This window comes from Wolffia australiana, chromosome 3, assembly GCF_029677425.1.
Source record: "Wolffia australiana isolate 7733 chromosome 3, ASM2967742v1".
NCBI lineage: Eukaryota > Viridiplantae > Streptophyta > Magnoliopsida > Alismatales > Araceae > Wolffia > Wolffia australiana.
The window spans coordinates 2,573,894-2,645,982 of NC_135837.1; the positions used below are offsets into that span (position 1 = coordinate 2,573,894).

At 42.1% G+C, this 72,089-nt stretch overlaps 3 protein-coding genes across 3 annotated transcripts; 2 read left to right on the plus strand and 1 right to left on the minus strand.

The window, feature by feature from the left end:
* Positions 1-1,505: 1,505 nt before the first annotated feature.
* On the minus strand, positions 1,506-2,303 carry LOC144700608 (fasciclin-like arabinogalactan protein 6). The gene has a single exon (XM_078572049.1). The coding sequence runs from the start codon at positions 2,267-2,269 to the stop codon at positions 1,748-1,750; it is 522 nt and encodes a 173-aa protein (XP_078428175.1). The 5' UTR covers positions 2,270-2,303; the 3' UTR covers positions 1,506-1,747.
* A 16,339-nt stretch (positions 2,304-18,642) lies between these two features.
* On the plus strand, positions 18,643-19,164 carry LOC144700469 (fasciclin-like arabinogalactan protein 11). Its single transcript, XM_078571867.1, has one exon. It carries the CDS (start codon positions 18,643-18,645, stop codon positions 19,162-19,164), a length of 522 nt encoding a protein of 173 aa, XP_078427993.1.
* A 6,002-nt stretch (positions 19,165-25,166) lies between these two features.
* LOC144700470 (uncharacterized) lies at positions 25,167-25,682 on the plus strand. The gene is made up of 2 exons (XM_078571868.1): positions 25,167-25,344; positions 25,456-25,682. The coding sequence occupies exons 1-2, from the start codon at positions 25,167-25,169 to the stop codon at positions 25,680-25,682; spliced, it is 405 nt and encodes a 134-aa protein (XP_078427994.1).
* Positions 25,683-72,089: the final 46,407 nt, after the last annotated feature.

Below are 72,089 nucleotides of genomic sequence, written 5' to 3' on the forward strand. Positions count from 1 at the left end.
CACGACCGTTGATCGGTGCCGTGTACCCACTGTTCTTAACGTACAGACTTGGATAGATCGCATCCGTTATAATCCTATCTGCATTTAATCCTAGCCATCTATATTGAATCCTATTCTATGTTTAAACCTGTATTTGATCCTAAATCTCTAAGCCTCTAACGAGTATAGATTATATGCTGGTTTTACTATCTAATCTTGATTAACCCCTAACAGGACCCTGTCACCGGATCTTCCGAGTTTGTGACTCGTTCCTTAACCCCCCCCCCCCCCCCAAGCGGAACGGGGCAGGAGAGACGTTGAGCTTGGGCTTGAGCTGGAAGAGGCTTGGTGAGGGCGTCAGCTAGTTGCCCATCACTGTTAATGAACTGAATCATGATTGACTTTGCCACGACTTGCTCCCGGACGAAGTGAAAATCAATCTCGACGTGCTTTGTTCGGGCATGAAAAATTGGGTTGGCAGCTAGATAGGTGGCCCCAATATTGTCGCACGATAAGGTTGGAGGTTTGGTTGTGGATAACTTCAGCTCTCGACGTAATGATTGAAGCCATATAACTTCGGCCCTTGCGTTGGCAATAGCCTTGTGTTCGGCCTCGGTACTGGATCTTGTAACAGTCGGCTGCTTTTTAGAGCTCCATGAACCCAGATTTGTTCCGAGAAAGATTAAAAATCCACTTGTGGAACGGCGGTCCTCTTTGTCACCTGCCCAGTCTGCATCACTAAACACACTAATTGAAGAGTCAGAGGTGTTACTAATAAACAGACCATCTAGAATTATTCCTTTAAGATATCGGAGAAGGTGTTTTAAAGACTTCCAGTCATGGTTAGTTGGATTATGCATCCTTTGACAAGCTTTATTAACTGCGAATGCAATGTCCGGTCTTGTTAAGGTGAGGTATTGAAGAGAGCCGACCAGTTTTCTATAAAGAGTAGGAAGCTTAGTGTTTTGATATGTCAAGTAATGTGCTATATACATAGATTTATTTACCTATCCTTTAATAATTGGATCGAAAGCATCCTAAAGAAGGCGTAATCGGAAACCCAGGCACCAACTTGATAAGAAATTTATCGCTCCCAGGATAATCGCCATGTGAAGACTGGCCAAGTTCTGAGGAGGCAGCGGAGATTTCTTTCTCTCCCTGACTACCGTCTCGAGATAGGGATAACACTCAGCCACCGGAAACAAGCCATCCCCATGCGTGTCTATTTGTGTCTTCGTCGTCAGTAATAATCAGTTCATTAACACATGTGAGTTAACCGCCTATATTCGCTCTCATTCTATTGAGCTTTCTTTTTCGGTTTTTTTTGCCAACATCTCCAAATTCCGGCGTTGTTAATTGCTTGATCTTTTGTCTCTTAGTTAACCTTTTACTTGGTTACCTTGCCATAAAGGTCACGCCGTGTTTGTTTTTTTACCTAGTGAATTATACCCGTATTTAATGAGAAGGCCATTTTTGTCAAGTGCTACTCTATCCTTCTATAGATTAGAGAGAATGAAGCTTTCACGTCATAAAAGATAATGAGTTTTGGGATCCTGATAAACAATTCAAAGCCTACAAATGATCTAAAGAAAAGATGAACAAACACTGTCGAGAGAAAACAAGACCAAGATGGCCATAACGTAGAGATAGAAACAAAACAAACGCCTGAGCTTCTCCTCGTCGGAAGAATCAGTCGTCTTGAACATCCAAGGCGTCAGTGTTGAGGAGGATGTGTGACCCTATTGATTGCACCCAGAGGGTCGACCTCTCACAGACCGGGAGGAATCAGGACATCGAAGATTGGGAAGACCGAGGCCGGAAAGTCTTCAGTGAGGGGGTTCTTCACCGCCGTGATCTGGCTGCCGGAAGAAACGAAAGGTCTACTGGGTAGAGCCTGGACGATGGTCAGAGGAACCCCGGCAAGCGTATTCACCGGGCCGTTGAGGGCAGAAAGACCGTTAAAGGTGAAGAACCCGGCTAATACTTGATATTGCAGAAGCCGCGTCTTCTGAGCAATCGTCAGGTTCTCTATGAAGCCAGGAGGGAGTTTGCGAAAGGCGATATCGTTGGGGGCGAAGACGGTAATACCCTGAAAGTTAGGGTTCGGGTTGTCTATCGCGTTCTGGATCAAAGTGAGAATGCCTGTGTCTTGCAGCAGCTTGATCAGCGTGCTGAACTGGTTCGCACGATTCAGGATGACTATCACTTCCTTCGTACGCTGGGCGTCCGACGCCGGTACCTCCAAAACTAAGATAAGAGCTAGCAGCGCAAATACACGAAGGGAAGCCATGGCGTGAACTGAATTCTGGGATGAAGAAGCCTTCTCCAATGGGGTTTAAATAGGCGACAAGCGTTGTTCTCTCTCTGTCGGAGAGCATATTCTCTGAAAATATTTATCTTAACTTTTCATCTTTTCAACAAGTAAAATGGCAATCGGAAATTGTGCTAGCTTAAAAAGATAATTTGCTAATGATTGATTTGGACTCAATATCGACGCGTCGCGAACGTTTGACGTATTGTCGGAAGATATAATACAAAAACCAGCGGTATTACAAAAGCGGCCATCATGAATCAAGTCTTTTAATTATGCGGCCATGAATTGATTGAGTTGCCTTTAAAGTATTTCAATAAGTTCTACGGCTAAACGGTGTGCTACATCCCTTGTTGGGCACTGACGCGCTAGGGACGAGGACGTGACTTAATTTGTGGTCCGCAACTTTCATCCCGTCATGCCTAAACTTTTAAAAAAATTTAAGTGGGCACATTTGTACAGCAAGGAAATTTTATACAATCAGAGAAGCGTCTCCGCTTCTGTGCAAACCTTCATCTGCCTCGTTGGTATCCATGCCTGAAGTCATCTATCCCCCATGAAAACACTTAGTACTCAGAAATTGTTGGGGTTTGTCATCCCCCCCAGCCAGGGAATGCCGGAGAGGGGGGGGGAGGCTGGACTGGTCAAAGCCCCAATAAGGAAGGGGCGCACGGGAATAGATGCCTGAAGTCATCTATCTCCCATCTTGTCTCTTTGTTAGGAAATTGCCCATTTGGGGGGACGTTTCTAGCGTTCCCGCGGTGTTCATCCCTTATTTAAAGTGGTGTTCATACCCCTTGAACCGTAATCGGATTTGCAGCCATCAAGTGGTTTTTTTATCTATTCTTCTTGTTTCTTCATCCCTTCTTCTCTCTCTCTCTCCCTTGTTTATTGTCTTCATCACTCCTTGGTGGTTACTCCCTTGGCTTAGGAGCTGAAGGAGTTGCTCTACTACATCACATAAGAAGCTAGTGCCCTGCACCGAGAGCCTTGGACGTTGACGTCACGCTGGCGGCGCAAGGATATTCTTATTATCTGTCTTTATTGTCTTATTATTGTCTGAGTTGATTCCGCATTTCTACCATAGCATCTTGGGTTTGGAATTATTCCACCAATAGACGGAGAGACGAATAGGCAAGGAACAATTTTATTTTTGTCCTTTTCAGAAATAATCAACTGATAGTCTTTATTTTAGTCATCGTTTCTTCCTGACATCCTATTCCACAATCTGTATCTCAAGCCTGTCTTGATTGGTAAACGTTCGGTCTATAGAAAATCGTGCACCTTCCAGAAGAACAAGATAAATTATAGGCGATAAATCAGAAAAAGAGAGAGAAAGGCATACTTTTATGATTGTTATACTGTCCACAGTTGAACTAATACATGGCAGTTTGCATTTATATTACGATATAATAGTTTGTTATCCACTTCTTAATCATAAACGTAATGGCTATATCAAGATGAAATTATATGGTTAGACTAGTTCCTATCTAGAAATAATCATCATTGTCTATCTTTGATCCTATATTTGATCATAGCCATTAACCTCAGAACGAGTGTAACGGGATGCGTGTACATTTCTTACTAGCTAATCTTAATGTTAAATCATATCGGTCCACACTGAGCTCCTTGCTGACTGGGAGGATAACTGGATTTCGCAGTTCAGACTCGTCTACGGGGGAACCACTCGTCATTTCGGCATATGGTGAAGAAAATATTGGCTGATGTTTTGTAGCTGAACCATTTCCACATACTTCTGGCATTGAGCTTCATAATATTGTGAGGTTGGCTTGTAGCAAATAATCTACCATATTAGAATCAGTTAAATAAAGGTTATCAAAATGGTATGTGATTCATGACCTTTCCATCAGAATAGGCCAAAGAGATATACCCCGCAGAAAAACCTTGAAAGGGGTAGGTAAACTAAAAGATATTTCAATTTTTTACTATTTATCATTACTATCACAACTACTGAACTGATAGTTCTCACAAAGTGTATTATGGGTCTGGTCGTAAGGTTGTTGTCCTGTGTGGTATAGGTTTTTCAACAACACTTCATGCTGCCCTCTACACACTCTACGCAGGTCCTTAGGTAGACTGGTTGTGAAATTATTTATGCTTTTTTTGTCATTCATCCATAACATAGAACGTGTAAATCTTACTATAGAGTAACCTTGCCATCAACTTGTGGCTCAGAGATCCCTCCATCCTACCACAACAAGGGACACACACCACTAACTCTGGTGCAGCGTTGGCCCTTTCAAATACCACAGTTGGGAAAGGACCATTTCAGGCTCCATATCAGTTTTTCCAACAACTAAAGCTATAATTCAAATTTAATACAATATCGGTCAAAGGCTATTTTTCATTTTAAAACATATAACCCAGTAACTTGTGCCTGAGAAAATCATATTCAAAAATTTAAATGTAAGTATCCATTTAGGTGAAAATATGTATTGAAAGAAGTACACATACTAGCTTTTTTATCCATTCACTGCCGAGTTTAAGAGAACTATATTACTCCATGTTTAATATATTTTTATTTCTAACGACTTTTAAATGAGATGCAGAATAATTTATATTTTCATAGATCTGTTAGATTTCCAGGTTCACCCCTTTCCCTTTGCTGGTTGTTCACCACACAATATAGGAGACTTTAGACCCCTTGGTCTCTCTACGTCTATGAGAGAGTTCGCCAGGGGATTTTAAGATAAGATGGGTGTGTATGAAGATAAAATGTGGAAGATATAGCTGAAATTAGTGAAGTTTGATTATGTACTTCCACACATAAATTATGTTTATAAATGCTATGCATGAAAATGTGTAGCGGGTGTAAGAAAAACCCAACAGTTTGAACATGTTGAATGCAAGAGGGCCTTAGCATAATCATGTGTGGAGTGATTGGCATCCCTTTACGTTTACCTTAAAAATCCCCTACTACTTATTTAAATGTAATAGAAGAAAATTTATGAAAACGTAGAAAGTGAAATTTGTCTAAGAAATTAAAAGCAGCCAGGATAGTGGGATGGAGTGTGTCCTATCAAGCGCTACCTTTGTAGTATTGGGCCAGATATAAGTAGAACTTCATAAAATAAATTATATGTCCATTTGGATGAGTGTGTGCTTCATGTTTCACTACAGAGATCCATGGACTTCTGAAAGTAATAGTGAAAAAGTCAACGTGTAGTTGGTCCATTTAGTAATTTTGGCAAGTCCAAAAAACCACCTTAGAAGATTTTCAATGTGTGTCAGAAGTTCAAGCCTATAATTAGGACTAGGGTACTCCATTATTAGCTAAATCTGTGTTCCATTCCATCCCAACACAAGGACATTATGAGCATATGTTCTCTCCTCTAAATGTGTGTTCCATCTTTTGCTTCAACAGTCATCATGGAGGCTTCATCAATCAGCTCATAAAGTTGATTTTTTATCACCAATCCTCTTCCTACATCTTCCCCTATCAATCTTGTAAAGCATGGTCAGCGGAAAAGTGTGATCCATCTCCAACTTATCAAGTTTAAAAATCCTCACTGAAATATTCCCTAAATTCATCTTCATTGTACTCGCGACTGATCTCTTGAATTCAGTGGCTAAATTCTTATGGTCCTTTATAATTATGCTATTTAAGTTATTGATCAATTATCTCAACTAGATATGTCATTAGCATCACTCTTTCTGCTTATCATGTGCATTGTGTCTCAATTATCCTAATTATGTCTTGTTTCTGTGCCATTTGACCGTTCCCTTTATCGGAACATGCTCATTAGCATTGCCTCTCTTTAACGTTGGCCATTAATAACTAAACCAGGTTTTAGGTTAAATAGGTTTTTTAAAGTCTCTGACTTATGCAACAATATTTATGAAATTCTCATTACTTCGAATAAGGCAAGGGCCGAATCATCAAGGAGCAAGTAACGAGAGAGTAAATTTCAATTCAAATATATTTTAAAAAAAATTTAGGTGGTTTCATGTTTTTATGGATTTTTAAAATTCTTTGATAAATAAATAAAATTTAGTCAAGAATGAGATACAAGGTTGGGAGTAGAAATCCAAGATGAGATAGGAACAGAGGGGGAAAAATAATAAATAGAAGTGTCCTAACTCTCCCAGCCATTCGGTTCAATTCTATGGGTTTGGAGGGCTAGGATTTCTTTATTTCTAGCCGGGACACATGTTTTCTTCTTTAAATATTTGAATGCAAATCTTTATAATTCAAATTGTGGGCTAGTTAGACAACTTGTGCCTTTAGTTGACCCAGTCCTTAATGAGGTTTGGACTGAGCTTCTAGTGTGGGCTTCTTGTGTATTGCGCCTCTTCTTGTTATCTATTAGATGGCTTAGTTTATTACTTTCGTAGCATTTGTATCTCCAATTCCCCATTGTACTCCCTAAGTCTTGTGTTTAGAATAAAACTTCAGTAAGATTAGAGAAATCTAGTTGACTCTAAGGAGTCTAGTGGGGCTAGGTTCAATAATGAATAAAATATATTAAAATATAGCTTGAAAAATAAACCATTAATTTCTCATTTTTTCCCTAAGTGCATAATAATGATAGTGTAAATCTAGAATTATGAGGTAAAAAAGGAAGAAAGGAATAATTTTCTTGATCTAGTTTGATGTTATCAACCATGAAGGTAGATTTCTAAATCATCAATATAAGGGATTAGCTTGTGTGCCGTAAAGCCATTCCTAGTCAACATAAGCCATTAGCATTGATAAGCCAATGCATAAATACATGTTCACAGATTGATTTGGCCGATCGGTAAGATGTGTGATCATGTCAAGGGGATTCATCAACGAGATAAGTTGTGACATGAGTGTGATGGGAGTATGAGTACTTATCACCATAAAAATTGTCATATATGTTGATCAGGAATGAATCACATCTAGACAGAAAATGGGGGTGTGAGTTGAGGAGAACTAATCTGCTGTGACGAGTGTTGGCATGGATCACCTTGATAATACACCTAAGATAGGGAAGTGTTAGGTGTAGGGTCATATTGTTGAATATCATGATGTGCATATTATGTGTGCAATGTCTGCTAATCATCTGATCAGTCATGCATGTCTCAATGTGAGCTCCCGTAGTAGAATTTGGAATAAGGATCAACCCACTTTTGGTCACTCTCCATGATCAATCATGTCATGTTAAGTAAATACAGTTTTTAAAGAGCTCGTGATTCAAACGCTTTACAAAAATCATTAAAAATAAATATCATAACGAGAAATGTAGGAAAAGTGAATTGGAAAAACGAATTACAAAATTAATTTTTACCTTGCTTCAAATAATATGTCTACATGATACAATATTAAACATAACACAAAATTATAGTTATAGGATTTTAAACAATTAAATTAGGATCAATACAATGCCACCTCAAATTGATCCTAATGCCTTTAATGCAGTGATAAGATGAAGGTCCTTTGAAATCATGTTAAAATTAAAAAAAATGAAGATGAATTCCAAATATTTAGTGATAAATACAAACTAAAAAATCAACTTACCCTAAGGGACTCCAGTCCCTCAAAAAAGGGCAAGTTTAGCAAAGGCAATAAAAAATGTTATTTTAATGTCATTGTAAATTTAACTTGCCTTGATAAAATAAAATATGAAAGTGTCGAAACCCACTTCTGAATGTGAAGTGGTAATAAGATGTTTTGAGACTGTGTGGGGATTCAAATTAAAAATATGAAGAATGTAATGATAATGCTGGTAATAAGATGTAGTTTTATCATACAATAGAATATAGGATGAAGTTACAGTAAAAAGATAATAAATTGAGACAATATGTATAAATTAAACTCATTTAATTAGTAGTAGGCACCACTTTAAATGATAGAATAGTGTGTAACAATAATGCGGAGTAATAAAGAGAGAATGATACAGATGATACATGCATATATATAAGATAGTATGTGTTATGTTATTTCTTTTCTTTTTAGAAACATTAGAGATTGAAATTATGTAGGGTTATCGAATATATTTATTTTCTTGTAATGAGAGGGGAGGTAGACATGGGTTCTGGAAAAGTTATTTTAGAATTTTAATAGAAAATAAGACTCATAATCTACAGAGAATAGCAAAGTTCCACCCTACCGGTACCTAAATATAACTTAAAATATAAAATCATACTAGGTATATCCTACTAAGGATATAATACTTAGAATTTTATATACATTTTAATTAAAATTCTAAACATGACTACTCCATTACCTATCATATTATCATCAATAATTATCATACTAAAAATTCATTTCAATATCCTACTTTCTTGATATCTGTTACATCTATAAAAATATTACCCCAAATAAAAAAATTAAATCTTATCTTATATTAGCTCTTTCTTTCCAAACCTCTCCCTAACACCATCTACTATAGCATTATTATGTATGATCTAAAATTTTATCTTACTTTTCTCACTTCCTCTCACTTCCAAGTTTCTTATCTTACACCCTTTTAATATCTTCATTAATATTACTCAACTCCTATATTTTGTTATTATATACTTAATTCCTCTTACGGTGAATATTATTACTGATGGATATGTTAAATTTTCCAAAGGAAAAGATCAGAGAGGATACCACTCGTACAACCAGCCATGTTAAAGCCCACTAGATTCATCTCTTCATAGAAGAGCATCGTCACTACTGAATCTGAAAATAGATGACTGGTTATATGGTACACCCGAAAACTATACATTAAGGTGTGCAAATTGCAGTGGTTCAATTATGGGCAGAAATATTTTTTGCCAAGTTGGAATTTCAGTTATGATCGTGTTAAAATATCAGGTATCCATTGATAATAAATCGTTTCACTAGAAATATGAATCATTGATATTAGTCAATATGGCAGTTAATATTCTTCATATCCATGATTGTCATAACTAACTTAGCTATCGTTGGTGGAAAGGACAACTCTATGGGATTTCTGTTGTACAATGACAATCAGATTCATTGTACCATTTTACATGCACGACCTAGGGTTCCATATGATCTCATGCTTATAAGTACTGAAATGATGTGAAATATATAACTTGGCTTAAAATGGTCTAACAAAACATTTTCACATTATGATGTATTAGCGTGAAGTCAAGTGCAGCCTTTCCATGATTCAGTAATCATTAGATAAGCAGAATTTTACTTTATTTTACTAGTATAATTATTATTTTTGTTTGTAATAAACTTATATAGTGACATTTATAATCAACCCTCTAACTTAAGATGTACATGATAAGTAGAGGGGTCGTCCACAAGGAGCAGCGTTCAAGGATTTAATTCAAGATATATAGAGTGTAGTTTTAGTAGATTTAAGCTTGATTAGACATGATATTTAGTAAAGATCATATTTTCAAGGTAAATGGGGATCCTCTCATATAATTTCAATTTTAAATAAAGAATAGATCCCTAGAGATCATAAGGGAAGAGAATTGAGAATAGGGAGGTAGGAGACATGAGAGAATATTAAGAGAATATAGGTCCTCACTTGAATCCCCCTGATCCTTAAAAAAAAGATCTAGAATCAGTAGTGTAATGAATTAAAGAGAGTACGTAATAGAGGGTTTTGAAACTGTAATGGTTGGTGAATAATGTGGGGATTCAGAGGACAGTAAGGAATATTTAATCCACCTTACTTTTATAGCATTGTTTAACGTGATAATCAAATTGGATATTTAGCCAACTTCCTTATTGAATCAAGACAAGGGCCTGTACATTTCACCCAAGCCAAAGCGATTTAATAGAGCAGAAATCAAGATCAATTGAGATGGAAACTGAAAACCAAATAAAATACCAGGATAAAAGTTGATCCACGGAGCAGTTCCCTCTGACTACAGGATGTGTTCGACCATACAAGAATGAATAAAGAGAAAGAAAATTAGGGATGTATACCTAGGTAATGGGGTGAGACAATTTCACTTTTGCTCCAAAGAATTCCTTCATTTTGCTTTAGTTTTAGGGATCGTCTCATCGTTCAGTCCATTTATATGGAAAGAGGATACAATTAAAAACTAGCCCTGAAAATTTCTTTTAAAGTGGAGATGAGATTCATTCATTTGAAGTGTTGGATTAAGTTGCTGACGACAAAGCTGGGACACGTTCGAACAGTGATTGTCTACCCCATCCACGTCAGTCTTCAAGCAGATTCGGGGTCATTGGGAGCCTACCGGCCCTAGCCTTCTCGTGTCATCCCCTGATCTTGGTCTTAATTGGCAATTATCGAACCCCTTCTCATTATTTTAAAAGTTGCATCATCCAAATCCCGATGTCGCATTCATCTCTTTATTGTGTTGTACACCATTTTGACAATACCGTCGAATTCTTTTACATCAATCATCAGATGATGAAATTTACATTTAAATACTCTATAATTATAGGGCAAGTTATGGGTCAATCCACAAAGAGGCAGAAATTTAATTTCAAAATTTTTCTCAAGCTTGGAATGAATGAAGTGAGTTTGAAAGTGAGATATATAATTTCTAAGATTTTTATGGATATTTAGTCAATTTATATAAATTCATATGATCTAAATTAAATCAGAATTACAAAGAAAAACACTAAAAATAGTTTAGACAACTTTTCATAATTTAAATTATTACTATAAAAGGAAAATAATACTTTTTGAATTTTTTAATTTAATTAACACCATAAAACACTAGAAATATTTAAAACAATAGTTTAATATTTTTTGAATTTTTGTAAATGTTAAAAATACTGAACATTGGTTATATTAGTTTTAATGATTTTTTCTGATTTTTTTGGAAATTATAAATATATAAAATAAGAAATATACCTTTTCCGGCTAGCGCCGGCGGCGGCAATGGTGGAACGGTGGCGGTGGTAGCGGTAGACCGGATGAGCCGGTGGTCCTTGTGTGGCACTTATAGGGCTGGCCTTAGTGGCTTAGCCAATTAAGGTTCAGCCTAATTCGGCTAAGTCAAGACTTAGCCAAACGGGCTAAGCCCTAATGGGCTTGACCCAATATGGTTAAGACTTAGTCAATTTGACTAAGTCCTCCATCTCCACTTTTTTTGCCCTAAATGATGTAATCCAAACAAAATTTTTTATTTTGAATTTTGAAAGAAAGAGTGAAGGATGATCTATAGAGATACTGGAAGAGACTTTAGAGAGCTAAAGAAATGGTTTTAGAGAGAGAAAATGACTGAAATGAAGAGATAGAGAGAGAAAATAAAGAGAGAGTGTAGAAGAAGTTTGAGATAAAATTTGAAGGTAAAATGAAGGATACATTTGATGAAATTTCTAGAGAATGAACTAGGGATATGTATGAAGATATATAGAGATAATGAAACAATTATAGAGAGAGAAAGTAGGGAAAATTGAATGTTTAGAGTGAGAAAATGATGGATTTTAAGGGTAAATGGATGGATGATGATGTGAAAATGGAAACCTAAGTTCCTAAAACCTCAATGCAATCCTGGTGAGCCCTCAATGCTTGCTCTCAAATGTGGATCCTTATATTTCCCAGGATCAGGCGTTTTTTAATGCAAACAGGAGATGAGATTGCATGAAAACTTCAACAAACTTACATTAAGTAGGTTGAACAACCTGGATCCTGAAATATGACTTATCCTGCTGGGCAGCCAATTGCTATATCCATAATGAGGGGAAATGAGGGAGAAAATAGTATTTATAGATTGGAATAATTATTATAATACCCCTTTGGGTATTTTCTTTTTTCTTTTATTGCCATTTTCTCCTCTTTTTCTCCATGGGTTGAGAGTTTCCCCTTGTAATCTTAAACTTCTTTCTTTGGAAGGCTTTTGAGAGCCCAATGGACAGGTCATATGGTGGCCCATCTTCCTCTGATTTCTCATTTGAAGGCCCCAACACCCTTTTTCACCTTTCAAGGCCCCTTTTAAGAATCACTAAACTCTCAAAAAAACTCCAACTCTTGAAGAATTGTGTCTTCTGATTCCTGTGAATTTCTGCACATCTGAAACTAGAGAACACTCATCAGTGCTAAAATTAGTTGACTTCAAAGAAGTCAAGAAGTTTAGTCAAAAATAACCATAATGTGCAAAAATTAGAGTTTATAGCTCATGCATAAATATTTAGTTGATTCAAATAATAACATGATAAATTCTGAATTAATAATAAGAATAATCATTTAAAAAGTATATAAATATCCATTAAACTATCATGTTATCATGAGCCAGAAACGAAAAAATAAGCGCGAACCAGCAATTACTCAAGGTGTTCTCTACTGTGATTATGTCCAGTTGATTATTAAAAGGAAGCCCTCGTCTGATATATTTTATAAAAACTGTCCGCCGAATAGTTGTGCTAGTGCTGAGAAATAGGAACAAACTTAAATGTGTGTTGGTTGTATTATAATTTCAGACTTTTGCGTAATATATCTCTGCCCTCTTCTGATGCAAAATACATGTATCACAGACCGTTTACGAACCTTTCTTTAACTGATTCTCACATGGGATGTCCTTCGCGGCGAGACAACCGCACAATATTATGTAGTTATATCCTAAAGCGTGTCAAATGCTTCAGATTTGAAATATCAGCTTGTACTTTCTCAACGTCACAGAAAGAAAGAAGATAAAAAGTTTAAAAGAAAGATAATCGTTAAATTATATCTTAGGAGACAAAGACAAATGTTATTTGCCTACTACCCTTTCCCACGTTTGCGTTGTTCGATTTCTAAGTGTACCGTGTTTTCATCGGGGATGGATAACAACGAGGCAGATGAAGGTTTGCTCTGATTGGAGAAACTTTTTCTTGCCGTAAATATGTCTATATTGTACAAATTCAACCACTTCAATTCTTTGTAAAATGTAGACACGAAGGATTGGAAGTTGCACACCACAACTTAAGTCAATCCCTCGTCCCCAGCATGCAAGATGAGGTGGAGCACAATTAGCCGCAGAAATTATTTGCTAGTAGCCAAATCAATCATTTCAGGGCTCTATAATTAAAAGATCCTTGATGATGTCAACTTATTTTTATATCGCTGCATTCAATCTCACTTTCTCATTATTTCCTCAAGGGGCACTCAAACGTTCATGAAGCATCGACAGTGAATGAGCTTTTAAAGCCAGAACAGTTTCCGAGTGCTATTTGAAATTTAAAAATGAAAGAGACCACAGATAAATTTTCACAGAATATGCTCTCAAACAGAGCTCTTGCCTATTTGAACTCCATTGGAGAAGGCTTCTTGTTGTAACTCGTTGAAGAGAAACAACGACCCAAGACGCTACGGTGAAATGCGGAATCAACTCGGACGTGATAACTGTGTCGGCGTATAGAGACAGGAAACAAGAACCTCTTTACGTCACCGGCGTGACGTCAACGTGCAAGGCTCTTGGTGCAGGGCAACGACTTCTCGTATGGTGCTGCGGAGCAACTCCTCAAACTCCCAAGACAAGGGAGCGGCCACCAAGGAGTGATGAAGACAAACCAAAGGAGAGAGAGAGAGGAGAAGAGAGGAAGAGACAAGAAGAATGAACAGAAAACTCATATTCCTTGCATTTCAGAATAGATTTGCCCTCTATATATAGAGGGCCAATTACAGTTTCAGGGAATTTGAAAGGTCTGGAATATGAAAAGCCAAGAGCCTTTTCATATTCTCCAAAGAAGCCTCTTCATATTCCCACAAAGAGACAAGAGGAGGGGGGTTAAAACTTTTCAACTCCCCCTTCCTTTATTGGGGTTTGACTAGTCAAGCCCTCCCCTTCACATTCCGTAATCGCGGGGCTGACACACCCCAACAAACTCCACCTTGGCAGACACCCCAGTCGCGCTAGGTGTTCTTGTCGCTTTCCCACGTCGCAGGCGCTCCACCTCCATCAAGGTACCTGCAACATGCACCAAGTCCAAACAATGTTTGAACTTCTCCACCGTGACAACCTTCGTCAACATGTCTGCGGCATTCTCCTCCGTGTGCACCTTCTAAAGGATAATCTCCTCAGAATTCAACAGCTCCTGAATCTTGTGATACCTCACGTCAATGTGCTTTGACCGTGCATGGTAGACCTGATTCTTTGCCAAGCAAATGGCACTCTGACTGTCACATAACAGAGGAACTCCACCTTGAGCAATGCTGAGTTCTTTGAACAAACCCTTCAACCACAAGGCTTCCTTAGCAGCTTCCGTGGCCACCATGTACTCCGCCTCCGTTGTAGACAATGCCACAGTTGACTGGAGTGTTGACTTCCAGCTCATAGGTCCACCGGCCACCGTAAACACATAACCGGTCGTGGATCTTTGATTGTCAATGTCTTCTGCAAAATCAGCATCGACATAACCACATACTGAAAGTGAACTCCCTTTGTTGAAGAGAATTCCTGTATCAATTGTGCCCTTCAAGTATCGAAGAATCCATTTCACCGCACTCCAATGCTCCTTCCCCGAATTGCTCATAAATCTGCTCACCAGTCCAACTGCGTGAGCAATATCCGGCCTTGTACAGACCATAGCATACATGAGAGAACCAACGGCACTAGCATAGGGAATAGACTTCATTTCAGCGATGTCTTCAGCAGCTTCAGGTCTCTGCGCAACGGACAACCTGAAATGGTTAGCAAGAGGAGTATTCACTGCTTTAGCATTCCTCATGCCAAACAGATCAACAATCTTCTCAAGATAGCTCCTCTGAGTCAACCATAGATGACCATTCGCACGGTCTCTATGAATCTCCATTCCAAGGATCTTCTTCGTAGCACCCAGATCCTTCATTTCAAATTCCCTGCTCAACAATGCCTTCAATCGTCCAATCTCATGTACATTCTTCGAAGCAATGAGCATGTCATCCACATAGAGCATCAAATATATAGGAGAACCATCATCACATATCTTCATGTAGACGCAACAATCAAATTCGCACCTTGAATAGCCAATGCGCACCATGAATGAGTCGAACTTCTTGTACCACTGCCTCGGAGACTGCTTCAGCCCATACAAGGACTTCCTCAGCCTGCAAACAAGGTTCTCTGCCCCCGGTACAACGAAGCCTTCAGGTAGATCACTTCCTCCAAATCACCATGAAGGAATGCCGTCTTCACGTCCAACTGCTCCAGCTCCATGTTTTCATGCGCAACAATAGCTAACACCATGCGAATAGATGTATGTTTAACAACAGGTGAGAAGATCTCATTATAATCAACTCCCTGTTTCTGAGCAAAGCCCTTTGCGACTAGCCGTGCTTTGTATGATGGCTGCTCTGCCTCGGAAAGTGGCACCTTCTTCTTAAACACCCACTTGCATCCGATGGCTCGCTTCCCTGCCGGAAGCTCCACCAACTCCCATGTTTGGTTCTTGTCCAAGGATGTGCGTTCCTCGGACATCGCCTGCAGCCATTTATCTTTCTCGGGGCAATTCAGTGCCTCCTTGAAAGACGTTGGTTCTCAATCTCCTACAAACAAAGCAATAGTCACATAATCCTCCAGACGTACATGCGGCCTCGTCTCCCGCCTCGCCCGCCTAACAGCAATGCTCTCAGAATTCTCTACGGCCTCATCAGCTGATTCTCCACCATCAGTTGAACTGGGTGGAATCTGCACATTCTCCACCTCCACCCAAGTCCTCTCTTGGACATTGCCGCCACCTGAATTCTGATCTCCCTGCTCATTGGAAGGCTTCCCCATGTGATTTTCATCAAAAACCACATCCCTGCTGAACACAATCTTTTGCACTTCCGGATCCCAAAGCCGATAGCCTTTCACTTCGTCGCTATACCCCAAGAAAATGCACTTCTTGGACTTTGGATCAAGGTTTGACCACTCATCAGCAGGTGTAAGGACATAACCTGGACATCCAAAAACACGCAACATGGAGTAGTCCACAGGTTTTCCAGTCCATACCTCTTCAGCCACCTTCCCATCAAGAGCAGAATTTGATGACCTATTCACCAAGTACGGCGCCATCTGAACTGCCTCTGCCCAGAACTCCTTGGGCAATTCAGCATTCAACCGCAAACACCTTGCTCTCTCTGCAATGGTGTGGTTCATGCGTTCTGCAACGCCATTCTGCTGAGGGGTCTTCTTCTCCGTAAAGTGACACCGAATGCCATGCTCTATGCAGAACTGATCAAATTCAGAATTCTTAAATTCCGTACCATTGTCAGTCCGCAAGACCTTGATCTTTTTCCCCGTTTGGTTCTCAACTCTTGCTCACCAAGTCTTGACCGTGAGAAAACGTCCGACTTGTGCTTCAAGAAGTAAACCCAAACTTTCCTGGAAAAATCATCAACAAACGTTAGAAAATACCGAGGACCTCCACGGCTCATCACGTCAACAGGCCCCCAAACATCAGCATGGATGTAATTCATGACACCGCCAGTATCATGTTCTGCCGCCTTGAACGTCACCCGGCACTGTTTGCCCATGACACAGTACTTGCAAAAGTCCAATTTGCAAGACCTCACGCTGGGTAGCAGACCTCGTGCATGTAGCTTCTACATGCTGGCTTCACTCATGTGGCCCAAGCGCAAGTGCCACAAGAGTGTGTAGTCCGTCCTTGGCTCCCGTGGTGTAGGAACTGCAGCTCCACCGATCACAGTGCTCCCTTCAAGCTTGTAAATGTTGGCTCATAAACGTGCCCCCTTCATAACAACAAGCGCTCCTTTACAAACTTTCAATACTCCATCCGCGGCCTTGAATGTGCAGCCATTCGCCTCCAAGTACTCGAGCGAAATCAAACTTTGCCGTAGATCCGGCACGTGCCGCACATTACCCAGCATTCTGATTGCTCCATCGAACATCCGGATCTTCACCGTTCCAACGCCAACAATCTTGCAAGGAGCATCGTTCCCCATAGCAACAACTCCTGAAGCACTTGCATAAGAGTGAAACCAGTCAACGTGAGGGCATAAATGGTAGGAGCAGCCAGAATCCAAAATCCACGAGTCTACTAATTCATCAGCGGCGACCAAGGCAGAGTAGACGTCTCCGTCGCTACCCTCCTCAACCCTCGCGACATTAGCAGTGCTCGTCTTTGCAGCATCCGTCTTCCCATTCTTCAACTTTGGACAATCTCTCCGAAGATGTCCTTTCTCGTGACACTTGTGGCATGTCACGCTCTTCAACCAATTGGTCCGAGACTTGGACTGATGGTTCTTCTCTCCCGACTTCCCCTTCTCCTTCTGCCGTCCACGTTCCTTCCCGTTCTTCACGTAGAGTGCCTCGCCATGGGTATCTTCAGCTCCTTTCTTCCGCTGATAATACTCCATCAAGGTTGTAATAACCTCCTCAAGACCTGGCGCTTTGCTTCCATGCAACAAGGTCATCACGAGGTGATCGTACGACTCGGGAAGAGAAACCAGCAGAAATATCACTTTGTTCTTGTCAGAGAACACCTCCTCAATCTTCATCAGATCTGTAATCAACTGATTAAAACAATCAATGTGAACAGATAAATCAGCACCTTCAGCCATTCGTAGCCCGAATAATCTTCTCTTCAACGCCAACTTGCTCATCATCGACTTTGATGCAAAGCGCTTCGCCAACTTATCCCAAATCGCCGCGGGATCCTTGTCGCCAAGAACATGATGAAGAGCACTATCGGACAAGCATAATGGAATCATGCTCGCGGCCTTCTGCTGATACTTGTGCCAATCCGCTGCCGTAACATTATCAGACTTCGGCCCATCCAAGGTCAACGTCAAATCCTGCTGGATCAACAGATCGTACACCCGCTGCTGCCACAGGTTAAAGTTCGACGAGCTGTCTAGCTTCTCAACATCAAAACGAGATGAAGATGACGTCATATCAAATCCGAGTAAAACAACCTGGCTCTGATACCACTTGTTGTAACTCGTTGAAGAGAAACAACGACCCAAGACGCTACGGTGAAATGCGGAATCAACTCGGACGTGATAACTGTGTCGGCGTATAGAGACAGGAAACAAGAACCTCTTTACGTCACCGGCGTGACGTCAACGTGCAAGGCTCTTGGTGCAGGGCAACGACTTCTCGTATGGTGCTGCGGAGCAACTCCTCAAACTCCCAAGACAAGGGAGCGGCCACCAAGGAGTGATGAAGACAAACCAAAGGAGAGAGAGAGAGGAGAAGAGAGGAAGAGACAAGAAGAATGAACAGAAAACTCATATTCCTTGCATTTCAGAATAGATTTGCCCTCTATATATAGAGGGCCAATTACAGTTTCAGGGAATTTGAAAGGTCTGGAATATGAAAAGCCAAGAGCCTTTTCATATTCTCCAAAGAAGCCTCTTCATATTCCCACAAAGAGACAAGAGGAGGGGGGTTAAAACTTTTCAACTCCCCCTTCCTTTATTGGGGTTTGACTAGTCAAGCCCTCCCCCTTCACATTCCCGTAATGGGGGGGGATGACACACCCCAACACTTCGTCATCCCAGAATTCAATTCACGCCATGGCTTCCCATCGTGTATTCGCGCTGCTTGCTCTTCTCTTAGTTTTGCAGGCACCGGCGTCGGACGCCCAGCATACGAAGGAAGTGATAGTCATCCTTAATCATGCGAACCAGTTCAGAATGCTGATCAAGCTTCTGCAAGACACAGGCATCCTCAATCTGATCCAGAACGCGATAGACAACCCGAACCCTAACTTTCAAGGTATCACCGTCTTCGCCTTCAACGATGTCGCCTTCCGCAAACTCCCTCCTGGCTTCATAGAGAACCGGACTCTGGCTCAGAAGAGGCGGCTTCTGCAATATCAGGTATTAGTCGGCTTCTTCACCTTCAACGGTCTTTCTACCCTCAACGGCCCGGTGAATACGCTAGCCGGGGTTCCTCTGACCATCGTCCAAGCTCTACCCAGTAGACCTTTCGTTTCATCCGGTAGCGTGATCACGGCGGTGAAGAACCCCCTCACTGAAGACTTTTCGGCCTCGGTCTTCCTAGTCTTTGATGTTCTGATTCCCCCCGGTCTGTAAGAGGTCGACCTTCTGGGTGCAATGAATAAGGTCACGTATCCTCCTCAACGCTGACCCCTTGGATGTTCACGAGGACTGATTCTTCCGACGAGGAGAAGCTCTGGAGGCTGTCTTGTTTCTACGTTTTACAATCTTCCTATGTTACACTCAGTTCTTCCTCGCTTTCTCTTTGTACCATGTCCGTCTTTGAACGTGTCTGCAGATCTTCTCTTGACAATTTGTATGCTTTGGATTGTCGGTGTTCTCATTTTTTCAGACAAGGACGATTCATTCTCCCTGATCTTTACAACACTATGATAGGATTTGAACGGCCTTTTACGGGTAGTAATCAGAAAGAAGAAAAACTAACAAAGCGATTCCCGTGGTTTCTTGGCACTTTAATGTAGCCTCTCTATGAAGGTAACTATGTCAAAGGTTAACAAAGAGAAAAAATAACATGCAAAAAAAGGCGCTGAATTTGCTGATTTTTATAAAAAAAGGGAAAAAGAAGGCCTATAGAACAAGAGAGTCACATCTCACACAAGTTTCCTGAGAATATTTTATGGACAATTGTGTCAGAAAAATGAAGTTATTATGGTGACAGAGAAGTCTTCACAGGGTCATCAAAACTTTAGTGTACACACGGCAATTATCTTCATGACGACAAACTTCTCGTCAATGTTGTGGTTGGATTTATGGTTGCGTGTTCCTTTGCATGCTTTGATAGAATGTTTCTAGGGTAAGATAAGTAAATCTGTGTGTAGAGCACATTAGTTAAGTAATCAAAACTATAAACCTTTTCAAGACGGATAGAATAGGATATTCAACGTCTGTTGACCACAGTCAATTTTGAACTTAGATCATTATTTTCAAAGTGACGTTCTATTTGGTTTATTGCAGGCTGCTTTTTGTGCTCAATTCTTGGTTAGATAATATAAATTATCTAAGGGACACTCAAAACTATTTGTCGGTCCCGCTATGACGACAATTTAAAGGTAGTTGAGTATATCTAATTTGTACACCTAATGGATATTGAAACTGGTGGGTTGCAAGTACCTTTTGGGCTGCACCAGGCATGAACGAATATAGGCTTCTACATCTCATTCCATTCCCGGCCAATGATAGCTGCTGGACAAGAGTGCAAGCGTCCGGGCCTGCCCTGGGTGTCTGGCGTGGGGTGCGTCGTGTGCTTTGTAAAGGAGCTTCCGGCGCAACCCACCCGCACGCGGCACATATGGCCTGTTCCCATTTGCGTATATGATGCCGTCCTTTGTCCAGAATATCCTTGACTTGCCCGTAGCAATGCGCTTCATCAGGCGAATAGCTTCTAGATCAACTTTCAGTGCCAACTTGGTTTCATCAAGGATGCTTCCTTGGACTGCTGAAAGTGCGGCCACGAACACTTTCGATTCTTTGCGGCTTAGGGCGTCGCCCACTTGGTTGGTGCACCCCGGCTTGTACTTCAATTCGAAGTCGAACTCCACCAAGAAGTCCTGCCATCTCGCTTGCTTCGGGGTCAGCTTCTTCTAGGACTCGAAGCAGCTGGTGGCCACGTTGTCGGTGTAGACCACAAATTTCCCTCCGAGGAGATAGTGGCGCCAGACTCTCAGGCAATGGACCACCGCCGTCATCTCCTTCTCGTGTGCCGAGTACCTCCTTTCCGCGTCATTTAGCTTGAGGCTCTCGTAGGCCACCGGGTGTCCATCCAGCATCAAGACACCACCAAGGGCGAAATCAGAAGCATCGGTGTGTACCTCATATGGCTTGTTAAACTTGGGCAATCGAAGCACCAGCTCAGTGGAGACTGCACTCTTCAGCTTATCCAATGCTCTTTGACACCGGTCTGTCCACTGCCACTTCACATCCTTCTTCAACAAGTCCGTCAGAGGGGCAGCTAGTCGGGAGAAGCCTTTGATAAACTTCTGGTAGTAATTTGCCAACCCAAGGAAAGATCTTAGCTGCGGCACTCCCTTCGGCTCCGTCCAATTTCTGATGGTCCAATTTTTGTTACCCCTGACTAGGCGGCATTCCCTGCCCAAAGGCCTGCGTGCTTATTGGGAGGGCGTGTCCGTTGTATTTTGGCTCACGACATTTTAAGGACTGAGTCATAATCGGTAGCGATGCCCAATACCTGATCTTTCAGGCCAATGCTAGTGTCCGTGGGGATCCACTACAGACTGTGCACTTGCCAGTCCGCGCCCAAGGCGGGACAGATCTGGTACGGTCCGCGCGTGCTGGGTGCGGGCTGAACAGTGACTACGCGCGCGCCAAGCGCCACGCGCCAACGCCAAACACCACGTGCTGGCGCCAACGCTACCCGCCAGCGCTGAGCACTGCGGTATGCGCAAGTGCGGGACCTACAGCACGGGGGGCGTGTTGCGGTTGCAGCGCACGGAGTGGTGCGGGGTGCTGCGCAGCGGCCACGCGGGCAACGCGCGCATTGCGTGTGCGGGGCGCGGGGCTGGGAGACATCCTGCTTGGAGAATAAGGCATGTGGCGCACTAAGCGTCGAGACGACATAGCGGGCGCAAAGCGCTCCTAAGGGTAGTGCTGGACGTGCAGTGCCTAGCTGGGGGGCGTCGAATGTGGTGGCATCACGCAGACTACACGCTAGAGTGTTGACACGGGTGCCGGTGGCATGTGTGATCGTCAAGGCAGGGGTGGCGTTTGTGATCGCTAGGCCCACGGGTGCACGGCACCTGGCCCGGCGCACTTGTGTAGCTGATTGAGACGGCCCTGACCTTAAAACTCCAGATGGATAAACTAGAAGAAGGCACCAATAGTTGTCCCAGCATCGACATCGGGAGGAAGCACTCACTCCCCAAACCGCTGTTCGACGGTTCTCGCCGGGAAGATGCAGTGGCAGGTTTCTGTATGAGTGCGACTGGTATTTTGGCCAAGGACAACACTCAGATGAAAGTAAGATCCTACAGGCTAGCTACTTCCTCACTGATGAGGCAAAGTCGTGGTGGCGACAGCAGGAAGAATGTGGAAATTGGCCACCCCCGACATATGAAGAGTTTGTGCGGGAGATTAAGGAGAGCTTCATGCTGCACAACACGGCGTGGATCGCGAGGGGAGAGCTCGAAAGCCTCAAGATGACGGGCAATCCGAGGGAATACGTGGGCCAATTTGTGTCCATAATCTGGAGGATAACCAACATGTCTGAGGTGGACAAGCTCTACCGCTTCGCGAAGGGCCTTCCCCACTGGCTCCATACAGAGCTGGAGAGGAGATAGTGTAGAGATTTGAACTCGGCCTACAAGGTCGTGGAAAGCATAGAGCTCCGACCCACTAGACCCGCCAAGACAGAGGACAGACCCATGAAAGGGAATAAGCCGCGCCAAGAGTGCGCTGAGGCACCAGCAGCACCAAGTAGTCAAGGCCTGAAATGGAAATTCAAGCAACGCCACGGCAAGAGCCGAGACAAGGGAGCAACAAGTTAACTTGTTTTTCTTGCGGAGGACCCCATTTCATGAAGGATTGCCCAAGAGGGACGGCAGCGTCCACAAACGTTAATGCGATGGTCGTGCCGCCGCCCGAATCAGATGTTCCCAGGGGAAGTAGTACGGTGACCTTGAACCCCTTACAGTGCTTAGCGGCACTATAGGGGGGTGCCCCACTCCAATATGAGGGTCTGAACCTCTTGCACGTCCCGATACTGATCAACGGCAAACCCTCCATGGCCATGGTCAACACGGGGGCGACACATAACGTCCTCGCTGAGAAAGAAGCCAAGAAGCTCGGCCTGAAGCTGTCCCCAAGTGCAGGGAAGATCAAGGCCATCAACTCGGAAGCCCAAGACATCGTTGGCGTGGCCAAGGGGGTGTTGCTGCAGGTGGGAACGTGGGAGGGCCGGACCAACTTCATGGTGTCCCCCATGGATGACTTCATGGTCGTCCTGGGTCTCGACCTTCTAATGGGTTCACGTGCTGTCGTGTTCCCCCAGTACCGCGGCGTCCTGTTCCCGGAGGGATCTCACCCATGTTTCGTGAGGGACCAATGGGTCCAGAAGCCGAGGAACGCCGCACTCCTACCCGCCATGCAAATCAAGGACTGATTGAGGAAGGGGGAAGAGACCTTCCTCGTCACCATATGAGGGTTGGCACCTTAGAAAAAGGGTGAAAGGCAGGGATGTACACCAGCCCATTTGGCGGCACTTAGTTGGCGATGACGACAACAACCCCGGTGCAGCCCCGGGTGGAATTCTAGGGCCAATTGCAGACGTACTGCGGGAGTTTGTCGGGGTGATGCCCGCGCAACTCCCTGCGAAGCTGCCGCCCAAGCGGGATGTGGACCATGAGATCGAATTGCTCCCTCGAACACGTCCCCCTGCACGAGCGCCCTAAAAAATGCCACCTGCCTTCCTAGAGGAGCTGAGGAAGCAGTTCCAAGAACTTCTGGAGAGCAAGCTCACACATCCATCCAAGGCTCCCTTCGGCGCCCCGGTTCTTTTCCAGAAGAAGAAGGACGGGTCGCTCCGACTTTGCATGGACTACCGAGCGTTGAACAAGGTAACAGTGAAAAATAAATATCCTGTACGGAATGCTGAAGAGCTGTTTGACATGCTCAGTGAGGCTCGCTACTACTCACGGATGGGCTTGAAGAGCGGGTACCACCAAGTGTGGATCAAGGAGGGAGATGAACCGAAGACGGCGTGTGTGACTCGCTACTGATCATTTGAATTTTGTGTGATGCCTTTTGGGCTCACGAACGCTCCTGATACGTTTTGTTGCCTGATGAACAATATTTTTTGGGGTTATATCGATGATTTTGTTGTTGTGTACTTGGATGATATTCTCATATACAGCCAGAGCTTGGATGACCATATGAGGCACCTGAGGAAGGTGATGGCCAAGCTAAAGGAGTACGAGCTCTACCTCAACCCAAAAAAGTGCGAGTTCACCTTGAAGGAGATTGAGTTTCTTGAACACCTAGTTGGGAAGGGAAGTGAGCGCATGGATCCCTCGAAGGTGAAGGCCATCAGAAATTGGACGGAGCCGAAGGGAGTGCCGCAGCTAAGATCTTTCCTTGGTTTGGCAAATTACTACCGGAAGTTTATCAAAGGATTCTCCCGACTAGCTGCCCCTCTGACGGACTTGTTGAAGAGGGATGTGAACTGGCAGTGGACAGACCGGTGTCAAAGAGCATTTGATAAGCTGAAGAGTGCAGTCTCCAGTGAGCCGCTGCTTCGATTGCCCAGGTTTAACAAGCCATATGAGGTACACACCGATGCTTCTGATTTCGCCCTTGGTGGTGTCTTGATGCAGGATCGACACCCGGTGGCCTACCAGAGCCGCAAGCTAAATGACGTAGAAAGGAGGTACTCGGCACACGAGAAGGAAATGACGACGGTGGTCCATTGCCTGAGAGTCTGGCGCCACTATCTCCTCGGAGGGAAATTTGTGGTCTACACCGACAACGTGGCCACCAGCTACTTCGAGTCCTAGAAGAAGCTGACCCCGAAGCAAGCGAGATGGCAGGACTTCTTGGCGGAGTTCGACTTCGAATTGAAGTACAAGCCGGGGCGCGCCAACCAAGTGGGCGACGCCCTAAGCCGCAAAGAATCGAAAGTGTTCGTGGCCACACTTTCAGCAGTCCAAGGAAGCATCCTTGATGAAATCAAGTTGGCGCTGAAAGATGATCTAGAAGCTGTTCGCCTGATGAAGCGCATTGCTGCGGGCGAGACAAGGAGATTCTGGACCAAGGACGGCATCATATACGTGAATGGGAACAGGTCGTATGTGCCGCATGCGGGTGGGTTGCGCCGAAAGCTCTTTTACAAAGCACACGACGCACCCCACGCCGGACACCCAGGGCAAGCCCGAACGCTTGCACTCCTGTCCCGCAGCTATCACTGGCCGGGAATGGAGTGAGATGTAGGAGCCTATGTTCGTTCATGCCTGGTGTGTCAACAAGACAAGACGGAGAATGCCAAGGCAGCTGGAATGCTGGAACCTCTCCCGAGGGCGAGCAGACTATGGGAGTCTATTTTGATAGACTTCATCACTTGCCTTCCGCACATGGGTGGGCACGATGCCATCTTGGTTGTCGTGGATCGCTTCTCCAAATATGTGACCTTTATCCCGACCAAGTCGGAAGTGCACACAGATGGAGTCGCTCGTCTGTTCATGTCCTATGTGGCGAAGTACTGGGGTCTTCCACTGGACATCATCAGCGACAGATACACAAGGTTCACTGGTCACTTTTGGGAGTCATTGTTCAAGTACATGGGTGCTAAGCTCAAATTTTCTACGAGCTTCCACCCCTAGACAGATGGTCAGACGGAACGTGTCAATTCCATGCTCGAAGGATACCTCCAGCACTACGTTTCGGTCAATCAGGAGAATTGGGTGGAGCTGTTGGACGCAGCACAATTTGCACACAACATCAACCGGAGCTCGCCTACAAGTCACTCGCCGTTTGAGATTGCAACGGGAAGCCAGCCACTGACTCCTCCAAAAGTTGTGAAAAGGAAAGGGAATGGGCATTTCCCTGCGGACTTCCAATTTGCGCGTGACTATCATGCTCGCATTTAGGAAGCCAGTGAAGCACTGGAGCATGTTGCTCAAAGAATGAAGAAGTACGCCGACCAGCACAGAAGGGACGTAGAGTTCCAAATGGGAGACAAGGTTTTGTTGAAGACCAACCCACAGATGTTGAAGACGAAGCAAGCAAAGCAGCGTCACAAGGGTCTGGTACCCCGCTATGATGGACCTTTCGAAGTGGTGGGGAAAATCAGACGGGTTGCCTACCAACTCAACATTCCTCGTCGGCTGGCGGTCCATCCGGTCTTCCATGTGTCGGTTCTGAAGAAATATATACCAAAGCCTGAAGACACGGCGAGGAACCAGCCCTAGTGTGCGCCTCCCAATGTGTAGGCGCATTTTGATCAGGAAGTAGAAGCGGTCCTGGCCAAGTGGGAAATTGACCGGGGAGGACGTCACGGTTGCTATCACAAGATTGAGTACCGAATCAAGTGGAAGAACAGACCAGAGGAATCAGCCACCTGGGAGCGTGACTCGAACTTATGGCAATTCGAGGACCTACTGCGAGCATATGAAGTGGAGCAGCGGGCGTCGACGAGGGCATTTACAAGTTTAGGCAGCGGGGGCATGTTAGGCCCCTAACTAGGTGGCATTCACTGCCTAGAGGCCTGCGTGCTTATTGGGAGGGTGTGTCCATTGTATTTTGGCTCACGACATTTTAAGGACTGAGTCATAATGGGTAGTGATGCGCAATACCTGATCTTTCAGGCCATGGCCACTATCGGTGGTGATCCACGGCAGACTATGCACGTGCCCGTCCGCGCCCAAGGCGCGACGGAACTAGTACGGTCCACGCATGCTGGGCACGCGGGCTGCACAGTGTGTGCGCGCGCGCGCCAACGTTGCGTGCCAACGCCAAGCGCCAACGCCAAGCCCCACAAGCAGGCGCCAACGCTACCCGCTAGCACCGAGCACTACGCGTAGGAGGGAGAAGCGCTACGCACAAGTGCGGGACACGCAGGTCGGGCGGCATGCCGCGGTTGCAGCGCGCGGAGTTGTGCGGGGTGCCTCGCAGTGGCCACGCGGACAACGCGCACATTGCGTGTGCGGGGCACGGGGCTGGGAGACATCCCGGTAGGAGACTAAGGCATGTGGCGCACTGAGAGCGCCGAGACAGCATAGCGGGCGCGTAGCGCTCCTACGGGTAGTGCTGGGCATGTAGCGCCCAGCTCGGGGGTGTCGAATGCGGTGGCGTCGCGCAGACTGCAAGCTAGAGTGTCAACACGAGTGCCGGTGGCGTATGTGATCGTCAAGGCAGGGGTGGCATATGTGATCGCCAGGCCCGCGGGCGCGCGGCGCCTGTCCCGACGCACTTGTGTAGCGGCAGCGCGGGCGCACGCGCACGGAGCGGCGGCCTTGAGGCGGTGTGGCGACATTATCTTGGTGCAAGGCGCCTAGTCTCGTTCGTGTGATGTAACATTTTCATTGTAGTACGTGTGATGCTTATAATGAAGTCCATGAATACATATTTTGACAAAGTGAATTATGATGGATCATAATAAAGATATTACTACTTCTTTAGTATGTGTTTAAAATATTCATATTCAAATGATACTTGAGAACTATCCAGCAAGAATATCACTATCTTACCTCACTCATATGATGAGTGGGACACGGTCCCATATCCATTAGTATGGAAACCCTAAGGATAGATACTGGGTGCTCTTACGTGGAAAGAGATCACTGATTTGATCTGTATTAATGAATGAATTATACAAAACTATCAATCAGGCTGATTCCCCAGATAATTATGTGAGTGGTCCTTAGACTTGACACACCAAATACCTCTTGTGGATGGATAGTCGTACTTTCAGTATGACAAAGCCTCTAATCATTGGATTCTGAATAGTCCTATTTTGGGTATCTCAAAAACATTCACAAACACGATTGACTGGTCAATATAGGATCATCCATCCTCAGTATATGATGAGTCCAAATTTAGGGGTTTTATGTCGTTGTTTTGATTCAGACTAAACCAAAAACTTTTATGAAAAATTTCCACTTAAATATTTTATAATTAATATAGGGCAAATAAGGGGTCAATCCAAGAGAAGCCTATATAGGGCAAATAAGGGGTCAATCCCCAAAATCATACAAATAAAAACAATAAAGATATTTTAGACTAGTTTTCATAATTCTTATTATTGCTATAAAAAGGAACTAGATATTTTTTGAACTTTAATTAATTTAATTAACACCATAAAAGACTGTAAATAATAAAAACAAGAGTTTAATATTCTTTTAGAATTTTTGTAGATGTTAAAAACACTGAATATTGATTATATTAATTTTAGGGATTTTTATGATTTTTTTTGAATTTTGAAATACAGAAAATAAGGAAAATACCTTTCCTGGCTAATATATTAATTAATTTAATACTGACAGCGACAGTAGAGCAGTGGCGGAGCATCGGCATCGGCAACGACAGCGGCGGCGGCGGCGGCGGCGGCAGCGGAGGCAGACCAAATGGGCGAGCAGTCCTTGCGATGCCCATATAGGGCTGGTCTTAGTGGGTCAGCCCACTTAGTTCATCCAAATTTGGCTAAGTCCGACTTAGCCGAATGGGCTAAACCTTATTGGGCATGACCCAATACGATCAGGACTAACTCAATATCACTAAGTCCTGCACACTCCACTTGTTTTACCCTAAATGATGGAATTCAAACATGATTTTTTTAAAAAAATTGAAAGTAAGAATGAAGGATGATCTACATATATACTGGAATGGATTTTTAGAGAGTGAAAGGCGTGGTTTTATAGAGATAAAATGACTGGAATGAAGAGATAGAGAGAGAAAATGAAGAGAGGGTCTAGAAGAACTTTGAAATGTAATTTTAAGGTGCAAATGAAGGATAATTTTAATGAAATTTAGAGAGAATGAACTAGGGATATGTATAAAGATATAGAGAGAGAATAAAACAGTTCTAGAGCGAGAAAGTAGGGAAAGTGGAATGTTAAGAGTGAGCAAATGATGGATTTTAAAGGTAGATTGATGGATGATGATGTGAAAGTAAAACCTAGGTTCCTAAAATCTCAATAAAAGTCTGGTGATCACTCAATGCTTCCTCTCAAGTATGTATCCTTACATTTCACCAGGATCAGGCATTTTTTAATGCAAATAGTAGATGAGATTGATGAAAACGTCAACAAACTTACATTAAGCAGGTTGAACAACCAGGATTATGAAATATGCCTTGTCCTACTGGTCAGGCACTTTATAGAGAGCCTGCAGAATGAGAGGAAATAAGAGAGGAAAATAGTATTTATATATTTTAAGAGTTACTCAAATACCCCTTTCGGCATTTTTATTCTCTTTTCTTGCTATTTTGCCTCTTAATCTCCATTGGTTGAGAGCTTTGCCTTGTAATTTCCCGATTGTTTCTTATGTAAGATGTTTGAAGGCCCAATAGGTAGGTCAGGTCGTGGCCTAAACCCCTCTGATTTCTCTTTTAAAAGCAACAACAGTGCTTCATCATTTCAGCCCATTTTGATAATCATTAAGCTCCCAAAATTTCTCCGATTTCCTAAGAATTGTATCTTCCAATTCCTGTAAATTTCTCCACATCTGGAACTATAAAGTAATCAACAGTAGTCAAACTGATTGACTTCATAGAAGTCAATGAAGTTAGTAAAAAATATATATAATGTGCAGAAGTTGGAATTTCTAGCTAATGCATATATATTTGGTTAATTCAAATAATAACATGATAAATTATAAAATAATGATACCAAAAACATATAAAATTTATGGAAATTTATGTGCATTTATCATGTTATCGACACCCCCCAACTTGATTCTTTGCTAGTCCATTAGCAGTGGGCCTTAGGTTTGCCTTTGAGAAGTCCATCCATCCCTTGAAACAAAAAACAAAAGTATGAAGTTTTATGAGTATCAATCACATCTCTGAGCGTAAATAGCCCATGAAACTAAAGCACTAATGATCTAATCCATTGTGATGATGGAAGGATCTAGTGGTCATGAGGAGGGAAGCTTACTTTTTTCTAGGTATGGTACCATCACTACGAAAAGCTCTCGCCCATCTCAACAAAAGGTGGACCTCATCACTCAAGAGAAGTGGCCCTCGTCTCATTCTCACAATACCTCTCTTTCACTTGAACTTTGAAATCAAGAGTGTACCAAAGAAATAAGATGTGGTGAGGTTTGATTCAAATGTAGGTACCTATTGGTAGGGAAGAGAAGAGAAAGGTGACTGGCATCAAGGGAAAATGATAAATGAAACATGGGTAAATGTAACTTAAAATAGCCCACTCCCAATGATAGACAAATGAACAAGATACACAAGAGGAATGTGAACAACAATGAGGATATGGAGGTTCATCAAGGGTATGGATGGGATAGGCATCTATCGACAAAAGCAACAGTAATGAGAACGACCAACAAATCATTGTAAAGGAGAAATTAGAATGAAGAACTAAACAAACAAAACCCCATAATAATTTTCTTTTATTTACTTTTTTATTTATTTTTAATTTTCTTTTTTTCTTTTTCTTTTAAGTGGTGAACAGCCAAGAACAATCCATATGAGATCATATTCTCCAAGAGAAGAAATTAAATGTTGGTCTATCTAAATGCTCCTGATATGTAGGGGGCATGTGCAACAATTGTATGGGATATAGACGATTAAAATACCCTTACCTTGATGATTTTATTCTACACTAAAGAAAAATAAGTGAAATAACAAAAGCATGAAGGATGAATTTCTTGCAATTGAAAGCAACTCAAGCCATCCCATGCTAGTTAGAATAAGAAGAAATAAGATGAGAAGATGCAGAAGAAACAAAGAGGAAGATAACAATGAAAATTTATCATCAATAGAGGATATCACAAAGATGAAGAGAAGAAGAATAACTTGGGAGTTGGGTGTCTTCTAAGTAACATGGAAAATAACTAAAAGGGTAAAATCTAAGTTCACAAATACATAGGTGAGAAAAGATGGATGATGGGTTAAGCTAGTATATATGGTTTTCAAATTGGCTTTAGGTGGTTCAAGGGCAGGTGATTCTGTGCTTAAGACTGTAAGAAATGACTATCTCTCTTTACAGATGAAATTCTTTATGATGCATATCCTTGACCAAAGAGTGGGATCCAATCAATTCACTCATCACTCCTTTCCATAATGATAGTACTTCTACCCTTTGATTTTTATGTCTGCTCCTTACCCTTCTAGATGTCCTAATCACTTAGGAACTGATCAAGAGTGTCTAGATTCATGTGTTATACCATCAAGATATGCTTTTGATCCGCTACAAGAGCCTAACTTCTCTACTTATGCCTTTGGATTATGGTTTGGACAACATCTCAAGGTGGGTTTGATTACACGGGATGTATACACTCAAGAATAATGGCATTAACAATATTTAAAAAAAACACTGAAATACATGATCCATTCATGCATAAAGACCTAATGCATTTTCAGTTGCACAGCTAAATTAACCCCCCCCTCCAAACTGCTATATGCATTGACCCAATGCAGATAATCGTAAACCAATGAAAGGAAAATGAAAAAAGTGCAAACTGAAAGGAGTAGGTGATTATCATCCCATTGTAGTTGGCTGACATCGGACTAGTTGACTGCTCCCAAATTGTCATCCTGCTTAATGGACAAACTAAAACGGAAAATAACAAAATAGGAAGAGAAACAAATGGCCCACCATGGATTTAAATGTTCAAGAAAAATGAGCAAAATTAAAAATGCATGTATTAAAATTAAACAAAGGAGAGGAGAGTTATGAAAGTTTCAACACTAAAAGATGGATTATATGCATTTCCTCACCCACGAAAGTAATATACTAGATACCTGTTGAGGTTTTTGTGTTTTAATGTACACTAAATTACATTAACATCATGAATTTATAATTAAGAAACTAATTTATAATTAGAGCTTAAAATATTTTAAGATTATGTTTTTTAAATGTGTTAAAACTATAAAATAAACTAGAATAATCATAAGTACTTGGGAGAATGAAAAATATTTTTTAAAGTCTCTGAAAATAGTTTAAAAGTATTATAATGTTATTTTAATACTTTAAAATATTTGAAAAGGTCATTTCATATTTAACGTATGTTGAAATTATTTTCAGAAGCCTTAGAAATATTTTTAAATACTTTAAAAATATTATAAACATTTTTCTGAATTTTTTAAACAATTAAAAGTATTTTAAATAGTGCAAAATTGACTCCTAAATAAATTTCTGGCGTTTAAGTTCATTTAAGAAGGGCCCAATAAGGCCTAAATGGGCGGAGCTCATTAGCCTTAGTGGCGGACCCGACGGGCGGATTTAACCAGTTAAATCCGAGGTCGGGTCCGCTACTAAAGTTTGAATTAAAAATATATATATATATATATATATATATATGGGGAGAACGAGATTTGAACCCAAGACCTTCACTTCAGTAATGAAGCGATTTACCACTGCGCCAGAAGTCATCTCTTAGTGTAGAAATAAATTATTTATATATAATGTACTTTGGACCCGAAAAATCGAATTAGGAAATTCGATTTATTCCAAAGGTCGGGTCCGACGGTTGACTTTCCAAAATCATTTCTTATTTCTAAAAATCATATTTTTTCCGACTTTTGAAATTCCTATATTAAACCTAACTACTTTAATTAGCATTAATTACTATAATTAATTTTTTAATTAAGGAAACTTTCTATAAAACTTTGAAAAAATCATAAAAAATTAATTACAGCTCCTTTTGAGCTCGAATTTTTTTTGAAATTCTCATAAAATTACAATCTACCCCTCTACCCCTATAAATACCCCTTCAGAGCAAGGGTTGAGGCATCCTCTTTGAAAACCATCTCTCTTGAGCTCTTTGTGTGTGAAGAAAGTGCTCCTCTTTGTGAAGTTCTTCCCCTGCAATTGGTGTGGCTGTGCTTCTCTACTCATAAGGGAAGTTTTTCATTATGATCATTCACTCATTTAGTGAAAAGGTTGATAGATTCCTTCACAATCATAGTCTTAGTGGTGATTTTCCATATAGTATTGTGAAGGATAGTGGAATTTTGATCTTGTTATTTTGAAAGAAATATTTGAAGTTGATTTCTGTGATCTGAGAGAGATTTTTGATAGTAATTTGATCTGATATTGAAAGAAGATTTGATTCTTGTGCTTGTGATATTATCATATACGCATCCATCATTGAGTGCGGTGATTGACTGTTGAATCAATCACGGGGAGTGGCATTGTTTTCCTTTTTACTAATCTGAGCAGGTGAAGAAGATTCAGAAGGCGGGGAGGTGACGTGGGTGGTATCAAGGACGTGACGGTGACGAGAGAAGTAGGCGTACGAGGAAGTGCTCGTGACGGTCTACCCGAAGGCGTTCGGGGTTGAAGCTCGTGCACCAAGGAACGAGAAGTGCCACCGGAAGACTCCTCAGCAACTCTGTAAGTTGGGTGAGGGTACCTTACAAGGGAGGATCCTTTATAAGGATATCCTGAGTCCTAGTTTGGACTCGAAGGGGGACCTTGGATTGACTCGGTCACTTAGCGGATCGAGGAACCAAGTAAACTTGGTGTCTTAGAGAAAGGAGGTGAGAGTTAAAACAAGGAATCATTAAAAGGTATTTAGATAATATAAAATCAGAAAAGCTAATTCACCCCCCCCTCTTAGCTTCCAACAATACCATTACCTAGTCCCACAGTTAATGAATGGAGTTTTGGGTCCCATTTATTCCTAAGAGTCTGCTTTAATACAATAGAACTTATACTTTCAGATAATTGATTCCTGTTTTGCTTTGTAGATAGAGTGAAAATATTTTTCAAAAACTTTTGAGTATGAAGAAATATTTTTAATTGTATCTACCAACAGAATAATGATAGTGGCATCCTCAAAAAAAGTAAGCAAGTGAATATCACTAAGGGGTGGTACATAATCTTTTGGATTAGGTTCTAGTGTTGCCATTTTCTCTGGGGTTCCTCAGGATCTTCTCTCACATCATCAACACATCTATCTTCTTCTGCTACATTAGGTTCATCACACGGCTTTCTCTCAAATGGATCAGCTAATTCCTTCCAATTACTGAATCTAGAAATTCTACTTAGACATGATTCATGAGATTCAAAATTTTCACCAAATGGAGCATATTCTGAATCATCAAAATCATGTTCAATGCAATAAATATTTCTAATATTAAGATTGTGTTGGGTTGGTAGTTGACCTGAGTTTTGGCAAGTGGTGCCAAAGTCATTCATTTTACCTTCTTTCTTGTCCTCTTTGAAGTCCCCATGAGAATTTCGACCTCCTTCTCCAACATTCTCCCTCTCTAGATTCTCCATTCTAGCCTCGATTCTTTTCCGATTCTCCAGTAATTATTCATGCTTCATCATAATCCTGTTAAACATATTCATCATGGAGTTAGAAGATGAATATTGAGAAGTTGAAATAAAATTAGGACGAGGGTTAGAAGCTAAATTCTGAAAATTTTGGTTGTTCTGTTGATGATATGAGCATGGCCGGAAGCTACTTTTCCCTTCTCTACACCATCCTTGCAGGAGGTTATTTCTCTCATAAGCATTCACCAATTCAAGAGTAGGAAAAATGTCATTAGTATAACCACAAGACTACTCTATAGACCATCATGGATGGTATCCCAAGAATGCAGCAACCCATCATATCACATAGGATCCAAATGTTATACATTAGCCTCAAATATATCAAGGCATTAAACATCTTCAAATAGGGAATGGCATAAGGTGAAATATTCTAGCCATCGAATCTTCTCAAATTACAATATGTGATAGATTTCTATCTCTTAAAATTCATATACTACTAAGAATATTATTTCTCTTTGTAAACTAATGAGTTACAATGCAATAATTGTTGAATATCATGTTTCTCACCATCTTCTGAAGGACAAAATAACCAACAAAAATTCTCATTCATTAAACAGTGCTACTTCTCATTTTTTCAATTTTAACCACAACCCATCTCTTACTCCTGTGTTATTTTGATCCCTCAAAAGTGTCTTTTTCAATAGTATAATTTTTTACCAGTGACAAGCATGACATAATTAATGCCAACCTATGGGAAATATCTCATGTTTTATTTCATTGAAGTTACTCGCGTCATTAAGGATTATTGGACTTTCTTATTAAATATTTAAAAACAGTTTTCATCCAAACTCAAATATTAACAACCTATCTAGGTTGGATAATATCAACATCTACACTCCTATCTCAAAACACTTGTTATTGTTCATACTGTTTTATATCACACACCCTGCTACAAAATGAAATAGCTTAATGAATACATGGCATCTAAGTCAAGCAGCTCTAAACCTATTTTGTCAAGCCAAAATGCCTTGCTAACAGACTAACTATACCTGTTATAGAAGAGAAATCTCCTTACAAGGTCCTTTCTAAAACTAAACCAGAGTATTATGGGCTTGGAACTTCGGAAGGATTATGATATTCATATCCGATGTCATATATGAATCATAAATTATAACCCATACCTGAAAAGTGCATATTCTTTAGGTATAACTCCCTATGTCTTGGGTATCGGTGTCTCTTACTCCTTGTAGATAAATTCTTTATTTCTTGGCCTATGATTTTGTTTGAAAATGGATTTCATATCGGTGCTTTTTCTAAGACTTATAAAGATAAATGGCTCCATGAATCATTTCATCATGATCATATGACCACTACCTAAATAATACAGTTAATTTAACACAAGAATAAATAATGTTGAAGTAAGTGGTGGCACTGCAAATGATTCACAAATTACATTTAATACGTGTGTGGGAACACCCCATGAGCATACTAATCATATTATAGTACACTAAAAATGTATATCACTAGATATCTCAATGAAAGTGTTAGCATTTGAACCAAACAATCATATAAAGCATGAATTGCCAATCATAGACATACTAGATCATTATACTAAACCTGGATATAGTCAAAAAAGCTAAAATTTGAAAAGGATATGTAACACCTGGAAGGTATTCATCTCACAACCTTTCACCTTGTTAGTACAATCAATACAAAAATGCTTGAAATTTTTTAACTCAGCATACTTTTTTTTAATGGCAAAATACATGGTGTAGGGTACCTCCAACCCTGCAGTTGTGCCCATAGTCTGATCTAACTGTGCCCAGGACACCACCTAGGGGTTTTTATGTATGAAGTGGATTGTTTATCAGCGTTTATAGGTTTGGGGCAAGCATAAATATCCCAATTCCACTCGGATCCTACTCGTCCATGCCATGCACAAGAAAAGAAAAAGGTACATGAGTGATAATTGAATCAGTGCTCAGAGAAGGGCGCTCGTGTCGACGTCTCACCAGGCCCCCCCGCAATAGTGATGATGCATGGAGTGTGTAGAGTTCTCCTCTTCGTCAATAGTTGGCACCGTTAAGGCGCGTGGCGGGACATCAGTCAGGGGAGAGGGCGAGTGCTCCCCCCTTTAGTGTTCCATGCAATACACTAGTCGTGAGGTCTATCTTTTGATAGAGTGTGACGCGTGCAAAGAGCTGGTAAGTCAAGGAGCTCAACGCGATGGCAACAATGAGCTGCTTGAGGGAGTTCCTACCAAGAGGAGTAAAGAGTAGAAGGGGCTTGAGTGCATATCGCATGGTTGGCAAGGGCAGCTGTAGTCCAGTTGCCCTCCCACAACTAGTGTCGCATGCTAATCAAGCAAAGGCAGCACTATATGATGTCCTGCCATACTTGTTGCAGCCGCCACTGGGAGCAGGTACCTGCACAATGCATGTATACTAACGCATGTGAGTCCAATTCTATGACGCCATTGTGAATGTTTTGCACCTCGTAGAGGACCAAACCACCATGAAATGATTAAATCTATTTTTGCAATGATTTTCTAAATTTATTTCATTTTTTAGGATTTTTCTAACAATATATTCTATAAGAATATAACATTTGAGACAAAATATGATATTTTTGGAATATTTTGACATTAAATTTCGAAATAAATGATTTTTCTGAGTCAAAATATATATTTATACATTTTTTAGTGTTTTATTTATTTAATATAAACTTTTAAGTATTTTGGCTTTTTATGGCGTAGGGTGGCATGGCGTGTTGATGTCCCGCCACGTCAACATCGAGAAAGAGGTTTTTTTTATTTTTTTTTCTTTTATCATGTACACATGGCACGGAATACGAAAATCCATAGAATACGAAAAGCCACAGAATATGAAAAGCCACAAAAGACAAAAAGCCATGGAATACAAAAAGCCACAAAATACTAAGTGCTTTGACTTCTTAGCAGGCACAAAACCCATGAAATTCATGAGGAGAGAGAATAAAATAAAGGCTAGGATTGCTTCGACTTCAAACTGTCAAAACTTTTGATCTACTATTCCGATTGAGCTGAAATTCTTAGTGTTGCTTCATCTTCCCCTCCTCTTTCTATCTATATCCTCTGATCTATAAATAGAGGCCTAGATCACTGATAGAAAGAAAGTGAGTTTTGAGATTCATCTAGAGTGTTCTTGGTGTCCAGGGTGTGTGAGGAGAATCATTGGATAAGAGAGGGAGCTTACCGGCACTTGTAAGTTGCTGTGATCTTGGCAGAACGTAAGGATCTAGCGTAAGTATCTTCGCCTTATGTTGTCTCTTTCCAAACACCATAGTTAACGTAACTAGTGTTTATCATCATTCTTGCACTCTCATTTTACTCTCATCTCTCCATCCTCGACAACGCACCATTCCACCTCCAATCACTATCTTTGTTCATCCCATCGTCCATCGTCATGTCCGTCACATACACTCACTCTTTTATATAAGTTAAATTAACCAATAAATTACGTATTTTTATCGATATTACTAGGTAATGTCCTTGAATCTTCTTTCCATCAATCTTCTCATCAATCATCAATAGTATAAGAAAGTAATTCCTTAATCATCATTCCTTGTGGACACGATCTGTACCCATCACAAACTAAGTATTTTCAGGTACGGCTAAATATATTTTTATTGAATAATCTCAATTACCAACGATCAATTTTAACCCTAAAATTGAGATTATCGTATTTTTTATTTTTTTCTTTAATTTATTTCTGCAACTCTGTTTCCTTTCCTGCAAAATCATATATACATACCAAATAGAGCATTAGAAAACTATAATGGCTTAAACATATTTTCACTAACAAATACTTATACTTGTAGAACATGCATGAAAATGACATAAAAAATGTGTTATTTTATAGCTTTCTTTATTTAGTGTGTGTGATGCAAAATCTTAAAAATTGGATAAAATACACATGAGATCATCTTAAAATCACCTTAAAATATATATAATTACACATATGTATATTTATTTAATGTTTAGCACAAAATGGAGGAAAGAGGGAAAAAGGATATATACCTAAATAGTTTTCGGGCGGTGTCGGTTTGGGCATGTGTATTTAATAATGGACTTTTTTGCCACTCTCTCTGTTGGAGGTAAGTTCACCTCTCGTGCGCTGCATACAGAGCGCATGCACGGGAAGTGATGTGGCACTTGGTGACTGGTTTCAATTATGAAGAGTTCACAGGTGAGTGCAAATTGCTGTGCATTATGTTTATGTTTATTGTTTTTCTTTATTTTTACTTTCAGGATAGGGGGTACGTGGCATTACGAGATTGAACCTAATTTTTAAAGTTCAAATGTGTCAGCCAATCAGGGAATGACATGACATTGCGTGTATAAATTAAATTAAATTAAATGGAAATTGATCCAACAGCTTAGATTGGTTGATTTTCATGTAGTAATAACTTTTGATCGTAACGTTCGATTGAGATGATTTTTTATGGATTTGCTCGTCTCAACTTCCTCTTTCTATCTATGCAGTTGGATCATTCAGATGAACATTGATGGATAAAAATTAATTACTAAATGAGGGTAAAATGGTACTTTTTACCATGTAACCTAAGTATAAAAGCCAAATTTACCATGTAACGTTCAAGATGGAGAGGAGTTTCATCCTAGATCAACTCTATTAGGCATTTTCTATTTTCATTGTTTTTGAATTTTGGTGTCATTTGGATTATGTTTTGGTGAAGTTTGTGATTTATCCTCTTGAACGTGGTTTGAACTTCTAAATCGCTTGGCTTGATCAGAATGTAGAAGCCCATTCTAGGATTGAGAGGAAAAGTTATGAAAATGGATCTAGCTATTCCATTTGCTCATTAAGATAAAATTTATAAAAAACATTAAATTTTTAGGAGATATTTATTGCTTTTATTATCTAATAGTTTAGTAATTTTTGAATTACCATGCCTCCAAAACCAACCAACACCAATCAAATTTTCTTCTTAATCCCTCTAGTTGACTCCTTTGATCCTTTAAATTAGATCAAAGAATTCAATTTAGAGCTCCCTATTTCTTCTATTCTTCTCATCTCTTCTACCCCCTTTTCTATATTCATCATCTAATAGGGTGATTGGATAATCATTAAAGATCAAATTAACTCTAATTAGGGTCAAATTATATAGGCAGATCACAATTGAAATTCCTTACTAGCTTTCCTTGGATGATACCTATACTTATCATTGTACATCTTAAGTGAAGGTTTTATAAATTTTATTGTATAAGCTAAAATTAAGAATGACAAGGGATTATAAAATTGCAATATTCACCCCTATTATTGGCTTATTGGTACTGTTGATATAAATGATAAATTAATCACATTTTAATGTTATCACTAATTAGTTAATGTCATCGTGCTGCGCTCACCAACCCACAGATAGGCGGCATCATTGGCCAGCAATAAGCAGTGGGCCAAAGACAATATAACTTTTGATAGAAGAATAATGTTTGAATGATGTTTGATGATTAGGGAGGCTTGAAGTCAAGGTGTTGAAATATTTACCAATAGAAAAAGGGAAGAGAAGTCAAAGGAAACATTCAAATGATCATAGCAACCTTGTTCCCACATCCCCAAAAGGCCATGTGGTGCTATTTCTGTAAGAATCTTGATCACTCTTGAACTCTTGTAGAACAATAATGGATCAAATAAATGTAATTCACTAGACCTCCATCAACGAGTTGGAGCATAAATCCAATATGAGAGAGTAAGCTAGGGGAGAAGATATTAAATACAAGTACCCTAACTATGTCTGTCATTGAATTAATTTTTGTTTTTTTTTAAGGGCAAGGATTTCTTAACTTCCAGCCTGGACTCACCTTCCCTCGTTCCCACATTTTAAAGTAGGCCTTTCAAATTCAAATTGTATGGTATTTCCAGAATTCTAGCCTTTACTTGACCTGGTTCTTAAAGAGGTCTGAATAGCCTCCACAGTGGGTTTCTTGTATATCGGGCCTCTTCTTATTATTTTGGAGATGGCTAGGATTTCTCATTTCCCCCAATTTATATATCGAATGAACCATTTTATTTACCTAATTCATGTATTTCAACTAAAAAATTAAGAAGTGTGAAAATTACAACTAAATTCAATAAGTTGAGTGGTGTTACTCTAGAAAATAAGTAAAATACATAAAATACACTATGGGATAATAAATCATAAATTTCTCAGTTTGTCCTTAAATATTGAATACTAGAAGTGTGAATCTATAAATAAGGGGTAATTAAGAAGTATAAAAACATACTTTTATTGATCTCATTTGGCATTATCACATACACACGAATGTTGATTATACAATAAAATATTACTTTCATACGAATAGGAACTTGGTTTTCCATCACGACTGCCATGCATAGCAACATTCTCGCAAGGTCATTTGGTTGTAATAGGTGATGCCATCATCCAGTCTGGACCCCTCGTCATCACTTTCAACTCACCATTTCCATCTTTACCGACTGCATTACCATGTGCTCTCACCTTCCTCCATTAATTTGCCCTTAGAACTTAAAATTTGTGTTCATTTTAGAAATTGTTTTTTATTTATCCAGCATATCGCCCAGCATGCATATACAGGGTTTTAACTATCACAATGATTGATCTTTCCATAGATAAAGATGACGTCCCTAAGCATAAAAAACCACATCCAACATCTTGTTCACCATGTGATGATGGTAATCATGTCTTAGAAACTGTCGACAATGATTTTCATTATGTCAGCACACACCTAACAAAAATATACTACTATCTAACCTCCTTCATTTAGGGTGTTAGTGATGAAACTATGCACTTAAAGAGTCAATGTTATGATAGGACTTGTCATGAATATGACAAACCATATCTTAAGGATAAGATTAACCGTTGTCAAAGAAACTATCATGATTGAGAGAAACCTTATCAGCTTCTAAATGGACCTTGTTGGCACATTATGAATCATCCTGGTTTTGACAATCCTTCTCCATCAAAGATAGAAGCTCATGTCGCGACATGATCCTCTTGAATGTGACAATTTATATACACCTCATGATAGAGCCCCAGATTACAATATGAGTCATCCTCCTTCAGATGAGCCTTACTAACTTAAGGATAGACCTTCAGGAAATCAAAGTATTAATCACCACCCTTCTAATGAACTCATGGATCCTTCCAACTTTTCTCAATCTCAGATACACACTTTACCTCCATGGTTAACTGCACTTTTAACATCAATTCAGGCTCAGTAATAACTAGACAAGGTTTTATTCCGAAGAGCATTAGGCCATGCGCAAAGTGTGCACTTGTTACCAGCAAGAAGGATGTAAGTTGGTGGATTTGCATTAATTTTGAGGCCATAAATAAGATTATCATTGAGTATATTTTTTCCCATCATGCTGATTGATTAAATGTTGGATGTAATGGTAGGTTCAGTGATTTTATGCAATATTGATACTAAACATAAATATTATAAAGTTAGAATCCATCACTGACGTGAATTCAAACCTAGATTGTTTATTACTGGGTGGGTTATGTGAGTGGAAGCTTATTGCCTTTGGTATATGGAATATTCTTAAGACATCTCAGCGGTCGATGAACCATAACGTTAAACCTTTTATTGGAAATTTAGTTGTGGTTTAATTTGATGATATTCTTATCTACAGCAAATCTTGGAATCATCATATAATGGACATCCATCCATTATGTAGAGTGTTGAAAGGGTGAACAGTTATATGATCATTATAGGATTGTACCTAGTCGAGAATGTTTCATTAGATGTATTTAATTTATACGCACGTGTATCTATGTGATTGTGCTAAACAAATGCCATCCCAAGTGGCCTAGCTCTATAAAGATCCATTGTTTTTCCACCTTCTATTTTAACTTCATTCCAATTACCATTATGGCATTTATGATCAAATGCTGAAAAGGGACCTACTTTAAGTGGACTGCATTACCTGAAAATTCATTTGAGGATATCAAGGTGAAAATAACACTATCCTGTACTTACCAGATCTCAATTCTATCTTTAATTTTTCATGTGCTGCATTTTATCGTATGTGTTTTAGGTCTGAAAAGCATCCCATTGCCTTTTTCAATAAGAAGTAAAATGATACCATGCTCAGATATTCTATAAATGATGCATTTTACACTATTGTTGATTCTCTGCCTTGCTAGAACCAGTATTTTGTTTCCAAGGAATTCAGTCTTTAACCCAACCATGAGAATGGAATTCTATTTGTTTCCTGCAAAAGTTAAACACTAGACATGGCCATTAGATTGTGTACTCCAATATTATAGATTCATGTTGAAGCACTAGATGGAGGTCGATAATTGATTTGCTGATACATTTTATAGATTAACCTATTTTCTGAACGTTATGAAAGTTAAAATGATTCAATTTGAACAGTTGACAGAGTTATCTGTAGAATGTACATATTTCTCGTGTATCATCGTGTCCTTGGAGCCATATTTTATGGCTTAGACAATATATTATATTCTTATAGACAATTTCGTGTTTCGTGACAGATCTATATGCATTCTTCCTACGTCCCTTGGTGATTTCTGGTTTTGATATATACATGCAAAAGGCCTAAGTGGTCCTTTTGGTCTGGACATGACTATTGCATCAGGTGAGTATGGGTTACTTTGTCCTAGTTTGAGTAGACATGTAGCCAATACAGTATATCACCTCATCTCCCTCATAGGCCATGAAATTACGTGAACATCGACTTTATTTTGGGGCTTCATTGCTTACCCACCTGTCATGAATCTCTTTTGGTTATCCTAGCCAACTTTTCTACAATGGCTCATATTATGCAATGTTCCACAACTTTTGATGCATGGTGTACTGCTCATGTCTACTTATGAAGTCACTCCTCTCCATGATTTTCCAAGGGAGTATTGTGTCTGATAGATATGTTCTCTTTACTTGCTAATTATGGAAAACTGTTTGGCATATTTTGTTACTATACCCAAAATTCCTACGACTTTACACCTGCAAACAAATGCTGTAACCGATGTTTTTAGTAGGATCGTACAGAATCTCTTGTGACATTTTGTTGGGAGAACCTCAAAACATTAGAATATATCACTATACATTCGCGATTTCCTAAAATGCATGTTAACCAAAACACCAGCATGAATCCTTTGAAGATTGTGATTAGTCACCCACTTGTAAACCTACAGATTTGCTTCCCATGTACGTACATTCTATAGTGTTAGACGCGGTGAGCCATTGGCAAACCAAAGAAGAAGTTTGCATGAGGGAATTGTTCAACCCATCATTTCTAGAAAAGCATCATATAAATCCCTTCATTTTTTATGCAGTCTTAATGTATGGGAAAATGTCTATGTTTTGGAGCTTATCTATGTGGTGGATAAGCTCCACTTTCAACATCTGGGATTTTGTCTTCTAAAATCTATATATCTCTTATTGAACGATCCATTTCTCCGCATGTCTTTTTGTAGATTGAGCTTGCATGACAAAGTTATCCTGAATTATCTATATAGTGACACCCAAAATATGAAGTCGGCATTTGATTAAGTAATCACTTTCACCAGGAATTGAATAGTACGGATATTTCTTGTTCATTATGAAGGAAACTATTTAATATAAATTTACGAACCAGAAAAAAAGAGTTGGCACAACAACAGCCATACCTTTTGGTCCCAATTAAACTCCCTAATAGTAGGTCATTGGAGTTGACTTGTTTCGACCCAGGAAATTTGTGGTGGAGATGCCAATCTACAACATCAAAATCCATAACACTTCCACAAAAAACACGACAGTTGGTGGGGAGGTTTCCCCCAACATTGAATGACTGTATCACTTTGCAGATCTCCTTATATTATGCCGGTGTTACCGGCCCATTCTTTCTTCTCTCATAATTTTGATTATATCATGAAGTCTTTTCATCTATCTTTCTTCACCAGTCATATACTTAGTATAATATGTTGTTGGAGCATGTTTACATCTTATTATAGCTAGTTGTTCCAGCTGTTGGATTGGGAACTTTTCTTTTTCTCATATTGACCACAAAACAGTTCTTCTGAATGACCTCTAAATGGTGGCTTCTCAGCCTTGACGTTCATATCACGGTGGCGACTAGGGCAAACCCTCGATGCAAAATTGGCCAGCCCACCCTGTCCTTTGGCAGTTTGGGCTGGGATCACTTTGGTTCATGATATGAGATTAGTGGGTTGAGAGGCTTTAGAAGTGATATGGGGCCATTTTTGTCCATTTTTTTCCCAGATGCAGCTAGGACCCTAGAATCCCTTAGCACATCACCTTTGGCCTAGGGCATCTCCTACATGACGCATCTCCCCCGATTATGGGGTAATGCATAGTCCAACGATTCACTCACTACAAGCTCCAATCCAATCATTTCTGATAGTTCCAGTCCATAGGGAGAAGACTCGTTACATTATCGACCATGTCACAAAACTGCAAGTTCTGTTACGGTTCTTTTATAATACCAATGCTTACGCATAAGGCAAAGGAGTTATCTTGCCATGACCCAGAACACCCATCAGCAAGGTAACCCAGCAACGAATTCCAGATATGTTAAGGTCATAGGTTTTTCTAATAATAAAGATATGGACAGAAGTAGAGAAAACAACAGTTTGAAGACTATGACTGAGAATAGAGCAAACGAAGACTGTGTTTGAGGGAATATGATTCAACATGATGGGGGAACTAGGATACTTTTAGGTCTCATCCAACATTCATCACTTGAGCCACCTCGCTTAACTTCCCAAAGTCAAGTTCACTGAGCTTCAATGGTTCATGGGGAGTGCTCAGAGCAAGACAATCTAGCCAATTTATCAAGATTCCTTTTTTCTGCATTTACATGTTTAAAAGGGGCCCTTAGTAAAAAGCTCTTGTAACACCTATAGAGGAGGTTTTCTTAAGACTAAAATACTGCATTTCTGCTATCCTGACAATGCGTGTTGTTGCTATGTTGCTCTGTTGTAGTGTGCTCAATGTCATATCTCTCTTTGTCCACATGTCCAATGATAAGGCTGAAAACGCGGTGATTAAACATAAATTTAACAGTTTCCTTACTATTGCAGATTGCAAAATAATATTTGTAACTCCCTTTTCAATAATATACCAATTATAGAGTGAGAAAGTGGTCAATCCATACAGAGGGAACAAGGGATAAACTTCTACAAAAAATTTCTTAATTAAAATTGTTGAGCAATAGAGAGAACTACACAATCTGTTTAATGATTATCTTAGGTTCTGTTCGGTTTTGAGTTTCAGAACTAGAATTCGGGATTAAACCAAAGTCAAATTGCAAATTACAGTTATATAGATTATAATATATGTATTAATTATGGTATTTATTAAAATATATAGACAGTTTATGATGTAATACGATGCGATGAGCTCGTCGGCTCGGGATACACTACAGGGGGTGGGCGTAGGTGTGGGATGTGGCCATGAATAGTTGATGCGTAAGTCGTAAGATAAACGAGAAAAATGACGAAAACAATTGACTGACTGGTCGGTAAACCTGATAGTGTCACGAGGGGTCTCGGGAATGGACAGGCTCAATATGAGCATGAAATGTCTTCGTTATCCCAGGTAGGAGATTGAATTCTTCATAGAAAAGTCTTCATCCAATATACTGACTTGAGTAGGAATTTTTTCCTATGTGACTCTTCTTTTAGGGGGATCTCCTTAAAAGGTCTTTCATGAAGATGCTCAAAAGTCAATGGTCCTAGAATGTATCTTCCCCTTGGTATTGCTAGGGACTAGCAACATTTTAAGCTGGGGGATATTTGATAAACTCAGAAAAAGGTAGTCATTTGCATGCATTATTCATCTTTAATCTCCTAAAATTAAGTTCAACAGTGCCAAAAATTCTTATTTTGCATAGTAATGAGATCATGCCTTCCATTTTTTCCAATGATTAGAAAGCTAGCATTTTCTACTCAATTGAGGTTTCCATCAATGCTATGACATGTATTTTACCAAGTTATACATTTTGGGATTGATGTTTAAGAGGATTTGAGGGATATTTCCAAGTCCCACTAGACTCAATGAGTCAAGTGGGATATGAATCTATTAATTTCCCTAGTGTGGTGACTTTTCAGGTCAAAGGTTGACTTTCCATGGTCATAAAGTTACACAATTTTATGGGGAAGTCAATACAGGAGTCTTGAGGCTTGGGAAAAAAATTCAAGTCAAAGGGAGCTGTGAAGAAAAAGAAGCATGTTAATCAGTAGAGCAGACTCAACTGATAGGCTAGGTGTGGAGGAACTTGAAGAAAACCTTCTAGAAGGTCCTTGGAGGCTTCCAGGATGATCAAGACACATGAGGATGAATCCAGCTGGCAGATCCTGTTTGGAGGAGAGCCTAGGGTTGAGATCCAGCCCAGGATTCATGAGGTGGAACCCATCCATGCATCCATTCCATCTCAAATCCAAGGGCTATGAATGACTTGTAACTAACTCTAACCAACTTTTTCCTTTCCCTCCAAATTCAACCTGGAGGGAAAGAATCTGGTTGGTTGAGGTCTGATAACCTGGATTGAGGCCTCAAGAACTCAATCTTGGACGTTCATCCATGATCCAACTACCAGGAATGGCTGAAACAAACACATGTAACCCTATAAAAGGGCCCCCCTCACCCTCCTTGAGGGTATCGAAGAATAGAGAATTGTTTTGTTCACTTTCTTTCTGTTTGAGCTTGTTCCTGGGTCCACCTTAATTCTGAAGGTGCAAGGAGTCTTCTGGGAGCGTCCTGGATCTGAAGCAAGTTGGTAGGGAGCTGAAGAAACAACCTTGGGCCCTTTGGGTGTGACAAAAAAGGTTACGTACTTCTTCTTGTCCTATCTCCTCCTATAATTTTCCTAAGCTTCTTAGCTATCCTTAAGCAGATAGAAAACATCTTAAGCTTTCCAACGCCAACTCACACGTGTCAAAACAATGTCTGGAACTCCAGATATCATAGTTTTGATCCATCGCAGGTGAGAGCACCTCCGCCGGCGCGACCAGCGGCGGAGCGCTGAAGCTCCAGCGCACAAGTGGCTCTTCTGCCAGCTCATTCAGCAGGGGAGCGCCCACACTGTGCACTCTTTTTCTCTCCCTTGATCAACACTGTCGAGAATCATCCCGAACTGAGTTAACTCAGTTCAGTAACGATTCAGACAGCTCTCTCTCTCATTCGATTCAACAACTTTGAACCAGATAAGGGAATTACCACTCAATTAAATTCAGAATTTTTAATCCCTCCCAAGAGACAATAAAAAGTTCTGGAAAAAATCTCAACAATCACTCTCTATCTAGACTTTGCACAGAAAAGTTTTTGTACCTAGTAAAAATCATATTCAAACAACTTACGAACAACTTAGTTAGTGGTCTTTTATCATCAACTTTCAACCCCTTGTTTGGACCAATCACCAGGGGAGGAGAAGGGGTGACAGGGGTCGGCCTAAGACAGTGGATGCCAAAGGTTGAGAGTGGGGGCAATGGCAGCATGGAATAGCTGGAAGGACAGCCACAAAGCTGAGATCGGCAGCAGTCTAGGGTACCCATGAAGGTCGCACAAATTGGGTAGTCGGCAGCAATTTGGAGGAGGGAGGGTCACAATTGTTGGGACGGAGGGGAAGACGAACATTTGCAATACAACGAGTGTCGGGGCAACCGGTGATGAAAGAAGTATTCTCAGCAGAACGGACAGAAGTAAAAGAAGAGAAGACACGGATAGGAGGAGATAATCCCATAAGCCTCAAGATTGTATTGCCCATGCCTTATATAGGCTTCAGAGGAGATCCATTCAGATCTCTGTTATGAATAGAGTACGACACCCTCCGAGTGCCATAATGACTCATGGCATGATGGTGCATATGGGGCAGTGTGGCACGTTTGGGCACGTAGTATATCTCAGTGCTGATGACACATTGTTGGCGGCGTCCGTATGGTCAGGAGGAGTGGCGGTGCTCCAAATGTCGAGAGTAGGCACGCCCGTACACTGAGGTGAAGTTGTGGTGCTATGAATGTCGAGAGAAGTTTTTGCAGCACGCATATCTCGAAAGACTATGACAGACTGAGGAGGAAGCTTTGAGAGACATCCGTACTCTGCAATGCCGTCGTTTAAGGTGTTGCACTCAGATCAATGAGTGTGACGCTGCTTTAGAATGAAGACAGAATGCATCAATTGCTTTAGCAACTAGGAGGCTACGACCGGTGGTGGCGCAGGCCGTCGATGGTGACCCTACGAGGAGGCCAAGAATGCCAAGGGGTGCCCCGGTTGGGGCAGACCAATGGTACGGAATAGTTGAGGAAGCCTTCAGTAGTGTCAAACCGGTGGACTAACGGCAGACCGGCGACGGCACAGCGATAACAACTAGGCACTTGATGGCGGATGTCATCAGAGACGTCATCTAACGATACCAAGATGATGATTTGATACCAATTTGATGTCGCACATCGTGAATGATGTAGTCCGATGGGTAAATTCCCTACCGGAATGCAACTACCTGATGCTATGCACCCTAGGCGGATGTACGTGCAGGCCCCAACTCGTGGGTATTCGTCGAGCTTTGAGTTCTTAGGTTGGTGACCAGTGATGGGAATGGTGACCTTCTGACCCTCGTTAGAGTGAGGACGGTAACTACGGCGTCGAACGTAATTCTGTTGGCATTTGCATGTAACGGACGAGCTCGACCTGTACTGATAGTTCAGATTTTAGAGGTAATTAGTGATGATTTAACTTCACTAATTAGTGTCGTTGGTTTATCCGAATCAAAACATCAAAATTTTATAATAATCGTACGAGCGTAGGAGAGTAAGGGTCGATCCACAAGGAGCAAGGGTTTTTCCTAATGAATTAGTGCTTTAGTTATAAATTTTTTTTGAATTTTAGAAGTGGGTTTACTATCTATGAATATAAATAACTATCAAAAATATAAAAAATAAAATTTAAAATAAAATTAAAATATTTATAAAAATATTAGACTTAGTCAAAATTTGGCCAAGTCTGGATGCTAAATGGGGCAAGTGGCTTGGCGGAGGAGAGAGAAAAATGCCCCGCAAAAACTTTGATCTAGAATGAGATCTAGAATGAATTTTTGAGCGTGGTTGGATGCATTGGAACCGTCTGGATGTTGGCTAGCTGCTCCAATAATTTAAAAAAAGAAAGACAAATAGGTAAGAGTGAAAAAGGAGAAATAAGAAGGTAACCTCTTTGTCACACCCTCCAAGGCCCAAGGGACTTCTTCTCCTTTCCACCAGCTTCTTCAGCCCTCGATGCTTCCTGCTCAGCCTGGCACTCACTAAGATGAATGGATCTATGGCTCAATTGCACTTAGGCCACCAAACATTACTTTGGCTTGAATCACAAGATGAATATTACAATATAGTGAAGGGGTCTATATAGGGAGAGAGCAAATAAGAGCCATTAGATTTTTAATACATTGGATGGCCAAATCTTCTTTTCTGGGTCATGATCCATGTCCATTATGGTCCTCCAATCAGCATTCAGACCCTTGAATTTACTCTTGGGACATTCAAGACTTCTTTCCTTAATTAGCATCAAAGATGCTATCTTTAAGTCTCCACTCTTGGATGATTTATGGATTGAACGGCTGGATCTTCTTCTCAGGGTTGGATCCACGTCCAAGGGTGTCCTCCAACAAATAACCTTAAATGCTCATAAATAGTCAAGACTGGATGTTCCTCTTGCCCTCCTTTCTTTGGCCCAAGATGCCTCACATAGTGGGCTTAATGGAGCTTCCGTAACAGGCCTTTAGACTAGAGCCAGCTGTCTTGATTTGGGCCTCTTTTCTTGGCCCAGGGTCGTGGTTGGGTCTGCTTCTTTGGGCCCAATAGCTTCTACTTCATTTAATTATCCCCTCTAGTCATGAAAATTTTACCTAATTCCTGCATTTTCCACATAAACTAAGAAGAGAGTGAGATTCATTCCATTTAACTCATTAAGTGGGGTTAGTCCCACAAATGACAATAATTAACTTAAAATTAGAAGAAGGTGATTTTATTCATGATTTTTCACAACTTAACATAAATGTTTATATTATATGCAGATGAAGATAAAGAAGTAGATAAATTAGATAAAAATGCACATATATATTATTACCATTTTGGCTTTATAATATACCTAGGGAATCACTCAATTTGTAGTTTTCGATAAATAATATCTCGCCTGTTATATCCCAGGGGTGGTAGAGTGCAGCCAAAAATATATTGAAAGATGTAATATAAGTGACGAGCAAGGGGAATGATGTACCTCGTCAGCACGATGGTTCGTCGTCGGAGTCTTCATCAGTGCAAGGGCTAGTGCGAGCAAGTAGGTGGAGGTGTGTCGTTGATGGACACAACTTTGATCGACTAGCGGCGGTCATGCGACAAAGGAGCATGATGTCAAAGAGCGGAGGCGAGAAGGTAGTAGAGGTCGAGGAAGCAAGCGTTGCAGCATTGAGGCAGCTCGAGCGTCGGCTGGCTCAGTAAGTGTGACCTATGGGCAGAGCAGCCCAAGTAGAGGTAGGCACCAGACTCGAGTAGCGGGTGACTCCAAGCACAAGAGGACAGCGCAACACGTACGCGGCATCAATGTGGTGCGTAGTGCGAGCAGTGATGGTGTTGAGCGACGACGCGTATGCGAACCTAGTGAGCACATCAAGCAAAGGCTCAGAGCACGCGGCAGACGTCAACCTTGCATGCAATAGTCATCAGGCAAACAAGGCAGCGAGACCACGCGAGGCATGCTTATGGGGGTGCACACTACGGAGAGGCGGAATGGCAGCCGTGCCTGGTCAACGCCGAAAAGAGAATGCGCGCGCAGCACCAGCTAAATGGTCAATGTCTTTGGGGTCACTGTTTGGGATGAATCACTAATGGTCAGTCGGACATCCACGTCGTGACTCAACAAAATGGTCGCAGGAGTCACGTGGCGGTGCACAACAAGTGCACGTGAAAGAATGCATTGCGCAATCAGGTATGCAGAAGTTCGCGCAGTGCAAGGCTTTTGTAGAGGGCTGACTCAAGTGGAGATTTTGGCGTACAGTCATCGGTGGGGCTCATCAAGGGAGGTTGTTGGAGTGGCATAGTGCTGGAGATTGGTGCTGGTGCGGCCAATTGACGGAGTGGTCGCTGTGTTGCACAGCGATGCAAATGGAGCCGATGGCAAGGAGACTGGATAGGCGGTCAACCTCAAGCTGCACACTCCTAAGAGACACCGATCAGTCACTACGCACGGTCTTCAACCAGATTTTCCTGGTGCAGATTACTCTTGTCGCATGCACGCAGGTGGGAACTTATTCCTTGGTGGTGTAAGAGCAACTCATGTAGTGCAACGATCCCACTTTTCCTTCCCTTTCCCTTCATCTATTCTTCCTTCCCCCCCCTCTTTTCCTATCTTCCTTCTCGGTGAGACCAAAAGTAGAACACAAATAAAGTCATGATAAACTTCTGGTCTGAAATTCTAGGGTGCCATCGTGCCCCCTTTTATAGGGGCACGATGGTCCTTACTAAGGGCAGGGAAGCCCTTACTAAAGGCATAAAATGCCCATATTAAGGTGGGGGGTCTTATACATAGGACCCCCTCGTTTAACAAAATTAAAAATAATATGTTGATGCATACGTTGATGACATGGGATGACATAACATCGGACGATACAGACGTACTTTTACCCATGATATTTGAACCCAGGTGTCTTCACTGACGTCTTGGTGTGCCGGTCAGCTGGACGCTAACTGGCAGGTTGTCGACCATGATGATGGCGGCTCTAGTGTCATCTCTGATGGAGTAAGGTAGCATGCTCCATCAACGCTCCTGGTGGCATGTGGCACGGCGAGAACATGCGTCGGCACCATTTCTTCCAATAGTGGCATTGGGCTTTCGGGTTGTCAAATGGTGACATCAGCAGCATCGGTCATCCGGCAACATTTTCCTGTTGTTTACTCCAGAGATCAATAACTCTAATCTCCATGGAGGATAAGGAGGGAATCTCAGTGTGAAGAGAATAGTTAAAATTTTCAATAATGAATTCCAAGCGGCTTAGCGTTAGACCATCCTTACATAAGTAAGGGTGGTATCCCTAATAGGTCACTATAGTGCAGGGACGCGGACGGGATGGGACGTGGATGGTTCAGGATGAAATTCGTCCCGTCATACATCCAATGTTAGCACAGGGACGAAGCACGGGATGGTTTTTTGTCCGCCGACCAAAAAACCGTACAGTCCAGTAATATCAGGATGGTTTTTCGTCCGTCCAGGCACAAAACCGTCCCGTTCTTTGTCCTGGACGAAAAAATATAATATAGGAAAATTTATTATTTTAAGCTTTCCTCTTTGAAACGTGAAGTCTCCCACGCCCGACAGATTTAGGGCATCCTCTTGAACTATGAAGGAAGAAGAAGACCATTGCTTCTATGACGTCGAGGTATGTTCGCAGATTGATTGTCTCGGATTATTCTCCTCCGTCTCTATCTCTTTCAATGGCTTGATTATTCTCTCTTGCATCCCGTTTTTTCATATTTCGATTGATTCCGTTCCTTTGCGCCGTTGAGCGATTTGTGTTTTTGTGCCTTTGTCGTGATCATCGCACTAACCTCTTTTGTATATATAATCTGTGGAATTCCAAAACGTACAACTTGAGAATTTGGATTTCATTGTGTTGGTGAAATTTTTATTGCAGGAGCGAATGAATTTAATATGAATTTTAGTATGAATTTTGTATGAATTTTGTATGAGTTTCATATGAATTTTGTATGAATTTTGAATAAATTTTGAATGAATTTTGTATGAATTTTGAATGAATTTTGAATGAATTTTGTATGAATTTGTGTTTGATTTTGTATGAATTTAGTTCAATATTTTATATAGTATTTTTTCGTTAGATCTATAATTTTTGAACAACAACTCCCGTTCATCGCATGATTTTTTGGGTTCAAATTTGGCTAATCCTCTCTTACCCATGAAACCAGCATTTATTTCATTACTCACACAGTCATAGAAAACCGACATTCCAATGTGAGTTTCCTGAAATACGATGGATTCTCACACGCATAGTGTGGTGGAATCTGTAATGGAAGATTCAAATTTAATCACAATTTAAGTTCATACATTTTTATTGGTCAGTTTTCTTCTAAACATTTTCCTTACGTATATTGTCTTCCAATTGTATATCCACATATGACGATTAAATTTATTATTTAGAGTTAAATTTATAAAAGTATTTTTTGTCAAAAATATTTTGGGGAAAGTGATAGAAGGAAAAATACAATGGAAAGTCATATCAATTGCAAACATATTTTTAACTTTTAGTTAATTTATAAATTCAGTAAAACAAATGTACCGATGTTGGTTTCCTAAAAGAAATACCGAGAAACCCATAGTAACATAGTAACATGTCATCATCTAAGACGATGCATTAGCCAGAACTAAATTAAGAAATAGGAGTTTCATCTTCAGATCATTTCCCATATTCTATAAGTTTGGATTCGACCTGTTTAATAACTCGCTTGGTAATTTTAGAACATATCTTGGGGTTTTACTATTGAAATTAGGTAATCCATTGTCCACGATACCACCTGTTAGAAATGTATTTTTTTTGTGTTCGTCTTGTCAATCTAATGCTAAAGGTGCTCGTTGATTCCACTTTTCTTTATTTATGACCTGAAATCGACGCTTATGTGATTCACTACTGATACTTTATGATTTTAATAATTGTAAAAACGGGATACTCCTCTTTGTAAATTGTAATTCCTATCATTGCCTTTTAATTCATTTTAGTATCCAGTTGGGAATTTAAATGAGACAATAAATGCTCCATTTTTCCATTTTTGATAATATTATCTCTTCCCAAATCCTCTGCACAATATTTTGGTGACATTGCAGTTCACCTGATCTTAGTGGACACCGTCCCCTTCTGTGGATTACCAATGGTTTTATTCTTATTTTTGTCCTAGATTAATTCTTAATTATACTAGTTTCGTTTTGATACTTTTACCACACATTCATGGGACAGGCGTTTAATGCATCTCTAGATTTGATAATAAGTTTGCTGGGAGATGCCTCCATTTCAACACCGTGGAAAAAGTTTCTTTCCTCTTTTCTTTCTCTATTAGCTTAATTTTCATTGTGGATTAACTGATATTGAGGTTGACGACATCTTTCATTTTTATAATCGACTATTTAAAACTGAACTTCCATGTACTGTAATGTAGTGATGAATTGCTAATTCAACTTATTAATCAATTCTCTCGTATTTTAATTTTTCATTGCGGATGAAACTGTTCTGCAAGGCTTTAATATTTTATATTTCGAATCGACAATTTAAGATGACCTACGTCCATGTACATTAATGTAATGATTTTGTCTTCTTGTTCTCTTCTGCTCTCTTCTCTCTTTTCTCATTCCTTCTTCTCTTGTTGTATTCTTGTATTCTTTTTGTGTTCTTAATTTCATCATCTTTTGTTCTGTATTATTTTTTTTTATACTACTTAATTGTTTCTTTCTATCTTAATTATTTTTTATCTTTTCTGATCTCCCTCTCTTCTCTATCTTCTTTCGGTTTTTCATTCTTCTATGTACAATTTTTTGTGTTTTCTTGTTTCCTTTTGTTTTTCTTTCTTTTTTTCATCTTCCAATCTCTTTTTTTTTTAATAATCTTCTTCTTCTTCTGGCCTGTTAACTGAAATCCCTTAGCTTCATTTTCATTTTTCCATTTCCATTTGCGATCTTATTTTGATGATGTGCAATTCAATTTATAAATGCACTCTGTCCTATGCAGTCTTTCCCCCCCCCCCCCCGGGGTACGGCTGGGCTTGGTCACGCTCTTCAGCAAGCTGAGTCTTGTTGACCCCACATTCTTGGGGCCTCTATAGGGATTGACCTTGATTTGTAATCAGGTATATCCATTCTTCTATGCATTCTTTGTATTTTTGTATGGTCTATGGTGGTTTGTATGTTGGGCAATTTTTGTTTAATTTAAAATAAGTTATTTGTTGAGATAACGACATAACGATTAATTTGTTCAAATAATTTTGGTCTTATACTGCCTGTGACGGGTTGCGATTGTATAAATTTTTTAGTTGAATGTATTATTCAACTTTATTGATTGCGGTGTTTGAATTTTTTTAAAGTACTTGTGATTTTTAAGTTTTTTCTAAATGTTGATGAAGCAACCATGGTAATTACAAACGTATTTTTGTGTGAGGAAAATATCTACAAGATTTCATGTGATTGAAAATATGTACTGAAATTTCTGCTGGACAGAATTTAATTGTAACTGTAACTGACACGTATTTTACAAATGATTGCGTCTTGTTAACTACCTAGGTAGAGTAATGGAGTCCACATCTCCTACTACCCCAAAATCGACAGCTAAGGCTACGTCGTCGATGTCCCTGGATTACATCACAATAGAGGTTGATGATAACCTATCAACTCATAGCAGAAGACGTAATCGGTCAAAATTTTTAGATCATTTTGCCCGGACGAGTATCAGTGCACGCTATGTCAAGCAGAGAACCAAATCTGTAAGGTCATCATCAAGAGGAATAAAGAGAAGAGCACAAACAAATTTTGGAGACATCTGGAGAAGGTGCATCGTAAATTTCATGACAAAATAAAGGGATGCAAGCTTAAGCAGAGAACCATTCTCCACTACAAACTACTCTCTCGTAAGTTGTACTTACACGGCATCACCATGGAGCAGACAAAAGTAGAGTTCGTTAGGTTCATCTGCGACAACGACCTTCCTTGGCGTCTTGTCAAGAAGAACTTTATCCAAAGACTGGCTCTATAGGACACAAGTGGTGGGAGACATCCCTGGTCCAGATGCGGTCAAGGCGACGGCTGATAGGATGTACAGAGATGTCTAAGAGAAGCTGGTGGAGATGTTTGTCGACATCTCCAGTGTATCACTTACCGTGGATGCTTGGACATCCTAAAACAACATCGCCCTTTTAGGAATCACAGCCCATTGGATTGACAACGACTAGAAGCTATGTGAGCTTCTTCTAGGATTGCGATTGATCAAGGGACCCCATAGCGGATTGAACTTAGCGATGATCATCATGGAAGTTGCATATCATTACGACATAAAGTCGAAGATATGTGCCATCACCACGGACAATGAGTCCAACAATACAACAATGATGGCTTCCATTGTGGATCAGTTTAAGACACTAAACCCCCAAATCACGATGACTCGACATGTACCATGCGTTGCCCATGTGCTGAACCTCGTAGTCCAAGCCGGACTCAAGGTCATTCGCAATCCAGAACCCCCTACAACTAATTTGCTACGTGTCCGAGATCTTCGCCTAGTAACATCGTTGGACACAAAAGACCCAACTGATTCAAATGTCGACGAATATATTGCGGCAATAGTTGCACCTTTGGGAGAAGCCGTACACGCGTGAGAGCCATTGTGTATGCCATTCAGGGATCCACACAGCGTTTAGAAAAATATGCTGATATGTGCAAGATGTTTGATTTACCAGATTTGAACAAGATAAAGATCGACTGCCCAACGCGCTAGAACTCCTCTTTCACGATGTTAGGGCGTGCTCTTGGTAAGAAAGATGTTTTAGACCACATGGCTATGCGGTTCCTTTCGATGTCCACCAAAGATTACGGCCTATGTCAGGAGGAGTGGGAGTTGATAGACGAATACCTGTACGTCTTAGGCCCACTACGCCAGGGTGACAAACCCTAGAGAGTTTGGAGGAGAAGAAGGGTCGATGGAGGTTGAGAAATGAGAGAATAGATTGACATAAGGAAGTAAGTGGCTTACATTAGGGTATTTATACCCTATGAGTGAGAGGAAATAAGAGCTCCTAAAGGGCTTATAGAATAGGGCCCAAGAGGAGGATAAGCACTTAACTAACACCCCCCCGCAAGCGAAGTATGGATGTCGTCCATATTGAGCTTGGATACAGCACGTTGAAGCAGCGGCCGGGACAGTCCCTTGGTGAGGACATCCGCTGCCTGGTCAGCAGAGGAGACGTATTCGAGGTCGAAGAGCCCCTCGTCCATACGTTCCTTGAAGAAATAGCGGTTGCGCTCCATGTGCTTGATGCGCCCTTTCTGTCCGGGGTTCTTGGCTAAGGCGATAGTGGATTTGTTGTCACAGAAGAAGTGGATTGGTCCCACATACTTCACGTGAAGATCGGCGAGGATGTTGTGGATCCACTGTCCCTCGGCTGCCCCATCAGCAAGAGCACGAAATTCGGCCTCGGCACTGGAGCGGGACACCTTGTCCTGCTTGCTACTTTTCCAGCTGACGAGGCTGCCAGAACGAACGTGCAGTACCCGTGGTAGACCGACAATCCACAACGGAGCCAGCAAAATCGGCATCGGTGTACACCTTCACCGTCTTGTCCGAGCTATGAGGAAGAGGAGTCCCTTGCCGGGCAGCCCTTGAGATACGAAAGTACCCGGTGGGTGGCTTGACTGGATCTCCTCGGTGAGTGCATGAACTGACTGAGCAGGTTGACCGCAAATGCAATGTCGGGCGAGTGTGAGTCAGGTAGAGGAGTTTGCCCACCAACTGCTGATAGCGGTGAGCATTCGTCAAAGGAGAGTCTCGCCCTTGCCCAACTTGGCGTTGGGGTCGATAGGAGTGCTCACGGGCGCACACCCGGTCATCCTGTCAAAGTCAGCAAGTCGACGGCGTACTTCTGCTGTGAAACAAAGAGGCCCGTGAGTCACGCCACCTCAAGGTCGAGGAAATATTGGAGAAGGCCAAGGGTCTTGATCTCAAATTCCTTGGCCAGAGGCGGTGCTAAGACGAGCGGCTTCAGCAGCATCTGATCCCGTGATGAGGATGTCGTCGACATACACAGCAAGGATGGAGATCCCGGTCGGACGGTGGCGGAAGAACAAAGTGGCATCTCCGTTGCTCTGAGTGTACCCTTCGGCTTTCAGAACAGCGGAGAACCGGCCGAACCACATGCGCGGAGACTGCTTTAGACCATAAAGGACTTCGCGATCGGCGACGTGGCCAGGGGGCCGAGAGAGTAACCCGGGGCTGCTGCATGTACACCTCCTCCGTCAAGTCGCCATGCAAGAAGGCGTTCTTGACGTCGAACTGTCGAATAGCCCACCGGAAGTGAGCCGCGAGGGCCAGGAGGAGGCGAACGGTCTCCATCTTCGCCACAGGGGAGAACGTCTCGAAGAAGTCCACTCCGTAAGATTGGGTGAACCCGCGAGCCACAAGTCGAGACTTGTGGCGCTCAAGGGTGCCATCCGCATGATGCTTCTTGGTGTGGACCCACTTGCAATCCACCGCCCGCTTGCCAAGAGGAGGGGCGATGTTCAAGTGCGGTTTGGAGTAGAGACTGCATCTCCTCGTCCATCGCCGCTTTCCAATGAGGAGAAGCTATAGCATCGGCTAAGCGGCGAGGATGGGATCCGACTCGATCACGAGCAAGAAACAGCCGGTAGGGAGTACTCAGCCGGTCGAAGGAAAGAAAATGCGAAGAGGATAGCAGGCGTCTGAGTGCACTGGCGAACCCCTTTCCGGAGGGCAATGGGCCATCCCAACTGGTCGTCATCGTCAAGAGAGGTTGAGGATGGCTCGGCCAACGGAAGATGAGCGGAAGCAGTGGGGAGGAGTCCTCGGGAGGGCGAGAAACCTCCACGGGAGAATCAGATGACGGAGCAGGGGAAGAAGACTCGTCATGGGAGGGAAGGAAAGGGTCATCAAGGGAGGAGGCGCAGCGGGAAGCGAGGAGGATGACTCGAGAGGACTGATCAGAGGAAGGAGGAAGAGGAGGAGCATGCCGGATTGCGGGAAGCAAAGATGGGGAGGACAGCACGTCCAAAGGCCTCGGGGTCACCGACGGAGAAGAATCAAAGGGAGAGGATCATGGAATGAGGAAGAAGATGCGGAGCGGTGGGCTCCAAGAAAGGAACGAGCCCCAAGTGGGGGAGCCGAGGGGCCGATCCAACGGGAGGCGGGATGAGGAAGAGTGGTCCCAAAATAGGGTTCATGCTCGGCAAAGGTGACATTTGCCGAGATGAAGTATCGCCGAGACGGCGGATGGTAGCACCGATACCCCTTCTGAAGAGAGGAGTACCAACGAAGACGCACCGAACAGCACGGCGTCAAGCTTTGTCCGGCCGGAGGCGTGTCGTGGACATATGCCGTGCAGCCGAATATCCGTGGCAAGAGACCCGTCCGCAGGCACGCGTGTCGGGAAGGCCGCGCTCATCCGGTCAGGGGTAGAGAACGCCAACAGCTGGGTGGGAATGCGATTGGCGAGATGGGTGCTCGTCAGGGCGGCATCACCCCAATACGCCATGGGGCCTTAGCGTCGATAAGGGCGTCCGGGCGTCGGTGACATAGCCGATCGACGTTCGGCTAGTCCGTTCTGCTCGGGGTGGCAGGGCATGAAGATTCGTGGAGGATCCCGGGCGGCGAAGAAGGCGTCGAGGTCGTTGTTGAAGAAATCGCGGGCATTATCCGGCGAAACCGCTGGATACCCGACCAAACTGCGTCGCCACCATCGCACAAAAATGACGGACATTCTGCGCAACTTCCGACTTCGCGGTGAGGAGGTAGACACGTATAGCGAGTTGCCTCGTCCACAAGTAGAAGGAAGTACCGATGACCTTTCAAGCTAGGTTTGGGGCAGGTCCCCTGCGTCGCTATGCACCGGAACAGCGGGACAGATGTGTGAGCCGAGGGCGGAGTGAAGGAAGAACGGCGATGCTTCGCCAACTGACAAGCGTCACACACCAAGGTCTTAAGGTCCAAGCCAGAACATAATTCAGGAAAGAGCGGTGAAAAGTCGCAAAGCGGGTGGCCCAGCCGCTGGTGCGTCATCGAGTCGGCCCCACGCTGCTCGGCCCCGTCGAAGTGGCGGTGCACGCGAAGCACTGCGACCGTCCCCATCATCCAGCAACAGCAGCCCGTTCTCCCGCCTAATCCATGTAGTCCGGCCGACCTTGTCGGACAGAAACATGCCGTCAGGTTGGAGATGAAATGAGCACTGGGCGGCATCAACAAGGCGTTGTGGTGACAGAAGTACAGCCGCGGTCGGGAGCGTGGAGGGCGTTGCGGACCACACCAAGGCCGTCCACATAGACTGCCCGATTCCAGCCACGCGTAGTCATCCACCCCGGCCGTGAGAACAGCGTGCACCACTATGCGGACGTGGGACGAACCGAGTGTTGAGGGGTCATGTGCTCGATGGCCCCGAGTCAAGCACCCAAGTCGTGTCCGATCGACGGCGAGTGAGATGCCGTATGGCGCAATACCAAGTGTCGGCGGGGAGAGCGCGCAAATGTGCGAAGTAGGCGGTCGAAGAAGGCTGCATGGCGGCCACCTGATCACGCGGGCGGGCAAGCTCGGCTTGGATGCTGTCCGAGCCGTGGTAGGCGTGCTCGGGGCGAGAAGATTCAGATTGGGCCAACATGGCCTTGCTGTCCGCCTCTTTCTTCTTTCGCGATCGTTGAGGCGTTTAGTGCACTTGTTTTTCCAGTGGCCCGGCTTCCCGCAATAGGTGCAGACGGGTGTTTTTGCAGGCGGGCAGCGGCTGCGGAAGTCGGTAAGAGGGCCGAGGACTGCCCAGCAGCGGCAGCAGGTGCTGCCAGTAGCGCAGAGGACTCAGCCGGGTCGGAGGTGGGAGTCCCATGGAGAAGGAGATGACTCTCTTCCTCCTGGAGCTCCTGAACCAACGTCTCGAGATCCGGAGGGCCATCTTTGTTGTGCAGGGCCCGACGACGAATGGCCTCATATTCTCGGTTTAGGCCGTTGAGAAACCCCATGATGCGCAGGATAAGCATGTTCTGATAGGTCTTGCACTTGGGGTCGTCCGTTGGCAGGTAGTGGTCCACTTCATCCCACGCCTTCTTGTGTGCGAGAGCATAATCGAGATCGGACAGAGAGCCCTGTTTCAGGTTGGAAGCTTGAGCAGCGAGGGCGTAGATGCGCCACCAATCATTCTCCCGCCCGCAAAATTTCGTGGCTTGGTCCCAAAACCCTTTGACCGTTTTCTGATGGGGAAAGTGGGCGCGGAAATCGGGGGCCAATGTGAACGTGGACAGCCGCCCACGGATGAACTGCTCCTCGGCGTCCCAAGCCGCAGAGTGAGGGTGATCGGCGGTCAAGGGATGCTCGGTGCAGTGCTTACAGATTGACGGGATTTGAGGTGGTCTCGATGAAGCGAGACCACTGCAGAAGATTCGGGCCGCGGAGAAGAGTTGATTCCGGGACCAGAGGCAACGGATGAGTGATCTTGTAGGAGGCGGCTTCTCCGCAAAGTCGGTCTCTGTGTAAGGCATGGTCTCTATGTCGGTCTCTGCTTGCTGCGCGGGCTGCGCGTATGGCGCTTGCTGGCTGCTGTGGTAGCGCGGCTGGCTGCGCAGCGGTGCCGCGCCAGGCCGCGGCTTGGCTGTGCTGTCTGGCCGTCTGGCTACATTGCTATGTTGGCGGCTGCGGCTGACTGGCTGCTAGCGCTCTTGGTGCGGCTGGCTCTTCTGCTGCTGGCATGTGTTGGCTGGAGCCGAGCTCTTGTGGCTTCTTCTGTCTTGGCTGGTCGCGCGCGGCTTCTTCTTGTGACTTCTTCTTTGCTGGTGGCCAGTCGTCTGGCTGGCTTCTTATTCTTTGGCTGCTGGCGCGCTGGCTGGTCGCCTTGGCGGCTGGGCTGGTCATGTGGTGGCTGGTCAGCCGGGCTGGTGGGCTGGTCGCGCGGCTGGCTGGTCGCGCGGGCTGGTAGTCGCGCGGCGGCTTGCGCGCGCTATGCTGGCGCGGCTGTCTTAGCGGCTGGTCAGCTGGTCGCGCGGCTGGTCGCAGTGTGTGTGGTAGCCGCGGCTGCCGTCATGGCGTGGCTGGCTGGTCGCTTGGCTGGTCAGGTGTGTTGCTTGGCGCTGCTGGCTGGTCGCTGGCGCGGCGGCTGTGCGCTTTGTCTGCCAGGCTGGTCATGCGGCCGTCTTGTGTGCTGGTTCGCTCTTGTGCGGCTGGCTGTGAGGAGGGAGGGAGGGTGAGATCAAGGGATCTCAAACCCTAAAGGGTGATGTCAAACCCTAGAGAGGAGAGCGAAGATCAGGAGCCCTAGAGCTCTGATACCATGACAAACCCTAGAGAGTTTGGAGGAGAAGAAGGGTCGATGGAGGTTGAGAAATGAGAGAATAGATTGACATAAGGAAGTAAGTGGCTTACATTAGGGTATTTATACCCTATGAGTGAGAGGAAATAAGAGCTCCTAAAGGGCTTATAGAATAGGGCCCAAGAGGAGGATAAGCACTTAACTAACACAGGGAACTAACTTTGTGTGTTCGGCAAAGAAATTGCCAATAACTGAAGTGACGTCATTAGTCACGGAGCTGATGAATCGCCTTGAACATGCTATGAACAATGCAGGGACATCATTGGATGTTGAGCGACGAAATGCCCTACGGTCAGCATGTGGCGCTATGCATAACAAATTGATGCAATATGTGACGATACTTTGGGGCAATAATAACATCGCTACAGCGGCGACATTGGATCCGTTCTCAAAATTAGATGTGGTTGATCCGTCATGTCGACAGAGTGTGCTTTCCTACCTTGGTAGTCTATTGGATTCTGCAGCTACGACAAAAGCAGCTGAATGTAACTCAAAGCGGGGAGTGTTGTTGGTAAGTCGATGTCCGATGCAATATTCATCCAAGCAGCAATATACACGTCCATGTAGTTGTCAACGACCACGTTCAACGCCGAGGCAAGAGCTGGATATGTATCTTAACATCCAATGCAATGGGGAGGAAGACAACCCTCTAGGTTGGTGGAAGGATGTCAAGATGCGGTACTTCCCAAATTTGACAGTAGTTGCTCACCAATTTCTCGTCATGAGTCCGACCAGCGTCCCAGTGGAGCGCCTTCTTTCAGTCGGCCGAGGCATCACAACGAATAGAAGATCACGCTTGGATGCAGAGAGCATTTAGATGTTGATGATGCTTCGCACATAGTTCCGCCGTGTAGAGCGAGACTCCTCCGACTCAGATGATGACTCTGACGATGATGACAGCTCGGGTGCTGGTGCGTTATGCTCTATCGCTTTCCATCTTCTCATAAACATGTTTCTTTTTACTGACTCTCTCAATTCCATGTTACAGAGTAAGGGGGGCCAACATGATCATAGTGGACGGGTCTCATTCGCTCATACACCCTAAAGTTTAATGTAAGTTATGCTTCTTCGTTTCTCTCTCTCTATTTCATTTGCGAATTCATTCCATGTAACAGAGTGTCATCTTATCTTATGTGTTTTAGAGGACTGCCGATGAACGTGTACTCATTTACCATAAATTTCTCGGTTTAAAATCCTACACATGGAACTGACATGTTAGCACTCCATATACATTTAACGCATAAATGGTATCTTTATTTCATATCCTCCATGCTTCACACATCATCATATTCATGTAACACAGAAATGATATCTTTATTTCATTCCATGAAATGGCATCTTTATTTCATATCTTCCGTGCTTCACACATATCGATCATTTTGAATTTATCTTTGAGTTAAAAAACTTCTTACCTCTTTTTTCAAGTGGGAAGGCTTTTAATCTCGTGCGTTTTGGATTTGTATCGGATGGCTTATCGGATGCCTTGATCATGGAAGAACATTCGCAATCATTGAGATCGTTCTACCTAAAACCACCCCGATCGAGGCATTTATAAATCTGCTGTTTCTTTAGATCGCAAATGACTTTCCTTGCTTTATTCTCATCAACTCTATCAAACTCTACAAACCCTCCTTGCATATACCTTTGTTCTCAGACGGGTTTTCCCTCTCCTCCCCCTCCCTGATCTAGATATACTGTAATTTCAACTTTAATACAGTATTCTGTTCTATATATATGTATATATAGTGGATGATTCGACCTGTGTTTACTACTCATGAGTATTTTTCTAATTGCAGTTGACATGATGGAGCCGGGTAATATGGTAATTTTACGCAACGCCAAGATTGACATCTTCAAGGGTCAATGATGCTGGCTGTTGATAAGTGGGGACGCGTGGAAGTCACTGAGCCTCCCACGTTTGCATTTAAGGAGGACAACAATCTCTCTCTGGTCAAGTACGAGCTAGTGAAGGTTGAGGGCTAACTTAAAAAGGGTTTGGGAGTCTTGGACCCGCTTCTTCTTTTTTCTCTGACCGTTGTTCATCTCATAGAGTAAAGTCTTATTTTTCTTTCCCGTTTTGTTGTTCTGTCATATTCTTGTTCTCATGTGTTTTACATGAGAGGTAAGATAAAGAACTTATGTTTAATATCAAATTGCAATACCCATTTCTGCTGAAAAATGTCCCGTTCTTTTTTATGAGTTGTTCAATTTTTAATTTTCTTTAATATCATGCACGTCAAATAGCTCCTTCAAAACATATGTGCCATGGTTGTTTAAAATTAAATGACTCGAAGATGGCTGTTTCAGAACCTTGTTTGGTTCATTTCTTCTCATAGATTAGTCCATCGAGCTATAACTTCGTCAGGATCTTTACATTACAACACACCAGAATACATGATGGGTAAATAATCTCATGCCCAACTGTGTTGAAGAGGATGAAGGGTAAGATACTAGCCTTTTGAACAATAATTTTGTGAATCTAGTCATTTACAGACCGAAGAATTTGACTTTCAAGAAACAAAAGGACAAGGAATCTCCATTACATCAGCTACAATCAGGTGTGACTCAAAGACCTACCCTAATTTATCTTCCATGACAAACTGACATGTAAAGTCGAGTAATTTTGTTTCCAATGAGTTCCATGTATGAAACACAAATTTTATTCCAGATACGAGCTGATTTGATTGATTGATTAGCCAATATTCAAATGTCACCTTTTTGCATTGAATGGGTTCAAATGTGAAGTCCAAAGGTGGCTACATACATATTCTGGACTTGGTTTGACGAGAAAACATTGCAGATTCAAAATGAATATGAATCAAAACAAAGCTGGTGGAATAAATAATCACGGTCTAATCACCAAGAATCAAGGTCTAATCACCAAGAATCAATGTCTAATCACCAAAAATCAAGGTGTAATCAGCAGTTGACTTGCTGAAAACCAAGGTATAATCCAAATAAAGATGCCATTCTGAAAAGTCTAATTTACCCTTATTAGATCTTAAACAATTGTTTTAATCCAATGAGATTAAAAAATGGACATGATTTAATATGATGAGAATGGAATGAATAGAAATTGATGATAAGCTTTACTAAGCTAAGATTGAAAATTGCCCTCTCCAACTTTTATTGTAACTCCACATGTTAATCCAGCAAATTAATCCAATGATTTAAGATGAAATTGGCATGTCCTAAGATTTATTATATTCTTTATTATTAGGGGTTCAATACCGACTTTAACCTATTTTATTGCAAATCCATACATTTTTTGGGGATTCAATTCAAATTTCACCTTTTTTTTCCGTCCCACCTCGTCCGTCCACAGTACATGACTTTCAGACGGACAAGTTTTTTGTCCGTCAGGATGACATTTGTCTCATCCCATCGTCCGATGGATGAATTTTTGTCCCCAACTTCGTCCACACCCCCGGGACGGGACAAATTTTTCATCCTCAGAGGAAAAAACCGTCTCGTCCACGTCCCTGCACTATATGGGTCACTTAGCGGAATTGTCCAAAGAGATACAATCCCCTAGTGGCCCGGATAAAACAAACACCAAACAAAAGATAATGGAGCCCAAAACACGATGGCCCATAAAAAGTCCAAAAAGACAAAATGGAGATATACATGAACTGTTGGGACTGGTCGTCAAGCCGTATACTTGAAGCTCGGGTCCTTCACATCGGCTCGAGCTCCACGATGTGGGTGCTGGCGAGCTTGAGCTGGGTCTTATCTATGGTCCTCTATCACTCGTGGTTTGGGCAAAGCTAGTGAAGTGAGATAGAATGTACTCCTCCCTAGATATGGCACTATGATCCAAGGTTTCTCACTTCTCTCTAGGTGTGGTGGACCAGATTTGATGGAGGACCAATTGAAACATCAAGCCTGAGCTCATCACCAGCCACCTAGTAGAGCCCGAGCCGACACGAACGACCTGACCTTCAAGTATCCAGCTTCACGACAGGTCTCCAAGAGTTCGTTTATATTCTGCACTTTTATTTTGTTATGGATTTTATCAAGGGCCTCCCTGTTTTGGGCTCTCTACATCTTTTTTTTCATGTCTTTTTGGTTTTGTTCAGCCTATTAGGGGAAGTCCTCCACTTTGGATGCTCCCCTAATTAGGCCCATTAGCACAGCCCTCCCTACCCTATATAATAGGAGGCACACCCGACGAAAAACGCAGAATTCCTTTATTGAAATTGAGTTTTTGTCTTCACTTTTTGGGTTCCCACTTTCACCTCCAAGGAGATTTCTTACTGCCTTCCTAGAGTAGCTATGAAGGACATCGATCACCGATCAATCGCCGTCGCTGCCAACAGTTCACAGTAGCAAAGCCTATATGCTATCAAAAGAATAGCCACCGTCGCCGCCACCGCTGACGTCCTCCCGTCGGATAGGAATAGAAACCTCTCCTGTCTAGTGCCCTGTTGCCACCACACCATGTCCATCACTAGCGTTGCAGTCCGCTGTGCCATCGGATCTGCTTACTAACGGTCTTAGCTACCCATGGTCCCTAGTCTCCCATGACCCCCACCCGCCCATGCGTGCTCTCACCGTGGCTGATTACAGTTGTGGCCGCGCTCGCCCACAATCGCAGTTGCGATGACCCAGGCCACGGCCACCTTGCCTGCGATTCCACCCACCCGCAAGCCTAGTCTCCCGTGGCTCTAGCCTCCCATGCGTGCCTTCTCCAGCGTTGATCGTGGCCACGCCCGCCCACAACCACAATCGAATCCACCACTCATATGCCCCCAGCCTCCCATGACCTAGATTTTTGCAGCTCCAGCTGCCTGCCCGCTGATAAATCCAAAATGATAGTAATATATATGTGCAATTTCAGCTAATTTATGTTCTTCTTTATCTTTATCTGGATATATTATCAACATTTATGTTAAGTTGTGAAACATCATGAAACAAAATCACATTTTTCTAATTTGGAGTTAATTATTATCATTTGTGGGACTAACCCCACTTAACTCAATGAGTTAAGTGGAATGAATCTCACTCTCTTCTTAGTTTATGTGGAAGATGCAGGAATTAAGTGAAACTTTCATAAATAAAGGGGATAATTAAATGAAGAGGAAACTATTTGGACCACAGGAGCAGGCTCAGCCACAACCCTGGGCCAAGAAAGAAGGCCCAAAGCAAGACAATTGGCTCTAGTCTAAAGGCCCACTAAGGAAGCTCCACTAAGCCCACTATGAGAGGCATGTTGGGCCAAAGAAAGGAGGGCAAGGGGAGGGTCCAGTCATGATTATTTATTAATATTTCAGGGGCTTAAATGATGATTGGAGGACAACCTTGGACGTGGATCCAAGCCAGAGAAGAAGATCCAGCCATTCAATCCACAAAACATCCAAGGGTGGAGACTTAAAGATAGCACCTTTAATGCTAATTAAGGAAAGAAGCCTTGAATGTCCAGGGGGTATTTCAAAGGTCTCAATGCTGATTGGAGGACCATAATGAACGTGGATCATGACCCTGAAAAGAAGATCTGGCCATCCATTGTATTAAAAATCCAATGGCTCTCCTTTGCTCTCTCTCCCTATATAAACCCCTTCACCCTATTGTAAAATTCATCTTGTGATTCAATCCAAAGTAATTTTTGGTGGCCTAAGTGCAATTGAGTCATAGATCCATTCACCTCAGTGAGTGCCAGGCTGAGCAGGAAGCATCCAGGGCTGAAGAAGCTGGTGGAAAGGAGAAGAAGAAGTCCCTTGGACCTTAGCGGGTGTGACAAAGAGGTTATCTTCTTATTTCTCCTTTTATATTCTTTTCTGTTCGTATTTTGTCTTTTGGTTAGTCTTGGATCAGGTAGCCAATATCCAGACGGTTCCAGTGCATCCAACCACGCTCTAAAATTCGTTCTAGAACTCATTCTAGAGTGATTTAAGTACAGTCCATTTTTTTCTCTCTCCTCCACCAAGGAACCTTCCCCATTTGGCATCCGGACTTAGCCAAATTTTGACTAAGTCCAGAGTGCCAAACTGTTTCATTTCCTATTTTGTTTTAGCTTTCAAATACTCCTAAAAAATACCCAAAGATTATTTTCTGCCTATTAATATTATTATAATATTATAATAATATTTTATTTTTCTTTGTTATATATTTTTATTTAATTAGTTATTTATCTTCATATGTAGTAAACCTACCTCTAAAATTATTAAAAAGTACAAAACTAAAGCACAAAACCCTTGCTCCCTATGGATCGACCCTTACTCTCCCTACGCTAGTAAGGTTATTATAAATTTTTGTTGTTTTAATTCGGATAAACCAACGACACTAATTAATGAAGTTAGCTCATCACTAATTACCCCAAAATCTGAATTATCACCCGCGTCTTCTTCAGCGCTAGTCATGGCCACGGTCTTGTCCACCCATAGCCGCCGCCACGTAGATGCCCCCACTATCGCCGCGCCTATGGCCCTAGTCGTCTCAACCACCATTGTCTCAGCCACTTTGCCAGCTGCACCCACTCGCATCGTGGTAGTCTCTATCGCGACATCCCCAACCCAACCGCGATGTTTGTGGCCTGCTGGCATAGCCTTTCACTTCCAACATCGCGCCACACAGGTCCTACTGCGTTTACAACCGAATCACTAACAGTTGAGTACTCGCTCACGATCGCTTGCCACAATCGCCGATTTGGCCACCCAGCCACTCTGCAATCTGCTTTCGACTGCTTGCCTTGAGCCTTCCTGCACTCGAGATTCCCGCGTGCTCAGCCGTAATGATGGAGGACCATCTGTAAGATCAAGCCCAAGCTCATCACCAGTACGTCGCGAAGCTTGAGCTAATGTGAAGAATCCAAATTTCTGATATCAGGTTTGAGGAAATATCCCTCGCGTTATTTTCTTTTGTGCCCGTGTCTCTTCTTTGGTTTTATGCAGGCATCTCGCGTACGAGCGTGCCTCACGTCACTTTATTTCACGCTCATGTCTCTTCTTTGACTTTCTGGAGGACCCATACGGGTCTTCCACGTCTGTCTTTGGGTTATTTTGGTGTTTCTTTTTGTTGTTTTGGTCCATAGAGGAGAGTCCTTGTTGAACCCCTCCCCTAAGGTGGCATATTAGGACACCTCACACCCCACCTTACTATATAAGGGGGACGGTGAACATACGATTGTTTTGGAGACTTTTGAATGCAAAAAGAATATCTCTTGGTGTTCTATGGTTTCCACAGCTTCCCCTCCCCCTCGGGAGGTGCCTAGTTCCATTTTCTCTCTTGTTGCACCTAGGTCATCGTTGCCTTGAGGGGGTCCGAAAGCTCCACCAACAACCCAAAGTTTGGACACCACCGTTTTTTATCCACCGCCCTCTTGGCTGTTTTGGTGCACGTCGGTTCATACAAACTCTCCAGCACTACATTGGGAAATTTGTAAACAGGACTCCAACAAAGTCTTCAGCAGCCGTCTTGCCCTTCTCGAGCAGCTACGAGGTCCTCGACTATGATCATGTCAGTCATGTCTTCTTGTCAACCTGTCCTAGTCATTGGTACTTCACCGATGGCCTCTCGCATTCGCAGCGTGATATCACCGGGACACTCTTGCCTCGGTGGTTATCGGGCCATCTCCACGGCCACCAATTGATATATCACAGCTTCTGCACCCTCACCCACGCATGTGGACCTCGATTGCGACCCCGCGGTCGACCCCTTGGTTCAAACTGCCGCTCCATTATCACTCTCTTGGCTACTATTACTCGAGCATCACCTCGGCTGCCTAGTCTTCAATCGTGCTTCCCAATGGCCGAGTTCCTGGTACATGCATTGTCTGCTCCGTCATCAGTCAAGCTCCTCCTGACCCATGCGCAATTGCCTAGTCATAGCCTGCACACCCCTGGTTGCAACTTACACCGGCGGTCTCCGTCCTTGCGCATCACCCAGCGCCATTATCGCCTTGCATCTGTGAATTTCTACAGGTTTATCCGCCTAAATGCTTCCCTTAGGCGGGGGGGCTGCAATGCCGCTGCTCTCTTGCGGACTTCAATATACTAAATGCGCGTTTACCACACCGCCATTGCCCTAACACCATGCGCAAATAAGAACAAGAAAAAAAAATAAAAATTTTAAATTCTAGGAAGATTAGGGTGTGTTTGTGAGATAGTCGTATTGAAAAATTGTAAAATACAAAAGAGTATATAAATTTTGGTGTATGATGATAGATGAAATAAATCGAAAGCTATACCTCTTCTGTGCGATCTGTGGGCCTGTGCTGGGCTCTTTATGGGCTTCCATGTGAGGTGGGCTTAGCTGGCGGCTAGGCCGGCTTGCTAACCTGGCTGCTTGCTTGAGGCCCGGCGCTTTGTGCCTGCTCCTTAGCTGGCCTAAAAAGGCGCCCCTCTTTTTATCCTTTTCATTTATTTTTCCCTATTTCTTTCTTCAAATTCAATACAGATTTCACCCCTGCAATTTCATAGGCAACATACTAAATAGACCATGAAAAGATTAAAAAGGTATTAAATGTATAGTTCAACTTAAAAAATACTTAAATTGTATAACATGTATAATATGTCATTAAAATGCATCATTTTTATCATTTGCTCTATTTAGTGCATGAAATGCAATATTCCATAAAATTGGGTAAAATACACATGAAATGATACCAAAATGCCCTTAATATATATATATATATATAATTACTTGGCTCATTTTGGATTTATCAGTATCTGACTACATCATTTTTTGTAATATTAATACATCATTGAGACCTATCATTAGGGACTATTCATCCATTTGATTATTCTGTTTATGATTTGTTTGACAATGGTCGATAGACTAAATAAAATCCAAAAAACCAACACAATCATCCAATCATAGATATCTACATGTCTTTGGAGAAATCAATATATATATATATATAACAAATTGACGAAATCAGAATGTTACTTTATTTCGCTACCATGAACATGGTTACAGAGAAATAAATTCAGCTCTTAATTCATCAATCATTGACTGGAGAAAATCTTATTAAGTGTTTGATATTTATTAAGCGGATTAGATAAGTCTGAAATCCATAAAATGTTTTTTCCTTTACCTTTTTTTGTATAGTGTAGATGATGGAAACAACAATAACATGTGAGAAATAAAAAATACAGTAAAACTTGAGATACTTTTCAAATACCTATATACTGCCACATTTATTTAAGATATCTGCAAATACAATTAATTTTTTAAATCATCTAGTATTTATATGATTAATATGAAATTATTATTACTTTTGAAAAGAAATATCATAATAGTTACATTGAGAAGCTATCTTAATAAAAAATACTTATACTTATATTATGATAAAAATGAGATAAATCAGATATGGGTAGTGTAAGTTAATCAACTATGAGGAATGAATTGTAAAATATTCAGAGGAAAAATATTTGTGGTATTATGCTGCCTATCATTGGATACAGACGTAGCTATAGAAAGTGGCCCTTACATAGTTAGCCATTTATGAGAAATATGCTTTGGTGACATGCAGGTGTAGAATGTGGATTCTCCATTAACATGAAAAAGAAATATATAAATAAAATAGATAATAGGTAAGTCTGTTTATGAAGATGGTTGGGTATTAAAAGGAGTAAATTAATTTGAGTATTATTCAGTAAATACTTTTCAAATCTGTTTACTTAAATACCAGAATAAAGATAACATAAAATTTTATTGAATTTAATACTTTAAAGCTTAAACTAGTACTGGTAAGCACTGCATTTTGAAAAAGGAGAACATAAATTGTGTGAATTACAGAAGCCTGTGACCATCAAATCTTTGAATGCAAGTTGCATCAGAGGCCATCTAGCGAGGGCATGCCTGCCTAGGCATCACGCCCCTGGTTGCGAGAAAAGAATACATTTATACTTCTAAACTAATTGTGAATTTACCTGTGCGGAGTTTTTAAAGGTAAGAAGTAATTTCAAGTTTGTATTCTACCTCAGTGTTGGGATTTATCCTTTCTTGATCGGCTTGAAGAAAAAGGTATTTACATGGAATAAGTCATAAGAAATG

What these genes read in the sequence shown, in the direction of transcription:
- LOC144700608 (XM_078572049.1), bottom strand. Translation starts at nt 2,269, where the DNA reads ATGGCTTCCCTTCGTGTATTTGCGCTGCTAGCTCTTATCTTAGTTTTG.
- LOC144700469 (XM_078571867.1), top strand. Translation starts at nt 18,643, where the DNA reads ATGGCTTCCCATCGTGTATTCGCGCTGCTTGCTCTTCTCTTAGTTTTG.
- LOC144700470 (XM_078571868.1), top strand. Translation starts at nt 25,167, where the DNA reads ATGGGTGGGCACGATGCCATCTTGGTTGTCGTGGATCGCTTCTCCAAA. An exon ending in CAGATACACAAGGTTCACTG is followed by an intron (nt 25,345 to 25,455) that starts GTCACTTTTGGG and finishes CCATGCTCGAAG; the next exon opens with GATACCTCCAGCACTACGTT.